This window comes from Phyllobates terribilis, unplaced genomic scaffold, assembly GCF_046119375.1.
Source record: "Phyllobates terribilis strain yellow unplaced genomic scaffold, ASM4611937v1 Scaffold_1__5_contigs__length_1240528914, whole genome shotgun sequence".
In the NCBI taxonomy this organism is placed as follows: domain Eukaryota; kingdom Metazoa; phylum Chordata; class Amphibia; order Anura; family Dendrobatidae; genus Phyllobates; species Phyllobates terribilis.
The window spans coordinates 737,551,285-737,623,373 of record NW_027362761.1 but is presented as its reverse complement, the minus strand read 5'-3'; positions in this window follow the sequence as shown (position 1 = coordinate 737,623,373).

The window sequence follows — 72,089 nt, the reverse complement described above, 5'->3', positions numbered from 1 at the left end:
ACCGTCTGCCATATCTTGTGCATCCGCGGCCTCTTCATCCTCTGTGACTGGGGGGACAGCAGTCACACCTGTTTTGGGGCGCAGACCTGCCACCTCTTTACCCGCAACAGCCAGCGTGATTGGCAGGTCATCATTTTCTTTGGAGGTGGTAACACCAGCTGGTGTTGAGCGCTGTACGACATCGATAGCACCACCTTTGGATCAAGGCAACCTAACATGTCCGCCTGCATCTTCCTCACAGACCGGCAGTTTGCCGGGGACACCCTTATCAACCCCGTCTAAGCACAATAGCCAGCCCTCGGTCCCTCAGATGTGGACAAGTAAAAGAACATTTCCTCCTAGCCATGAGAAAGCTAAGAGGTTGAATTTCACCATCTGCAAGCTCTTGGCTACAGAAATGCTGCCTTTCCGCCTGGTGGACACAGAGGATTTTCGAGACCTTATGTCCGTCGCAGTGCCCCAGTACCAGATGCCCAGTCGGCACTACTTCTCAAAGAAAGGTGTGCCTGCGCTCCACCAGCATGTCGCACACAACATCACCGCTTCTTTGAGAAACTCTGTGTGTGACAGGGTGCATTTCACCACAGACACTTGGACGAGTAGGCATGGACAGGGGCGTTACATGTCGCTGACTGGGCACTGGGTAACTATGGTGACAGCAGGACAAGGGGCTGCTGTCCAAGTCTTGCCGTCCCCACGAGTTGTGCGTCAATCCTCTTTATGTCAAAGTTCCTCCACTGCTTCTGCCTCCTCAACCTCCTCTCGGTCTTCCACCTGCACCCAAAGCCTGTCTGGTTATGCCACAAGCTTTCTAACTGCGCAGAAGGGATCCTGCACACCTCCTTACTATGCTGGCAGTAGGGCTCAACGTCATCACTCGGTTTTTACTTTGAAATGTCTGGGAAATGTGAGTCACACAGCTGAGGAGTTGTGGTCAGCTCTGGAGAACCAATTTCATGAATGGCTGTCTCCACTGGACCTGAAACCAGGGAAGGCCGTGTGCGACAATGCTGCAAACCTGGGTGCGGCCCTTCGCCGGGGCAATGTCACACACGTGCCTTGTATGGCTCACGTGTTGAACCTGGTTGTCCAGCAATTTTTAGCCCACTATCCCAGACTAGATGGCCTTCTGCAGAGGGCACGGTCGCTGTGTGCTCACTTCCGCCGTTCGCATCCCGCAGCTCAGCGACTTACATCTCTACAGAAGTCGTTGGACCTGCCACTTCACCGGCTAAAATGCGATGTGCCTACCCGGTGGAATTCAACTCTGCACATGTTGCAGCGACTGTGGCAGCACCGACAAGCCCTGGTGCAATACGTTCTGACGTATAGCCTGGGCCAACGAGATCCAGAGGTGGGGCAAATCACGTTGGAGGAGTGGTCTCAGATCAGGGACCTATGCACCCTTCTGCACAGTTTTGAAATGGCGACGAAGATGTTTAGTGCTGATGATGCCATTATCAGCATGACTATTCCGGTGATTTACATGCTGGAGCACATGTTAAACAGAATTCGGAGTCAGGTGGTGGCACAAGAGGAGGTGGAGGAAGTAGAGGAGGAGGAGTTGTATGCGGAAGGGCTAACATCTGCAAGGTCCAGACGGTCGGCAGCACCAAGGCGGCAGGCATGTGAGGGTGGGGGAGATGGTTTTACCAGGGCGCATGGTAGCAGCCAAACTAGTGAGGAAGGTGCAGGAGCCCAGAAAGAAGTGGAGGACGAACTGATGGAAGACTCATCAGATGAGGGAGACCTTGATCACATTTCTGTTGTGCGAGGTTGGGGGGAGAGGACAGAGGAAGGAAGCATGATTGTTACCTCGCCACCAACACAACAGGGACTTGGTGCTCCTGGATGCGCAACACACATGAGTGCCTTCTTGCTGCACTACCTGCAACATGACCCTCGAATTGTGAGAATTAGAAATAATGCTGACTACTGGGTTGCCACACTGTTAGATCCCCGGTAGAAAAGTAAATTTGCCGAAATAATTCCTGCCATAGAAAGGGATGCACGCATGCAGGAGTATCAGCAGAGACTGTTGCAGAATCTTACATGTGCTTTTCCACAAAACACCAGTGGTGCACGTAGTGAATCTCACAGTTCCAACTTGCCAACCGTGGGACCGTCAAGTGTTCAGCACTCAAACCGTAACAGAACCACAGTATCTGCTGGTAACATCAATTTTGCGGAATCATTTCACCACTTTTTTAGCCCATCCTTTGCAAGGCCACAGGAGACAAGAAGTCTGACACATAGTCAACGCCTAGAGACGATGGTACAGGAGTATCTCCAAGTAAACATTGAAGCCACGACTGTGTCACTGGACCCTTGCTCTTTTTGGGCTTCCAATCTGGATAAATGGCCGGAGCTAGCCACTTACGCCTTGGAGATCTTGTCATGCCCCGCAGCCAGCGTTCTGTCTGAACGTGTGTTCAGCGCTGCTGGTGGTGTGCTGACAGATAAGCGCACGCGGCTCTCCACTGATAATGTAGACAGACTCACGTTCATAAAGATGAACAAATCATGGATCCGAAACGACTTTTCTACCCCTGTGTCATCCTGGGGAGAGTAAAAGCTTGATGATTGGTTAAAATCACCCTACCAACCGTTTTAAGCTTTCAAATTACTAATCATGTTTATCTGTATCTTGACTGGAAAATAATTTGGGCTTTGTAGCAGTGTGCAGCACTGATCCTATTAGGCCATCTATAATAAGCTCCACCAGATTTAAAATTAAAAATAATTTTTAGCTGCATCTAGCCCGGAAAATAATTTTGGGGCTCCGAGATGCGCAAGACACATAAGTGCCTTCTTGCTGCACTAACTGCAGCATGACCCTCATATTGTCAGAATTCGAAGTAATCATGACTACTGGGTTGCCACACTCTTAGATCCCCCAAACTTTTCGATCAACCTTTTCATTTTAATAAAGACCAAAAAAATGGTCATTTTTGAAATTATAAGCATTAGCAGGTTGTTAGAAACTGAAATCAAACAGTTTTCAACTCAAAACTTTATTCTAGGTGATGTTACATTTTCACATAGGACCCCTTGTTCGAAAGGAGCTTCTGAACTCTCTCGTCCATTGAATTTGTCAGGTTTTGGATGGTTTCTGCTTCAATTGTTTTGCATGAGGACAGAATACCCTCCCAGAGCTGTTGCTTAGATGTGAACTGCCTCCCGCCATCATAGACACTCCTTTTAATGATGCTCCAAAGGTTCTGAATGGGGTAGAGGTCAGGGGAGCATGGGGGTCACACCATAAGTTTGTCCCCTTTTATGCCCATATCAGCCAGAGATGCAGATGTTTTATGTGCAGCATGAGATGGTGCATTATCATGCAGAAAAATGATCTTGCTGTGAAATACACGGTTCTTCTTCTTGAACCATGGCAGGAAGTGCTGTTTGAGAAAATCCACATACATTATGGAGTTCATCTTTAGCGCCTTCAGGGATCCTAAAGGGGCCGACAATCTCTCTCCCCATGATTCCAGCCCAAAACATTACTCCACCTCCTCCTTGTTGGCGCTGTAGCCGTGTTTGCGTGGGGTGTCCATCAACCAGCCATCCTCCACTCCATCCATCTGGACCATCGAGCGCTGCACGGCACTCATCCGTGAACAAAACAGTTTTGAAATCAGTCTTCATGTAATGTTTGGCCCACTGGAGCCGTTTCTGCTTGTGTGAAGTGGATAGAGGAGGTCGACAGGATGGCGTATGCACAGCTGCAAACCTCTGAAGGACCCTGCATCTTGTTGTTTGGGGGACGTTGGAGGCACAAGCAGCTTCAAAAACTTGTCTGCTGCTATGACAAGGCTTTTTTGCCGCTGCTCTTTCAACCTGATGTAATTGCCTGTAGGAAAGAGTCCTCAATTTGCCCTTATCAGCACGCACACGTGTGTACTGTGAATCAGCTACATACTTCTTGATTGCCAAGACACTTCATCCTGATCATCGCACAATGTTGATTGTAGTCATGCCTTGACCTAAACACTCCACAATTTGTTGCTTCTCAGCAGCCGACACATCTTTTTCTTTCCCATTTTGGCAGAAAATGTAGGCTGCTTAATAATGTGAGAGAGCCTTCTTAAGTATTCTTGCCTTTCATTGGACACACCTGCCAAACTAATTAGCACAGGTGTCTGCAATTGCTTACAGTGATATAAAGAGCCCTGACACACATCACCATCAATGAGTTTAACTGACAAACAAACAAATTCTTCCCTTATCACTCCTAAACACTTTTTGCATAATAATTTGGAACGCAGTGTACATGTGCTTTTCCACAAAACACCAGTGGTTCACGTAGTGAATCTTACAGTTCTAACTTGCCAACCGTGGTCTGTATGGAATTGTTCAATAAAGGGCCCAAAATTAAGATAACATAGATGGGAGAGGTCTCTATGAATAGGAATTCCTAAGTATTTGATACCCTGTGAGGGCCAGGCAAAGAGAAAGTTGGACTGGATGGAATCCTATATGGATTTGGGGAGGGAGACATCGAGGGCCTCAGACTTCGCTGCATTGATTTTAAAATTTTATCATGTAACAAAGTGATCTATTTCAGCCATAACAGCAGGGATGGATATATGTGATTGAGTGATATATACTAGGACATCATCAGCAAATAGAGAGCACTTGTACTCGGTGCCTCCCACCTCAATCCACCTAATATTGGGGTTATGGCGAATTGATGAGAGCAGGTGCTTCGTCACTAGGATGTATAAGAGAGGGGACAGAGGACATCCCTGCCTTGTCCCATTGGTGATTTTGAAAGGTGATGAAAATGTTCTGACGCACCCCCTGGGCCTTGGGACACCCGGAGCCGGACCCTTTTTGGTGGATGCTGGTGGTTGTAGTCTCCGTGGCGGCGACCCGGTTCCGTGGCTCAGGGCGGTCAAACCAGTGGCGGAACTATTTATGTGGTTTTGATGTTTAAATGTCCGACTACGCCACCCGTGGATTGCGGTCAGAGTGAACCGCCGCTACAGGGCAGACCGCTGAGGCTGGTGTTGTGGGTGCAGCAGAGCGTAGCATAACTCCCCACGGGAGGAGTATAGCCTCAGGGCAGTGTATGCGTAGGATGGGGGTGATGGTGCAGGGCAGCAGCAGTAACGACACGGAGTCAGTGATGCAGTCCAGGGCCTTTACTCACAGTTCTTATTATCCAGACCACGCCTGCAGGTAACGGCTGCCCACGTCGTACTGTGCTCACCAGGTGAGGGGCTCAGACAACTCCCAGATAACTTTGGAGCACTTCACAGGACCCCCTTTGTGTGTCCTTTGTCTGGCCTTTCTTACCAACACTTCTGTCCGGCTGCCTCGGGCCTCCTCTTGGTAAACTTGGCGCCAGTTTCCCTGACCCTATGTGGTGCCTTCCTAGCGGGTGTAGTGAGGGGCTGCGCCACATAAAATGTCAGAGCCTCCGGTTTCTAGCTCATGGTCGTTTCCTGCCTCCACTAGTTCGGGGACCGGTCTCCCCCTTTGGCCTGACCCCTCCACGCAGGTGGATTCGGGCGTGCGGTGGCGACTCGCCCGTCCGCACCCCTGGGATCCCTTCATTCCTCGTTCCTGGAGCCTTCTCCGCTCCTCTTCCTTCCTTCTCCCTCTTCCAGGCCTGGGCCTCTGTTACTAGGCCCGCCTCCGGAGCAGAGCTCATGCAGAGCCCCTGCTCCCTGACACTTCTGCTCAGACTTCTCTGCACTGAACTAAGATGGTGTCCACCTTTTATACTCCCTTCTCAATGCACCCAGGAACTGCTTCCTCCCTGCTCCTGCACTACAGGGTTCCCCTTCCTCAGTGTTCCCTCCCCCCACTCCAGCCAGGGACAGGGACTGTCGTGTTCATCTCAGGGGCATATTGGTCGCCCTGCCCCACGGCAATGTGGTGTAATGCATGCAGGTGTCGGGTCCTGATCCACACTCCATCCTTACCTGAGAGTGAGATATCACACCTCTGGGTGAGGTGCAATACGTCTGTAGCAACCGAGCCCTCAGGGTGCTACAGTTCCATTTATCTTCAGCCTAGGTGACGTATTGCGATACAGGGCCGTGATTTTGGCTATAAAAGGGTCCCCTAGACCCCTACCCCAAGCTTTTTAAGAGAATCATATATGGCGTGCCAGGAGACTCTATGGAATGCTTTCTCAGCATCCAACGAGAGTATCTAATTACAAATTTTTAACTGCATCTAGCCCAGGAAATACTTTGTGCCTAGTAGCAGTGTCTGCTAGTCAGCGGATTATCCCGGCTGTTAAGCAAGCTACACCACCTGTAGTTTAGACACTTAATTTTTTCAAAGGAAATGCTTCGGGACCATGGGATACTTAGTGAAGAGCATCAGGAGGCACCCCAAGGCATAGGGGCTGGGACTGGCAGTAGGATGCCTTGCGGTGGACAGCCGAGCTCGATCCTTATAAAAGCTTTTTAACTGCAGCAGCTTTAGTGGACGCTACTGGAGCTGGAATTACCGCGGCTGCTGGCATGAGACTTGCCCTCCAATAGATCCTTGTAAATGGATTTAAAGTGTATTCATTCAAATTAGAGAGACAATTTAAATTAAAAAGCTTAGAGCTGCCTCCACCACAGGGGGGCTCGCTCGACCCACCAGCGGACAGGCACCAGTATTGGGAGAGGGGGGCTGGCCGTCAGGGTTCACCGCGGCTCTGGCACAAACCCAGCGACACGGAGGTGGCACGGGCAGGAGCGGACTGGCCGTGTCGGCTTCTCACTTTTTGGATTTTAGAAGGGCATGACATGCCTATATCTGTGTCTCCCCCTCCTTTTACTCCTCCACCTCTTTTATTTTCGCATGACTATATGTACTTGTCACTTTTCCATGTGTTAGTTATGTCTTCTGAGCAGTTAGTCAGCTTTTGGACACCTTTGAAGGTGTTTTCTATGTGTTTCTATGTGTTTTTGTTTGCCTGCCATTGGTTTTAACGGTGTTCGAAGGTGTTCGACGAACAGTTCGACGAACAGTTCGGCGAACACACGGGTGTTCGACGAACCGAACCGAACTCGACCACTACGGGGGTGGCTCAACACTAATCTCTGCATCATGAATCGTGGTATGTGTTAAAGGGGCCCACTGAGACTCTTTCGCCCGGGGCCCAGAAAAACCTGGAGCCGGCCCTGCCCGCTTGATAACTTCATCCAGAAGATTATAATCCGCAGGAGAGATATTGAAACAAATGGGGGGGGGTGGAATTTACCCACACATTACCCAAAATCAATCTCTTATATCCAGAGTGAATGGACCGGTGATCTATTGCACATGTCCCAGAATAAATCCCATTCCCTACGCGTTTCGTAAGTCACTCATCAGGGGATAATGAGAAAAAAGGGGGATACATTATATGCTCTCCTCTCTTTGACTGTTTATGGCGGTTGTCATGGTGATGGCGCCTTATCTAAGCTAATATGTCTTAAAAAAAATCATTAAGCACAGGTCTGTTCTGTGTGTGTTTCCCGCATCGTCGCTGCAGGCGCGCGCTGCAGGGTACTTATGTGGGCGCTTCTCCACACTGTGTGCGTGCTGTCTTATTGATGGTTGGGCCCGTTTGGATGCTCTGGAAATGACGCGGCGCTCCTTACTGTGCGACTCTTCATCTATGCGTTCCACGCTGGAGCGCATTGAGCCAGATGCGATGACATAGTTACACCCCTTCAGGTTCCGCTGGGTTAGCGATGCGTTCCAGCGTGGAACACTTCACGTGTATACTTGTGACACAAATCTAATCATATGGATATCTAGGTACGGCATTTAGCGCACCGGAAGTGACGTCCTTGTTTGAACATATGGCGCCATTCATGAACATATAAAAACGCCACTCCTGTTTTGAGCATCTAGCACATGTAACTTTTTAGTATATTTTCCGCTTTGGGCAACTTTATTATGCTGTATTCATACAGCGGTCCCCCTTTTTTCTCATTATCCCCTGATGAGTGACTTGCGAAACGCGTAGGGAATGGGATTTATTCTGGGACATGTTCAATAGATCCCCGGTCCATCCACTCTGGATATAAGAGATTGATCTTGGGTAATGTGTGGGTAAATCCCCCCCCCCCCATTTGTTTCAATATCTCTCCTGTGGATTGTAATCTTCTGCATGAAGTAACCAAGCGGGGATCTACGTGCATTCTGAGTAAGGCCATTCTCCAACTCACGGTGAGACTGTTCCTTTCTCAAATTGTGTATTAGTCACTAATTTATAGCCGGGAGGTTGCAATATTGGGGGATTTTTCCCTCACCCGCGTTTTTTTTTTTTTTGTGACTTTGATGTATGTGTGTCTTATGTTGGTCTTTTCATGTCTGTTGTTTAATTTCAATTGAGCCTTCGGCCCTTTTATTAGGTAATACCATTAAAAGTTATATTTTAAAACACATACCCTATACCTTGCATATTAGAAATGCTCTATCTACCAGAGAGATTCCAACCTCCCTGGAGGAGTTAATCTCTCTCGCTAACCGAATAGATTTGCGTCATGCAGAACACAAGTTAGAGCTGGAGGTCCCCAGACCTCAGTGTCGGTTGGCACCATCCTTCTCTAGACCCATTTCCAAACCCGCGACTCCCGATCCGGAGCCTGAGGCTATGGATATATCCCGGACTGAGTCTAGCCCCTCTCGTTCCCGACCTGCACATCTCTTGGAGTACCCCATTAATAAGGGTTCCAAGCAGTCGGGAAAACGAGTGTGTCTAACCACCGTTGGAGGAGGTGTGTTAGATTCTGGGGCTTCTTCCTCCAAATTATTGTATAAGGTGACATTGTTCTTCGGAGCAACAACGGTTACTGCCAAGGCGTGGGTGGATTCTGGCACCGATGGCAATTTTTTGTCATCTACATTTGCCCAGAAGCACGCCATCCCTATAGAGTTACTGCCAAGATCAATGAACATTAGGGTAGTCAACGGTTCACTCCTGGACACGCAAATCACCCACCAGTCGATTCACCTCACCATGTCATTTCCCCAGGGTCACCGGGAGGTTATCTCCTTTCTTATTATTCCCGGTGGATTAGATGAGGTGTTATTGGGTCTTCCATGGTTACGTTGTCACACTCCACACATTGACTGGAATACGGGAAGAATTTCTTCCTGGAGTGAGAATTGTGTGTCTCAGTGTATGGTTACAGTCACCCGGAGGGTAGTCTCTGACCCTTCTACCAATGTGTCCCCCGCCACAGATCCTCTATCTGTCCCCGAGACCCAGGTCTTGTCAGATTATGTCAAAAAGAACCCTCGGGTAGACCTTTTGTCCCGGTACATGGATACGGCTGAGGACGATGACGAGCCCAGGCTTATTGTTCCTCCGGAGTGTATGCGGACGATGGCTCCAGTGTCCCTGAACTAGGTTCCCCCCGGGAAGACGTTAGTTCGTCCTAATTTTCGAAATGAGGTGCTCTCCTGGGCACATGCCTCTAAGATCGGAGGTCATTTTGGGGTGAAACGTACCACGGAGTTTCTCCAACGGTCGTATTGGTGGCATCTGTTACCCCAGGACGTTAAGGAATATGTTCAAGCGTGTGTCTCCTGTGCGAGAAATAAGTCGTCCCGTCAGAGTCCGACTGGTCTTCTCCACCCGTTACCCATGGCGGACTCCACAGATCTGACTCTGCTTATTCTGAATAATGGCCAACATCCGCGAGTCCCGGTTCCTATGCCAGTTTCCTCAGTGGAACCTGGGGTCAGAGATTGGGCTCTGGGGATGCGGGAGGTTTGGGACCATACCCAGGATGCTATATTGGCCTCCAAGAATCAAATGAGAGAGTCGCTTGACACTCTTCGTCGTCCTGCTCCCGTATTCTATCCGGGCGACAGAGTGTGGCTCACGGGTCGCAATACTAAAGTACGCGGGGAATCTGCTAAGTTTGCCCCCACGCTTTATTGGTCCTTTCAAAATTTTGGCCCAAATAAACCCTGTAGTGTACCGGTTACAGTTACCACGACACATGAGGATTCACAACACTTTTCATGTGTCGCTCCTTAAGCCGGTTCGCCTGACAAAATTCTCGGAACCCCAACCCGCTTCAGACTCCAGGGGTGATGATCTCGAGATACAGGTGATCGTGGGGTCCAAGATAGTTTGTGGCAAAAAATATTACCTAGTACACTGGAGGGGCCATGGATCTGAGGATCGTTCCCTGGAACCAGTGGACCACATTCATGCTCCCCAGCTCATTGAGGAATATGAGCGTCAAAAGGAAGGGGGATAATGTTAGGCGTTGGGCGTTTGCTGGATCTGAAATGGGTTCAGAATCATCAGTGGATTCTGTGGTCTCCCATTCTGGTCCAGCCAGGACAGATGCTGCTCAGCATCGTCATCAGTCCCAACACCTAGCTGGTGCACGAGATGTACAGGTTGTCTCATGTTTCTTTGTTCCTAGCAACATGAAGGATAGGTTGCGGAGGCAAACAGGGCTGCTACAGCCTAAGTGCAGGATTCTCTGCACTGTGCATGCCCGTGACATGGCGGACCGTGATTGGTGGTTTGGGATTCAGCTGATCCGGTGACCTGGCACCGCCTAATTGGTCGCAGGTGACATCACCAATATTGCGACGGTGGGCAGGGCTTAATATTTAAAAATGCCGCCCACAAACATGGCGGTGGCTCTGATCATTGAGCAGTGATGGTGTTGTGTGGACGCTCGGTCGTTTGAGTTCCACGTGTGTTTTAGCTTGATTCAGGCAGGTTTAGTGGAGGAAAGGCAGCCTTAGATGGAGGGAGGCAGGAAGCTTCGTCTGACTGTCTAGCTCCGAAAAAGGGGTCGCCATACATCCCGAGCAGTCTGCAGACGCCGTATTCCCGGCACCGCCTGTAAGCCATGTGGAGAGATACTTCTCAGTCCGGTAGAACGCCGGCTGGTAGCACTTATACACCGGCGTGTATCACACACGAATCCTAGCGCCTGCAGTGTAGTCCCTGTGCTGTAACAGGACTACAGATACATTATTTATCGCACATCTCTCGTGCAGTTAACGGAGATAGTGTGAATCCCTATTCCCGTTCCGGTGTGCAGTAACACGGAAGGGATTGCTATTTAAGTTGGTTGTTTTACCTTCTCACCCGGAAGGAGTTTGGCCGCAGTCCACCAGGCTGCATCGCGGACCCCGGGTTCGGTTGCTTTCCATTATTTAATAAAGTTGTTTGCAACCGTCCCCCTAACATGGGGTATCTGTGTACTCATAAGAAATTGCACAACAAATTTTGGGGTCCATTTTCTCTTGCTATCCTTCACATATCAACATTGTAAAATTCTGTGAAGCACCTGTGGGTTCAAAATAATCACATGTCTAGATAAATTTCTTGAGGGGTCTAGTTTCCAATATAGGGTCACTTGTGGAGGGTTTCCATTGCTGAGGCACATCAAGGGCTCTCAAAATGCAACAGGACACCTGCAGACTATTATATCAAAGTCTGTGTTCCAAAATGTCACGCACAATGTGGGAAAGACTAAGTGTAATACGAAGGGATGAGTGGAGGGTAGCCCAAACGCTAGGGAAAGGGGGAATAGAGACTCCTAGGCAGATCTAATATCACCCTACCTGTCTAACCATCCCTATATAGGTTCCACACCTATCGCCAAAAAGGAAATCTAATCCCTGAATATCCCTAGAGCTAGGCCCTAGATAGGGAGGGGGTGAGCACTGGTCAGTCCCCACTATAAACTAAAGACAACAAGGGAGACAAACAAAGGGGGGAAACTTAGCTTGAGCAGACACCAGAGAGATAACACAAACGTCCTCCAAGGGCACCAGAGAGGAAGCTAGCCGACTGCTATTGCTACAAGCCTTCACAAGGGAAAATGAGAATATTACCGGCGACTCCCTGAAGCAGAATGAGAGTTTATAAACACCCAGAGCAGGGTGTGTCAATCAGATCAGGAAGGAGGTTATCCCTGGGTCCAAAAGTAAGAAGGATTAGGAAGGCGTCTGCTATGCCAAACGCAGTGACTTTCTGTAGCCAGATCCAGAGCGACTGTTCGTTACATCTGACACACCCGTGACAGTACCCTCCCCCTTCTATGAGTGGCCTCCAGACACTCAGGACCAGGTTTCTCAGGATAAGAGGTGTGGAATGAACGAACCAGCCTGGGGGCATTTACCTCTGATGTTGAAATCCACATCCATTCCTCTGGACCATAACTCTTCCAGTGTACCAAGTATTGTAGGGAACGACGTTGGAGATGAGAATCTACAATCCTAAAATTCTGAAACTCCAGATTACCATTAACCATTATTGGGGGCAGTGGTAGGGTGAGGACTCAAGAGGTTCCATATATTTCTTGAGCAGAGACCTGTGAAAGACATTGTGGATCATAAGGGCATGTGGTAGCTCAAGACGAAATGCTGCTGGGTTTATGACGGCGGTTATTTTATAGGGACCAATAAATGTAGGTCCCAGCTTCCAAGAAGGAACCTTCAACTTGATATTCCTGGTAGACAACCACACAAAGTCATTCACATTCAGATCCGGACCTGGCAAGCGTTTCCTGTCAGCCATACATTTGTACCTGTCCCCCATGATCTTCAAATTACTCAGAACCCCCCGCCACACCAAGGAGAGCGACGAAGCAAAATGTTCCTCCTCAGGAACTCCCAAAGCCCCTCCCTCATTAAAAGTACCAAACTGTGGATGGTAACCGTATGCACCAAAGAACGGTGACCTGCCAGTAGATTCTTGACGAAGATTATTAATAGCAAATTCTGCCAGCGGTAAGTAGGATGACCAATCCTCCTTGTTTTCGGAGACAAAACACCTGAGGTAAGTCTCCAAATTCTGATTAATGCGCTCGGTCTGTCCATTAGACTGAGGATTGAAGACAGAGGAAAAGGACAGCTGCGCCCCCAGTTGAAAACAGAACGCTTTCTAGAACTTGGAAGAATACTGGGTCCCCCAATCTGACACCACATCGGAGGGAACCCTGTTAAGCTTCACGATCTCATTTATAAACACCTGAGCAAGAGTCTTGGCATTTTGAAGTGCCGGTAATGTGACAAAGTGAACCATTTTACCTAACCTATCTACAACCACCAAAACCACAGCTTTGCCTGCAGATACCAGTAGGTCAGTTATAAAATCCATTGACAAGTGTGTCCATGGCCTGCTAGGAATATGTAGCGGAAGAAGAGTACCATATGGACGGGTATGCGATACTTTAGAACATGTGCAAATACTACAAGCAGATACATGTTCAACCACATCCCGATGCAACCCCGGCCACCAAAAACAACAAGAAAGGAGGTCCACAGTTCCCTTACCACCTTGATGAGCAGCAAGCACAGTGTTGTGATGTTCCTTAATTACTTTGCAGCACACATTTGATGGTACAAATAACCTTCCTGAAGGGCAGGAGGCAGGGGCGTCCCCTGAGCCTTGACACCTCACCCTCCAGTTCAGGATACAATGCTGAAATGACTACCCCCTTCTGTAAAATCAGGGCAGGGTTCTCATGGTCACCACCACCAGGGAAGCTCCGGAACAAAGCGTCAGCCCTGACATTTTTGACCCCTGGACTGAAAATGACAACAAAATTAAACCTAGTAAAAATCAGGGACCATCCAGCTTGTCTAGGGTTGGGACATTTAGCCGATTGAAGATATGACAGGTTCTTATGGTCAGTGATAACAGTAATGGGATGGACAGCTCCCTCCAACCAATGTCGACATTCTTTGAATGCCAATTTAATCGTCAAAAGCTCCCTTTTACCCACATCATAATTTCTCTCAGCCGAAGATAATTTATTGGAAAAGAAAGCATATGGATGCCATTTACCAGGGGATGGACCCTGAGACAACACAGCCCCAACCCCCACCTCCGAAGCATCTACCTCCACAATAAAGGATTGGGAAACATCTAGTTGACTGAGTATTGGTGCAGTGGCAAAACAGCTCTTTAGAGAGGAAAAAGCCTACAGGACGGCATCCATCTATTTGGAAAAATCAGTCCCCTTCCTTGCCATGTCAGTGAGGGGTTTCACAATTACTGAATAATTTTGGATGAATTTCTGGTAAAAATTAGTAAAGCCCAGAAAATGTTGTAGAACCTTCAGGTTCTCGGAACGGTCCCAATCAAGGACAGCACGGATCTTCTCCGGATCCATCCTAAAACCTGAAGATGACAACAGGTACCCCAAAAACTGCACCTCCTGGACAGCGAAAACACACTTTTCTAGTTTGGCATATAGTTTGTTATCCCTTAATATCTGAAACACCTGTTTAACATGCCTCTGATGCGTCTCAAAATCAGGCGAGTAAACCAAAATATCATCCAGATAGACCATCACAAACCTGCCCACCAAATGATGGAAAATGTCATTAATGAAATGCTGGAACACCGCAGGTCCATTGGTCAGACCAAAAGGCATAACCAGACTCTCGAAATGCCCCTCAGGGGTATTGAACGCTGTTTTCCATTCATCCCCTTCTCTGATTCTAAACAGACTGTAGGCACCCCTTAAATCCAACTTGGAGAACACCTTAGCTCCCACAACCTGGCTGAACACATCAAGAATCAAAGGAATCAAAGGAAGAGAGGGTATGGATCCCGGAAGGTAACTTGATTTAATTCCCGAAAATCTAAAGAGGGACGTAGACTGCCATCTTTTTTATTCACAAAGAACCCTGCCACCAAGGGCCAAGATGAGGGTCTGATATGTCCCTTTCCCAGACTTTCCGCAATGAAATCTTTCATGGCTTGTCTCTCAGGGCCAGAAAGATTATACAGTCTGGACTTTGGTAGTTAACTCCGGGGGTCAGGTTAATAAGGCAAATCCTGACACCCCCTCTCAGAAAAAACGTCCTCGAAACCAGACAAAAATACAGGTAAGGTCTCTGTATAGACTGTAGAAAGGGAAATATTTAAACAGTTCTCATAGCAGTAATCTCCGTACTCAATGATCTCCCTGGATTGCCAATCCACCAATGGATTATGTTTCAACAACCAGGGTAGACCCAAAACAATTGGGGTGGGAAAACCGTCCAGGACATAGCAAGGAATTATCTCACAATGAACCGACCACACCCTCAGTTTTACACCATGTACAATCTGAGTCAGAGCTTTCTGTGCAAGTGGCGCTGAGTTGATGGCGAAGATGGAATGGGCGTAGATAAAGTACAGCAAGCAAGACCATGAGTTCTCACAAACTCAGAATCACCATGCTGACTCTGGCTCCACTGTAAACAAACACAAATTTTCTCGGTTTTGCTCTCTAGCACTACCTCTGCTGTCAGGACATACCGGGAACTGCAGGTTAGTGATAAATGCGCCCCTTGATTATCCAACTCCAGACTACCAAGGGTTATTTGAGTTTCCTTTTGCTTAGGAATCGAAGGACAGACCCCAACAAAATGTCCCTTTTTTCCACAAAAAAACCCACACACCCTCCTTGCGGATCTCTGGGGAAATGTACGATGCAGAAGCACCCCCTGACTGCATGGGTTCTTTCTCCTCCCCCTGAACTGGTTAACTGGCAGACTGCTCCCTTTTCCCGGTAAAGGAGCATTACCCCGAAAAGAAGGCTCTGGAGAAGGTGGTCTTACCCATCTATCCCGAAGGCATCTATCAGCACGTATAGCCAACAACATGGCAGCCTCCAAGGACTCTGTGGTTTCTTACATTGCCAAAGCACCTTTCAAATTTTCAGTAAGACCCTGACAAAATTGGCTTCTAAGAGCTGGATCACTCCATTTTGTATCAGTTGCCCATCTGCAGAATTCGGAGTTGCACGTTTCCACTGATTGATTCCCCTGATGAAGGTGATGCAACATGGACTCAGTCAAGGAGATTCGGTCAGGGTCATCATAAATGAGGGCTAGAACCCCAAAAAACCCTCCACAGACTGAAAACAAACCGAACCCTGCGGCAAAGAGAAAGCCCAGGATTGAGGATCTCCTTGCAGCAGTGAGATCACAATTCCCACTCATTGCTCCTCATCTCTGGAGGAGTAAGGACAAAGTTTAAAATACAGTTTGCAAGCTTCCTTGAACACAGAAAACTTGTCCGGGAGTTCAACCTTGGGTTCAAGCTGGACCAGCCTACCAGCAGAGACCACATCATTAGGGACCTGCAGCCGTTGTTGCTGCTGCTGAACCTCATAGCGGAGGTCAGTCACCTCCAGAGACAGCCTGTGCAGCTGCTCTGACAGCTCAATAATGGGATCCATGAACCAAAAAAAAAAAAAAACACAAAAAAAACCCCCACATGTCAGTTTTTTTTTTCTATATATGCACAGCCGGTGAAAATATGACGCACAGTGTAGGAAAGACTAAGTGCAATCCGAAGGGATGAGGGGAGGGTAGCCCAAATGCTAGAGAATGGGAGAGTGGAGACCCCCTAGGCAGATCTAATACCCTACCTGTCCTACCATCCCTATATAGGTTCCGCACCTATCGCCGAACAGGAAACTTAATCCCTGTATATCCCTAGAGCTAGGCCATAGATAGGGAGGGGGGTGAACACTGGTCAGTCCTCACTATAAACTGAAGACAATGAGGGAGACAAACAAAGGGGGGGGGACTTAGCTTGAGCAGACACCAGAGAGATAACACCAAATGTACTCCAAGGGCATCAGAGAGGAAGTTAGCTGACTGCTATTGCTCCAAGCCTTCACAAGGGAAAATGAGAAGATCACAGGCGACTCCCTGAAGCAGACTGAGAGTTTATAAACACCAAGACCAGGGTGTGTCAATCAGAGCAGCAGGGAGGTTGCCGCTGGGTCCAAAAGAAAGAAGGATTAAGAAGGCGTCTGCAATGCCAAATGCAATGACTTTCTGCAGCCAGATCCAGAGCGACTGTCTGTTACATCTGACACACTTCCATTCTGTGCCCTGCTATGCGCTCAAACAGTAATTTTCTCATGCATATGGGGTATCTGCATACTCTCGAGAGATTTCACAACAAATCTTTCGGTCCATTTTCTCCTGTTATCCTTGTGAAAATAAAAAATTTGAGGCTAAGAGAACATTTTTGTGGGAAAAATGTGATTTATTATTTTCACAGCTTTACATTATAAACTTCTGTGAAGCACCTGGGGGTTCAAGGTGCTTACCTCACATCTAGAAACATTCCTGTAGGAGTCTAGTTTCCAAAATAGGGTCACTTGTTGGGGGATTTCCACGGTTTAGGCACATCAGGTGCTCTCCAATTGTGACATGGAGTCCCCTAATGATTCCAGCAAATTTTACATTCAAAAAGTCAAATGGTGCTCCTTCCCTTCTGAGCCCTGCCGTGTGCCCAAACAGTAGTTTTACACCACATACGGGATTTATTTTCACGACTCAACGTTATAAACTTCTGTGAAGCACGTGGGGTTTCAAGGTACTCACCACACATCTAAATAAGTTCATTAAGAGGTCTAGTTTCCAAAATAGGGTCACTTTGGGGGGTTTCCACCGTTTAGGTACATCAGGGGCACTCCAAAAGTGGCATGGCATCCAAAAATGAATCCAGCAAAATTTGCATTCAAAAAGTCAAATGGCGCTCCTTCCCTTCCATGCCCTACTCCTGCTCCCAAATAGTAGTTTCCCCCATTTATGGGGTATCGGTGTGCTCAGGAGAAATTGCACAACACATTTTGGAGTCCAAAAAGTTCAATTTTTGTCAAAAAAGTTAAATGTTCATTTTTTCCTTCCACATTTTTTCAGTTCCTGTGAAGCACCTGAAGAGTTAATAAACTTATTGAATGTGGTTTTGAGCACCTGGAGGGGTGCAGCTTTTAGAATTGTGTCACTATTGAGTATTTTCTGTCATATAGAGCCCTCAAAGTCACTTCAAATGTGATGTGGTACCTAAAAAAATGTTTTTTTTAGTTTTGTTGTAAAATTGAGAAATCGCTGGTCAACTTTTAACCCTTATAACTTCCTAACTAGTGATGAGCAAGCACTAAAATGCAAATCGTAATGTTGGGGTGCTCGACCTGAGTAACAAGCCCAATGTAAGTCAATGGGAAACTCAAGCATTTTTCCGACTGTAACCTCGGAGGTCTGGAGGGGGCCTAAAAATTGGTCAAATCAATGGAAACAGTGCTCAAATTACATGGTAACAGCATGGGGAAGACCGCTGGAAGCATCTTTGACTTCCAGGTCCCTGCTGTGAACAATGTTGTCAGAGTATTACGTGACTTTTACGGATAGAAAATAAAACATACAAAAACACAGCAAAAATGGATTTTGCTTGAAAAAATGTTAAGCAACATTCTTTCCAGGGTAATGACTTATTTATGAGGCAAAATAAATAACCAACAAAAATGCTTCTCCACACCTTGGGCTATGTTCAAACATAGTGTTTTTGATGCGTTTTTTACACTTTTGCATTTCTTTCAATGGTGAAAAATACATTCACCAGTAAATGTAATTTTAACATTTTACTACCTTACTTGGCCATGTGGTGTGTGAGACATGATCTGACACATCCAGAATGACCACTCATTTCCAGCTGATAATACCCTATTTTAATAGCAGCTAACAACGCTGTCAATAGGGAATATAATTTTTTTTTCAGCACTGAGTATAATACAATAATCCCTGACTAGATGCCTGTAAGACACTATCCCTACTGCTATACGTCACTTGTACATGAATCTCAGATAAGAGGCAAGTCTCAGCGACACCACCAGGTTCCGGCCATTGTCACACACGACCATGCCTGGCTGTAGGTTCAGCAGTGACAGCCACAAATCTGCCTGCTCTGTTACAGCTTTCAACAACCCTGCAGTGGTGTGCGGTTTGTCACCTAAACATATTAGCTTCAGTACAGCCTTTTGCCACTTGGCCAAGGCAGTGCTGAAGTGCTTCCAGCTTCCGACTGATGTGGTCATCTCGGAGATGGAGGCTGAAGAGGAGGAGGTGCAGGAGCTGTAGAATGTGGGGCAACCCTGATTGACCCAAGGCCCACAATCCTTGGCATTGGGAAGACGTGTTCTGTCCCAGGTCCCGACTGGGTCCCGGCTTCCACAATATTAACCCAGTGTGCCATCACTGAGATGTGCCCTCCCTGGCATCAAGTACTTGTCCATGTGTCCGTGCTTAGGTGGACCTTTCCAGTAACTGCGTTGTTGAGGGCATGGCTAATGTTCTGGGACACGTGCTCGTGTAAGGCGAGGATGGCACACCGAGAGAAATAGTGGTGGCTGGGGACCGGGTACCGAGGGACAGCCACCGCCATGAGGTTGTGGAAAGCTTCCATCTCCACGAGCCTAAAAGGCAATATTTCCAGTGCAAGCAGTCGAGAAATTTGGCAGTTTAGTACTGTGGACTGTGGGTGGTTGGCTGCATATTTGCACTTGCGTTCAAAGGACTGGGGTAGGAACAACTGAACACTGTGCTGGGACAAGGACATGGACATGATTTCTGATGGTGGTGGTTGCAAGTGTGCAATGACAGGTGCAGTGTGGGAGGCATCTTCGCTGCGCCATGGACAGGAGATTGGCATGCATGCACAACAGCAGAAAAGGCAGTGGTGTCACCCGCAGACACCTTCTGGACTCTGGCGTTTGGCCCAACTAGTCGGGTGCTTTGCTGTCAGGTGCCTGAGCATGCTGGTGGTGGTCAGGCTGGTAGTTTTGCTGCCCCTGCTGATGCTGGCATGGCAGATGTTGCAAATAGCCTATTTGGGGTTAACTGGACAGTCTTTAAAAAAGAGCCAGACTCTGGAAGACCTAACAGTTGGACTGGCAACTTCCCTCGTGTTGGTGTTCTGGGAGTGACCCGCCTTTTGTCTGTGGCTACCCCACTGCTTGTTCCTGCCTGTTGTGGTGCTATGCCTCCCTCCCCCTCTGCACTGCTGTCTTTGCTATGCATGACATCTTGCCAGTGTGGGTCAGCGACTTCATCGTTCACCACCTCATCTTCCACGTATGCACCCTGGGCCTCCTCCTGACTTGCTGGCAATTGTGACTCATCATCATCATCCACCTCTTGAGAAAGTACCTGCAGTTTCCCACCGTCACCTTTGTGTGACTGTGGCTGCTCAAATATTTGGGCATCGCTACATGCGATCTCCTCTTGCCCCGCTTGAAGCATACTGAGCGAGAGGCCAGAATCTATAAATGGAAATGTGAACAGCTCTTTGGAGTGTCCAAGAATGGGATCACTTGTCTCCGGGCACTTGGCATGGTGGGAGGAAGGAGGATCAGGGTGAGGAATATGTGGTCCAGACTCACGGCTACTGAGAGTGGACTGTGTGGAAGACAAGGTGGTAATGGTGGTGGCAACCTGACTGAAGCATTATGTGATATCCAACCAACAACCTTTTCACACTGCTCTGGCTTCAAGAGCGGTGTTCCGCAGCCCCCTAAAAAGTGGGGCAGGAAGGTAGGGCAACATCATGTGTGTGCTTGTTGTGCTCCCTCAGCAGGCACAGTTTCAGCATGCCCCCAGCTCGGCCTCTGCGTGCACCATCACCATCACTTCCACATCCCCGTCCCTTGTCACGCACCTTGCCCATTTTAAATGGAGTAGATCGTTTGTCAAGTTCCCAAAAATGTCTGGATTATTACCACAGTAATATAGGATTGTGTCTAATGACCACGGTTTTAGGAAGTGGCCTTATAGATATGGTATTGGTCAGCAACCAAGTGTGAATAGGTTTAAACACACAACAGGCAGATTTGAAATGAAGTAGAATATTTGTATAGTTTCCAAAAATGTCAGGATTATTACCGCAGTAATATAGGATCGCGTATGATGACCATGGTTTTAGCCAGTGGCCTTATAGGTATGGTATTGTTCAGAGACCAAGTGTGAATAGGTTTAAACACACAACTGGCAGACTTTAAATGGAGTAGAATATTTGTCACGTTCCCAAAAATGTCAGGATTATTACTGTAGTAATATAGGATCGAGTCTGATGACCACGGTTTTAGACAGTGGCCTAATAGATATGGTATTGGTCAGAGACCAAGTGTGAATTTAAACACACAACTGGCAGACTTTATATGGAGTAGAATATTTGTCATGTCCCAAAAAATGTCAGGATTATTACCGCAGTGTCATTTGACCACCTGAGATGATGGACAAGTTTCTCTGCTTCCACAATACAGCAGTGCTATTAAAATCAACCAAATCCGGCTGTTTGCTGCTAACAAGCAAATGGAGCAGTAAAAATGCTGTATTATATTGTTTTTCACCAAAATAATCAGGATTCAAAGCAAAAAGATTATTAGCCCTGATATCTAGGGATATGGGTATGAGTAACAGCAGCAGAAAGAACGTGCAATGGACCCTATTCTGTTGTATACACTCTCCATAAACTTTGCCTGCCTAACTCCTGCTATCACCAGGATTGATTGATATGCATCAGAATTAGTCCTCAGAAAGACTGTTAGAGTAGATTTCTAATAGTGGTGTGGAATCTCTGTTTAAAATAACCATCAATTCTCTCCCTCGATCAGCAGCAGCTCTCCCTAGTCTGCGTCTTTGACCAGTAGACTGCGACGAGCATCGAGTCCTGGGTCTTATATAGACCCGATGAAGCTACGCAGCCAATCACTGTAATGCTGCAACCACAATGTCTGCAGCATTACAGTGACTGGCTGGCAATCCCCACATGTTCATTCGCTGTCTAAACAGCGCCAAACATGTGGAGCGGGGATTCGAGCTCCTGCCCGAACATTTCAAAATTACTTGCCGAGCACCGAGCGTCTTGAGCACTGAGATGCTCAGGCGAGTACTCGGGCTCATCACTATTGATCATCCATAGGGTATTACATCTTCTTGTGTAGATTTCGCTGCTATATAAGCCTCAAAAAACTTGTTCAAAATGTATCAGTATTATATTGCTCACCCATAGAATATTCCGTGTTCTGGAGTACATTTCTTGTTATATAACCCTTAAAAGTGCATAGCCTTTATGAGTCTAGGAGTACCACTACATGACAATTTGAACAGAATGTGTATGAGAGCATCCTTTATGTCTAATACAGGGTGTATCTGAGTTCCTCTGAGTCCCTAATTTTTCGCAGTTCTCGTTTTCTTATAAATAAAAAATTAAATTTTGGTTTACTTAAATTTTATTTTTTTAAAAATCCTTTTTAAGTTTGACCTCATATACAAGTCATTATACAGAAAAAAAAATATTCTTAACATTTTTATTCCTAGAAAATGCAATTTGTCGATATGGAATGTTTTATTGTCATTCCTTATTCCCTTCACGACCTTGAACGCAACCATATGGATACGTCCAGGCGACATATCTTGTCCAAAGTGATTGGTCCAGGTTGTTTAGTGGTTGTGAAAAAAGTTAGATCCTTGGGAATTATTCTTTCCTCCACTTATCTGAAAACTGTTGAACAGCGCCATACGTGGTTGAACTGCAAAGTGTTCTTTAGATCCGGTTTTAGCAGATGTGGCATGTGCCGCTATACTTGCATTACTAAACATTGTTGTGTTTAACTGTAGTGCAGATAGGTCGCAGCACTTTGATATTAAGAACTATGTTAATTGCAATAGCGACTATGTTGTTTACATTATCAGATGCATCTTCTTTAATAAAATGTATGTAGGGTGCACGATACGGAAATTGAAATAATGTATCTCAGAGCATGTATCTGACATTTTCAATCTTTCGGTTACTAACCGCACCATTTCCCATGCATCCAGGCCTTTCATCCAACAACACAAACGTGACACTTCTTCCCTGCAGGTTTTCAGAATAGAAAGGGTGCAGGTAGCTCTAATAGGTGGGGATATCAGAAAGCGGTTACTTGATCGGAAGGCGTATTGGATCTATAATTTGAACACCTGTCATCCAACCGGACTAAATTTACGCCGCAAATTAATGTTTCACTATTGATATTTCTGCTGGTCTATGGGGTACATGTATGTGTATGTTTGTGATGATATGTTTCTATTGTAATCTTTCCTGTTTTTTGGTCTATTTTGTACATGTGCAGCTCTGATAAAGAAAGCAATTTTGCGTTCGAAATGCTTTGCTGTGTCCATGCACATTTTGGATTTCTTCATATTTTAGCTGTCTTGGATATGAAATAAATTTGGATTTTTGTATGAAGCTGGATTTTTTCTTTTTCTCCACACTGAGCTGAATGCTTACACCAGAATTTCAGTGTAAATCTCTGAAATACGTGATTCAAACGGAGCCCCCAGCGAAAGATTTTCCATAATGAGGCAGATGGAGGTACTGTGGATGCTGTCTGGCCCATGATCTGGCAGTGTCAGTCTTTTTAGGAGTGCATAAAAGTGCCGTCGGCCACAGTTTTATGCACATCTGAAAAAAAATGACACCACTTAACAGAGGCCAGATGGGGTCCAGAGTAACTCTGTTGCCTCATTATAGTGAATGAAACCCTCGGGGCTTTCATCTGAATTACATCACTTGGAGATTTAGATAGAAATCCCGATGTAAGTGCTCAGTGTAGAGAGATGGATAAATGTGATCGTTAAAATATTCCTAACAAAAGCTTCAAATCCATCCACAAAAAGTCCCCACTCAGGTCCGTCATCTGTCAATGGAATATAGGTAGTACAAAGGCTCTAGGAAAGCGAAATGGCTCCTAGCCCACCAAAAGAAATCTAGCGAATTCTGCGCTCCCAAATCCAAACTCCGCCTCTCCCTTCTGAGCCACAGTGTCCTTAACAGCAGTTAGCAGCCACATGTTTGGCATTCCTGTAGTGATGAGAGCCCTCCTAATCTATGGGTGCATGTCTCTAAAAGCATGAACTGGACATAATATATTGGTCACTACATCGTACTGGTCACTAAAATGGCAGTTGGCAATTTTCACTCAGCAATATCCACTTCTGCTTGATTCTGGAAAACACTCATGGAGACAAAATCGTCACTACACCTGTAGATAAATTCCTACAGGGGTATAATTTCAAAAATGGGGTCACTTGAGAAGGCATTATGCTCTTCTAGCACTTATGTGCTTTGTATATGGAGTCTGCAAATTATTCTTGAAAAATCTGTGCTCCAGGAGGCAAATAGCACTCCGTCCCTCCCGTGTCTCGCAGTGTGGCTAAGTAGTACTGCACAGCCACATATGGGGTATTTCTAAATTCAGCATGATTTGTGGGACAAATTTTGGTGCTATTTTTACTCATTTACCAGTGTAAAAATGCAAAATCTGGAGCTAAAACAATATTTTGGCGGTAAAAATGTAATTATTTTTTTCTTTTCAGCCCAATGGTATAAAATTCTGTGACCCACCTTTGGTGCCAATATGATCACTGCACCGCTAGATGAATTCATTGAGAGGTATAGTTTGTAAAATGGGGTCTCTTATGTTTTTTTTCTTGCTGTTCTAGCACCTCAGGGGCTCTGCTAATGTGACATGGCCTCCTCGATCCAGTCCAGCAAAATCGGAATTCCAATTTGATGCTACTTCTCTTCTGAGCTTTGAAACCCAACAAAATTAAATGCTAACAAAAATTATGCCATAAATTCAATAACACATATCAAGCAATATATATGATTGGCTATATTAGATAAGACAATAAACCTATTCACAAGAGAATATAGCTCAAAAAACTTTATTGAAATTATTTAAAGAAAGTTCTTTCATAAAAACGCACAATAAGCAAACCAAAGAGATGACAGAACAGCAGAAGGAGATGCAATGTCATAGAAATAGTATATAAATAAACAGCATCTATAAAGGCAACTGTACAGAGGTACACAAAATCATAAATTTGCCAGTAAGATTACATATAATCCGCATTAAATGATACATGGGTAAAATATGAGGTAGTGTGACAGGTCCTGCATGGCTCATGCAACAGCCAATAGACCCATATGTCCACTCCCCAATCGCGTCATCCAAAGAGGGCCGGGCCCGGTGACGCGAGTGCACATCTGACCACGTGATGACGCACGTGATCAGAATCCGGTCACGTGACCAGGTCCGGGCTTGGATAGAGATACGATGGGGAGTAAAGGACCTGGGGTTCAAGGCTGTGCATGCGCACAGACCAAAAACAGGGCTAGATGAATGGAATACAATATTACATAGCGGTTTCTCCGGGCAATACAAACATAAGATATATACAATTAATGATATGATGATAGAAGGGTATAATACCATAGAAATGCAATTACATTATTGTAGACATAAATACTGACATTATGTATATAACAAAGAACATAATTGCACATGCCATCCCATAAAATATCAATAAATATACATAAAATACATACAAAAATATAAAATATTTTTCCAATTCATGTACAATAGAGACATATATATTGTGGTAGGACGACTCGCTCGGCCACTTCCGGAAGTAGACTCAGGAACCCGGGTTTTCTTTGCAGGCTTTATTAACAGCATAAAGCTCTGCACTCCAGCAAAATAAATACAGCCTTACAAGGCTAAACAACAAAACAAAAGATAAACTATAGCACAGTCCATATATGTGTATGCGGGTCGCACACACAAGTTATGTCCAGCATTCAGCTCCCTAATGAGCTATGGCTGTCCAGTCTGGAGACCTTGCCTCTCCAAACACTACTCAAAGAAAAAAAAACAGGACTGAACAATTAAACGATCCTCAGCCACACCCTGAGGTGGAGGTATGGGGAATGACGTCCCTCCCATCACTATGCCATTCCCCTAAAACCACACCCTTTAAGTGAATTAATCGCCAGCATATAACATGCTGGCAGAAAGTCCACTGGTTTCAGTTGACACAGGCTAGCAACCTGTGCGACACATACCTCCCCTCATATGCCATACCAGTGACTCTATACACAGAACGGCCTTCATCTTTTAGAGTCGTGGCGAGAAGACAGCTAGAAAGTACATAGCTTCTAATGGCCACACGCCTACTCAGTATTAAATATGAATACAACAGGAGAAACAGAGTTCATATAGTCATAAAAACAGTATAGCTTTATTAGATGCAAGATAATAAAAAGGCCACAACAGTAAGTACCAAGTAAATCAGATTACAAAAATACAGTACATGGTAACATTTGTATAAAGTATATGTAGCAAAAGCCCCCCCAAAAAAGAAAGAGGGGAGTGGTAAGCGGAGAGCATATGGAATACACCATAAGTAAAGGGTATCCGCACAAGTGTGCAGGTATGCATCAAGTGTCAAGAAAAAATTCCAAATACCGCTTACCAGTCACTAATATGGGAGGGCCAGCAGAAGAAAGGTGACAGGTAGACCAAGAACAGGGTGAACTTAATGCACCAAGTGGCCAAAATGGAGCCTCGACGCGTGTTTCGCCCCGATGCAATGGGCTTTCTCAAGAGGCATAGACTTGTGGAGGACAAGGACCTTTTTAAAGTTTTTTCATGAGGTCACATGACCGCAATGCTAGTCACGTGACCGGAAGTAAGTAGGTGACCGATGTTCGTCGGCGCATGCGCTGGGCGCCAGAAACTGTCGGTGCGGGCAGAATCCGTCACCTGGCAACGCGTATGCCGGAAACACATGATACGTGAACCGGAAGTGCACGGCCAGAAGAAAGACGGTCATGCCCGAGCCGAGAGCAGCGTGCCCAGAGCGCATGCGCACCGCATCGTATGTCACCTAGCAACATAATGGCCAATAGCAGAGGCCGGCATCCAAAAGGAACAACAAAGGGTCAAACAGTCATAAGTTCTGCAATGCATTATATATATGAGCATAAGTGGACAATAATACAAATCACAATAATATAACATCAAATATGTAGAGATGTCCATGTATACAGTACGCAGGGCCGGTCTCATTAGATCCAGTGTTGTTAGTCAGTGCATAAAATAGGATGAGGTTCCGTTCTCATGCTATATGTGGACAAAAGAAAAAAGGAGCCAAGAGAAAAAAGGAAAGAAAAAAGAATAATGATTAAAAGATAAAAAACAAAAATTAAAAATACCAAATAAGTATTAGGAACAAAATAGCCAAAAAGGCCAAAATTGGTTGTATAACATCTAAGGCGGAGAACGATATAACAGGCGAGGCCCATGTCACAGGAAGGGGGCAAAGCTAAGTGCCTCATTAAGGTCCCGAGGAGACATGGTGTTTAGACATACAATCCATTTTACTTCCTTTTGACCAAGAGCCTTTGTCCAATCACCTCCACGGGAGCCAAGATGTAAAGTATCAATTCCAGGCACCTTCAGAGATTTTGGATCGCAGTTGTGTTTGCGTTGAAAGTGACGCGGGATAGTTTTTAGCTCCCGTGGGTCGGCCACCGTTCTGCCCGCGCCAATGTCGTGCACATGCTCCCGTATCCTCACTCTTAGCTCTCTTGTGGTCAAACCGATGTAGATTAAGTTACAAGCACAAGTTGCGTAATAAATAACATGGGTTGAACCACAGGATATATAATTACGAATTTGGTATTCACGAGAGCCGTCGGATGAGGAAAAGGAAACAGAGCGCACGGCATTGGCGCACGCCAGACAGTGGCCGCAAGGAAAAAAGCCAATCCTTGGTCCTCGGGACCCAAAAGGGTTGGTAGGTGGGGGAACATAATGACTCCGTGTCAACATGTCACCCAGGTTATTGGCTTTCCTGGGTGTCATGAGTGGATAGTCCCCCACATATTCTCGTAAGGAGGGCTCTGCACCAAGAACACCCCAATGTTTGGAGAGGATCCGCCGCATCTCCCCCCACTCATGATTAAAGGTGGAGATGTAGCGGATACCAGTGACTCTGTCACATATTCCTCCCCCTCTGCCCAAAGCCTAGGGTTTTGGCGCCTTCCGATACCAGACAGTGAATTCTAGAAAGGCATCAGCGTTCCTGTGTAACTTCCCGGGCCTATGCTCTACGTGAAAGTTGAAGCCCTGAAGAGCTAGGAACCATCTAGTTACCCTCTCATTTTTACCCCTCTTTTCCCTCAACCATCTCAACAGGGAATGGTCTGATACCAACTTAAACTTTCGCCTAGTAGGTAGTATCTTAGTGTATTTACGGACTATTTTATGGCTAGACACTTTTTCTACTATTGCGTAGTTTTTCTCGCAGGACAAAAGCTTCCGTCTCAGATAGAGAATGGGATGTTCTCCATTTATCTCTTGAGAGAGTACGGCTCCTAGACCACCCTCTGAAGCGTCTGTCTGGACCACAAACTCTTTCTTGAAGTCTGGCGTGACAAGGACCGGCTGTTTACACAGTGCTGACTTAAACAGTTGAAACGCAGTCTCTGTTTCCTCTGTCTACTTCACTATGGTTGATCTGGTGCCTTTTAGGAGATTCGTCAGTGGCGCGGCCATCATGGCAAAATTTGGGATAAACTGCCGGTAATATCTCACCATTCCCAGGAATGCTTTCACTTGCTTCTTGGAGAGCGGTTTTGGCCAGTTCTGGATTGCCTCCACTTTATTAACTTGCGCCTTTATTTCGCCTCTCCCAATGACATAGCGCAAGTACTTGGCCTCCTTTTTTCCAACGGTGCATTTTTTTGGATTTATTGTAAATCCTGCCTTCCATAGAGCATCCAGAACGGCGTGTAGTTTAGGTAGATGACTTTCCCAGTCTAGGCTAAAGACTACAATGTCATCAAGGTAGGCTGCGGCATACTTCTTATGTGGGGCTAGGATCCGATCCATAGCCCTCTGGAAGGTGGCTGGGGCCCCCTGTAGTTCGAACGTCATCGGAGTGTATTGGAAGCACCCATCAGGTGTTGAGAAAGTTGTCTTCTCCTTGGCCGTGTGGGACATGGGGATCTGCTAGTAGCCCTTTGTCAGGTCCAGAGTGGTGATGTACCTCGCCGGTCCAAGCCTCTCGATGAGTTCATCGATGCGGGGCATTGGGTACGCATCACACTTGGGCACCTCATTCAGCCGGCTGTGATCATTAGAAAACCTCCACTCTCCGTTGGGTTTTGGCATGAGGATGATGGGGGTCGACCATCCACTCTTTGACTCCTCTATCACCCTGAGGTCTAACATCCTCTTCACCTTGGCCGAGATCACCTCCCGGCGTGCTTCAGGAACCCTGCATGGCTTCAGGTTCACCCTTATATGTGGCTCTGTTAGCACATCATGTTCTACCACCTGGGTATGCCCCGGCAACTCAGAGAACAGGTCCCGATTCTCCTAGAGCAGTTCTCGACACTGTTGCTTCTGGGCTGGTGAAAGGGTCTCTGCTATCATGACATCTTCCACCTGGCCTTCGGGAGTGGCTCCCGGTCAAGGAGTTCCCACGGGTTCCCGATCTCGCCACAGCTTGAGCAGGTTTACATGGTACACCTGGTGCGGCTTTCTTCGGCCAGGCTGGTGGACTCTGTAGTTCACTTCACCGAGCTTCTCCACCACGTCATATGGGCCTTGCCACTTGGCCAGAAACTTACTTTCAACGGTGGGAATAAGAACCAGGACGCGATCCCCAGGTTGGAACTGTCTCAGCCTTGCCGACGGGTTATACACCCTCACCTGGGCTTCCTGTGTTTGGAGGAGATGTTAATTCATGATGGGCATCACCTTCGCCATTCTCTCCTGTAACTGGGCGACATGTTCGATGGTGCTCTGGTGGGGCATGACCTCGGCCTCCCATCCATATAGGAGCTCATATGGAGAGAAGCCAATGGAGGCTTGAGGAACTAATCTGACAGAGAAAAGCGGAAATGGGAGCAGGTAGTCCCAGTCTCGCCCATCCTTTTCAACGACCTTCCTGAGCATCGCTTTTAAGGTCTTATTGAAGCGTTCCACTAAGCCGTCCTTCTGCGAATGATTAACTCAGGTCCGAATCGGGGCAATCTGAAGGACTCTGCATAGCTCCTTCATCACCTTGCTCATGAAGGGGGTTCCTTGGTCTGTCAAAATCTCTTTTGGCAGACCTGTCCGAGCAAAAATATGAACTAGCTCTCGGGCTATACTTTTACTGGATGAGTTCCTCGGGGTACTGGGTCGCATAGTCCATGACCACCAGGATGTATTGGTGACCCCGGGCATATTTAACTAAGGGACCCACGAGGTCCATTTGAATTAATCCTGAATAATATGATGCATGCAGACTGTACCTTACCTGCCATCACCGCACTCTAATCAGCATCTGTTTATCCATTCCTCTTACAGGTACGTCACCCAACTTTCCCATGCTGACTTCCATGCCGACTTCTCTATACTGTTCTGTTCCTACTTTCTAATGGTACGTCACCCAACTTTCCCATGCTGACTTCCATGCCGTCTTCTCTATACCGTTCTGTTCCTGCTTTCTACTGGTACGTCACCCAACTTTCCCATGCTGACTTCCATGCAGTCTTCTCTATACCGTTCTGTTCCTACTTTCTAATGGTACGTCACCCAACTTTCCCATGCTGACTTCCATGCAGTCTTCTCTATACCGTTCTGTTCCTACTTTCTAATGGTACGTCACCCAACTTTCCCATGCTGACTTCCATGCCGTCTTCTCTATACCGTTCTGTTCCTACTTTCTAATGGTACGTAACCCAACTTTCCCATGCTGACTTCCATGCCGTCTTCTCTATCCCGTTCTGTTCCTGCTTTCTAATGGTACGTCACCCAACTTTCCCATGCTGACTTCCATGCAGTCTTCTCTATACCGTTCTGTTCCTACTTTCTAATGGTACGTCACCCAAACTACCCCAGCTACCCCCCACTTTCATTTATGACCTTGTTTACTCAGTCTTTGAGTATCCAGCATCTGGTTCAATCTAATCAGCTGATCAAGATGAGCACATACCCCTCTCCTCTTGTTCACAGCTGAATGCATTCTGTTACAAAGATATTGTGGGCCAGGAGTCTGTTAGACTTTAGTCTGTGTCCATCACCTTAAGTGTCCATTAGCTGAAGTGTCTGAAATTTGAATTAATCCTGAATTGAACCTGAAGGGAACTGAAGGTAACTGGATACTTTGTCAGAGTAAACAATGTTTGTCTTTGTTTTCACTCTCACCCCCTTAATCCTTCACTTCTTACAACCACCCCTAATCCCTACACTTAGTAATGAACTCTTCATCTCTCCCTCCATTCCCCCCACCCATCTCACCTCCTCCTCAAAGCTATTCCTCATCATACAATCCTTTGCCTCCAAACACAGACAGCCACCTCATGCCCTCTCCTGCTCCCACCTACTAACACTTTCTCTGCTCCTCCTAACTGCCGGCGACATCTCTCCAAATCCTGGCCCTCCTAGTCCTCATCACATCCCTACATTCACTTCCACCTCCTACCCACGATCTATCCCAAACTCTCGTAACCCTTCTAACCTTATACCCATCCGCCCAGCCCCCGCTTCCCCAGTCCCACTAATAGGAGCTCTATGGAACGCTTGCTCCGTCTGCAACAAACTTTCCTACATTCACGATCTCTTCATCACTAACAAGCTTTCCTTCCTCGGCATCACTGAAACCTGGCTCACCCCCTCCGACACAGCCTCTCCTGCTGCACTTTCGTACGGCGGATTCCACCTCTCCCACACCCCCCGCCCCACCGGCAAGCACGGTGGAGGAATAGGTTTCCTCCTATCAGAAAACTGCTCCTTCACCCATATCCCACTGCCGCCCTCAATTACTCTCCCCTCTTTTGAAGTGCACTGCGTGCGCATCTACTCCCCATCCAACCTCCAACTGGCTGTCATCTACCGCCCCCCAGGATCAACCACCACTTTCTTTGACCACATCACCACTTGGCTACTTCATTTCCTCTCCGTTGACATCCCCACTATCCTCATGGGCGACTTTAACATCCCCATTGACACTTCCCTCTCAGCTGCCTCTAAGCTTCTATGCCTCACTTCCTCCTTTGGTCTTACTCAGTGATCTTCCACACCCACCCACAAAGACGGCCACACACTGGACCTCATTTTCACTCGCCTCTGTTCCCTATCTAACCTCTCTAACTCACCTCTCCCTCTTTCTGACCACAACCTACTCACATTCTCTTCTCTCTTCTCCCCGGGGCAACAATCCCCACTCCACAAACTTGCATACCCTCGCAGAAATCTCAAACACCTTGACCTACACTCACTCTCTGAATCCCTTCTCCCTCTTACAGACATTAGTTCCTTACATGATGCAGATGTTGCTGCCACTTTATACAACACCACAACCGCTGCAGCTCTCGATTCAGTCGCCCCCCTCACACATACCAAGGCTCGCACAATCAACAGACAACCCTGGCACACCAGCCTAACTAAAGAACTGCGACGGGCCTCCAGGGTTGCTGAGCGTAGATGTAAAAGGTCCCACTCCCATGAGCACTTCATCGCATTCAAACAGTCCCTCACTACCTTCAAGTCCACACTCACTGTAGCAAAACAAACATACTTCACATCTCTCATATCCTCCCTGTCTCACAACCCCAAACAACTATTCAACACCTTCAATTCTCTCCTCCATCCCCCAGTGCCTCCTCCCTCTCCTCTTATTTCAGCCGAAGACTTTGCCTCATTCTTCAAGCAGAAGATTGACACCATCAGACAAAGCTTTTGCCTAAAGCCCCCACAGCCCCTCCCCTCACCTACTCAACCCTCTTCCTCCAAAACCACCTTCTCCACCATTTCTGAAGATCAACTTTCCTCTTTACTCTCCAAATCACACCTCATCACTAGTGTTGAGCCACCCCCGTAGTGTTCGAGTTCGGTTCGGTTCGTTGAACACCCATATGTGTTCGACGAACACCTTCGAACACCATTAAAACCAATGGCAGGCAAACAAAAACACATAGCAACACATAGAAAACACATAGAAAACACTTCAAAGGTGTCCAAAAGCTGACAAACTGCTCAGAAGACACAACTAACACATGGAAAAGTGACAAGTACATATAGTCATGCGAAAAGAAAAGAGGTGGAGGAGTAAAAGGAGGGGGGAGACACAGATATAGGCATGTCATGCCCTTCTAAAACCAAAAAAGTGCAAAGCCAACACAGCCAGTCCGTTCCTACCCGTGCGACCTCCGTGTTGCCGGGTTTGTGCCAGAGCTGCGGTGGACCCTGACGGCCAGCCTCCTTTTCCCAATACTGGTGCCTGTCCGCTGGTCGGTCGAGCGAGCCCCCTTGCGGCGGAGGCAGGTCTAAGCTTTTTCATTTAAATTGTCTCTCTAATTTGAATGAGTACACTTTAAATCCTTTTACAAGGATCTATTGGAGGGCAAGTCTGATGCAAGCAGCCGCGGTAACAGGAAGAGGAGGAGCCTACCTGCCGTGTGCTGCTGTGTGTGAGCTCCTGGGAAGGGAGGATTTTCACCTGGGACTTTCTGCCTGCCCCCTTCCCAGGAAAGGAGACTTGCGTGGGGACTGGCCTCTGGGGCTGGCCCCCCGGCTCCCACCTCCCGGTCCAAGCTGGCGGGAGGTGGGAGGATTTCCAGCTCGGCAAAGTCTGGAAGAACTGGCCAGGCATCTGGCAAAGGACCTGCGATGAGGACTCAGCTGAGGAGGACCCCTGGGGCCGTGACCGTGGCAGCTCCTTCCCCTGGAGGTGGGTCGAGTACGAGCGGAGATGCTGCGGAGGGGCCCCCTGGTTGGGGCACCAAGATACCTAAGGAGGCAACCATCAGCTATGTCTCCCGCATACACACACACGTCTGCGAGTATGAGGACGCCTCTAAAAGGCTAAAATCTCTCTGGGGGCAGTTGAGGGTAGCCCAGGAGAGGTCCGAAAGGGCCTCTAGCAGCAAGAAGCCTGGGCTATCTGCCACGGTCCGGAAGATCAAGCGGTCCATTCAAGACCTGGAGGACCGCCGGTGCACCATCTTGGCCGGAGCGGGTCCCTTCAAAGAGAAGCTGGAGACTGAGGACCAGTTCAGAGCCATGACTGGTGGGGCTCTGGAGGGGTCACGGAGCCCTGGCCAGGTGGTGGAGGAGGATGGCATGGAAGAAGAAGAGATTGCACCTTACCCACCATCTGGTGGCCTGGTAAGTGATCTCCAGGCATCGCATAGCGGGATTGCCCCCAAGCAGATGACTCTCCCATCTGATTCTAGCCCTTCAGAGGGCAGCGGGAGCGAGGGGGAGGATGAGGAGGAAGGGAGTAGTAGTAGTGAGGAGGGCTGCCTCATCCTGCAGCAGATCCAGCAGATCGAGTCCCCGGTTCGCTTTGGTCAGCTTGCGTTCGGGGATGAGATCTGCGAGGATGAGGCACCCGGGAGGCGGAAGAAGAGAAAGGCAAAGAAGAAGCAGAAAAAAACATCGGTCACGCACAAGTTTGTGTATGTCCCCCTTCCTGGGGCCCCCCTGTCCCGTTGTGTGGCACCCACTACCCACCCCGGCTCGGGCCCTTTTGTGGGTCTGCAGCAAGGGAGCGGGGAGAGCATAGGCCATGGCACGCAGAGCACTGCCTCTGTTGGTAGTAATGGAGGTGGTGGGACAGATGTGTCTGATATGGTGCATGGCACGGAGGGCGGCCTGACGGTGGTTAACACCAGTGGTGGTGCTCAGGCTGAATCCCCCGTGAAAGGGGGGACAGGCCTGGCGCCTGGTGCGCCTGCTGGTGTACAGGGGACGGTGTGTACATCTGCCGCTGCCCCCTGTGCTACTGGTGGCGCACCTGCAGCCGGGGCCACATCTCCGGCGGCGTGTGCTGGGGTGTCTAGGTCCCTCACGCACGGATCCGAAAAAAACCTCTGGATCGCATTTGGTGACCCAGGCACCTGCTAGGAGTAAGGGTGCGGGGCCTGCGGCTCCGGTGCGGCCGGCTCATAAGATAAAGGTGGCGGGGCCTGCTCTCCTGGCAGGATCAGCGGCGAGGTCGGGGTCCCCTGCGCAGGGGCCCAGTAATGGGTCGGTGCGGGGGGCTCCGCCGCCGGTGGATGCTGAGGGGGAGTGGCCTAGCCTGGTGCCGGCCATAGGAGCTGCTGGGTCCAAGCTCTTTGTGGCCAAGGGTGTGACGCTGGGGGGTGCTGTGCCTCAGGGAACTGGTGCCACTGGTCCAGGGGCCCCTGTGAGTAGACCCGGTTCCGGGTCGGCTTCAGGGGCTCCGGCACGGCCGGTTTCGGGGGATGTAGCCACCCCGGCGTCCCCAACGCCGGTGGGCGTGGCCTCAGAGAGCCTCATTGTGCCGCCGGACGTGGGGGCGTGGCTTCATGGGTAGACCACACCCCCTGGGCCTGGCTCCGTCCAAAAAGGGGCGGAGCTTAGCACAGCACAGCGCTGGTTGCTGGGAGCAGTGGTTCCACAGCTGCTGCAGAGGTAAATGGTGTGGGTGCCTGCTTATCAGGGTCCCCTGTGTCTGGGGGCTTACCTTGGGCAGGGGCTCCGGCTGTGCGGGCATCCAAGGGTGCTTCGACTGTGGCTGGGGATGGTGCTCCTCCTGGCCTCCTTCCCGTGAAAGGAGGCACAGTGCATGCTGGGAGTCTGGAGGCAGCACATCTTAAACCGTGCAGTGTGGTCCTTACAGGGCCGGCGGCGCTTGGCTCCCAGAACCCCCCAGCCGGGAAGTTGCCACCAGTAGGTGGCGGTGGTGGGAAAAATAAAGAATCCTATGGAAAGAATAATAGTGACCCCAGTGTGCATGTGAGTGGGGTGCATGTTGGTGTGGATGAGGATGGCATGGGTGTATCTACGGTTGTGGATAAGAATGTTGGTAAGTCTGTGCCGGTGGGGAGAGTGGAGTGGCTGGTGGTAGTTGCGGGCATGGGGAGGGGGCTGGTCCATCTGCCCCCCCGGCTGCGAGTCCCCGGTCCTATGCGGGGGTAACAGCCGGGGCCTCGGGGATTTCTCAGGGGGCTTCCTCACCTCTGGACCTCGGGGACGGTGACTTGCGACGCCGTTTCCTGGAGGCCCTCAAAAAGGGAGAACGGACGATCGAGGTAGAGGGAAGAGAGGTGGACCTGGTCTTTTGGCTAGATAGGCATGGCCTGGCCGCCTTCCAAGATAAAAGAGAGGGGGAGACAGTATGGTCCCTTCCGACAGTCGGGCAGGGGGTGGCCAGGAGGAATGTAGTCCGTCTTCGTTGGAGGGGCAGTGAAGCGTGCCCGCCAAGAGCTAAGGTCATAGAGCTCCTCCTGAAGATGGATTTCAGGGCGATTGACATTTTTGCCCTGATCCATCCTTTTGGTACCCCCATCTTCGACATCAGTTTTGTTCGGCCAGAGGGCCTAGAGCTTTTCTGGTCGAATTTTGAGCTGGTGAAGGGGGAACCCGGCTGGCGAGACTTTGTCGTACAGGCGGTGTCTCGCCAAAATGGTGTTAAGAGAGTGACCGCTCTGAACAACGAGTCACTCTCTGGAGTGGATATAATGACATGGCTGTCCCGTTATGGGGAGGTCACGGACGTCCCAAAAAAGAACAGGGACGAGTTTGGCATTTGGTCAGGGGGCTGGACCTTCATGGTGAAGTTGAAGGTCTCAGGCGGTACTGTCACCCACATCCCCTCCTCAGCATTCCTGGCGAGGGACAGAATCCTTGTCTTCTACCAGGGGCAACCGAAGGTCTGCCACAGGTGTGGTGATCCCCGTCACTTCAGCGCGGGCTGCAAGGTGCAGAGATGTGCCTTGTGTGGTGGGATAGGTCATCTGGCCGTGGCCTGTGGTGACATTAGGTGCCACCTGTGTGGTGATCTAGGTCACCCGTATAGCCGCTGCCCCCACTCCTTTTCCAACACCATCTCTGGTCAGGTGGGGGAGAGCCATGGGGGGGTCCCCAGTGGTGCATCCTCTGCTGGAACTGAAGGTGGGGGCGGGAGAGGAGCTGAGGGGCCAGTGAGGGAAGGTGAGGCCAGGACATCTGCCCACCAGTGGCAACAGGTGAGGCGCCGTGGGGTTAGGGGGCAGCATAAGCCTCAGGCAACAGGGGTGATGACTGTCCCCTCCCCGAAAGCGGCAGCCGGAGCCCCTGAGGCCCTGGGGGAGGAAGCGGTGAGCGAGGAGATCAGGAGGATGGAGAGGAAGGAGGTAGCTGCTCCCGATGACTCCTCCCAGTATGAAAGTCTGGATGAGGAGGTGGTGGAGCAGCCTAAAAAATCGAGTGACAGTAAGATTCAGAGGAGGAAGAACAAAAAAGGGGCAAAAAAATCTAAAGCCCCCCCCATGGCTGCTAAGGCGCCCACAGAAGGGCTCACCCTCTGATCCCCCTCTCCAACCGGTTCCAAACCCTTGACGACTCTGCTGTGTCGGAGGTCAGGGGTGAGGGACTGGTTGTAACATCTGGGACGCCTTCAGGGAGTGGCGGGGTCCGTCCTCCGGAGGACTCGCATTCCTCTGGGGGGGGGACTGTCCCAGAGTCCAGAGGTGAAGAATCCGTTACTGGGAAGGGGGTGTCATCGGGTGATATGGACACCTCCGTGTCGCTGAAGCGGAGGGGAGGCTCGGGCTCCTCTTCAGACGGCGAGGTTAATAAGAAAACTTGGGGTGCATTTAAAAAGAAGGCCATCTAACTCAATCACTCATGATGGCGGAACCTACCCCGTTGACTTTGGCGTCGATTAATGTCGCCAGCATTAAGTTAGATGCGGCGAGATTTACGGCCTTTGATTTTTTCACCCGAGTTGAGGCTGACATTTTATTCTTGCAGGAGACCAGACTAACGGACATGGGGGCCATTTATAAAGCAAAAAGAGAGTGGAGGAGTGGGCCCTCATACTGGTCTCTTGCGGCCGAGCCGTATAGTGGGGTAGCGGTCCTTTTTAAGGCCGCTTCGGTGGAATGCAGACGGGTGATTGAGGTAGAAATGGGGAGGTGCTTGGTTCTTGACGTCTTCATGAGGGGACAAGAGCTTCGGCTCATTAATATCTATGGCCCGCAGTCCAAGTGGGACCGTAAATGTCTCTTCCTGAAGGTCAAGCCCTATCTTTTTACAAGCCGGCAGGTAGTCTTCGGTGGGGATTTTAACACTATAACTAGATCCCGTGATAGGGGAGGCCCTGGAGACCGGCTGGCTTATGATAGCATAGCCTTGAATAGTATAGTGAGTGAAGCTCGCCTGGTGGATGTCCACATCCGGCACACCCCAGGTCACGGGGGTTTCACCTTTCATAGGGGTAGCAGTAGGTCTAGGATAGATTGGTTTTTTTTAAAGGAGGAAGCCGTCTCTTCTGCAGTGTCCGCTGTTGAGGTGGAATTCTCCGACCACTGTTTTATTTTATTTTCTTTGAATGTTACAGAGACCCCCCGGATGGGGAGAGGCCTATGGAAGCTGAATTCGTCGGTGTTGGAAGAAGCGGAGGTGAGACAATCCTTTGAGGAGTTCCTTCAGAGCCAGGTACCTCTCTTGGGTCTCTGTAGCAGTAAGTCTGAGTGGTGGGAGATCTTCAAAAAAAGGGTCGCTAGGTTCTTCCGTCAGCTCTCGAGCCTCAGAGGCCTGAACAAGTACCGCCTGTATCGGGATCTGAGGAGGAAACTCGAGCAGCTCGTCTCGACTGGAGGGGACCGTGAGGAAATCTCCAGGGTGAAGGCCTTGCTCAAGAGGTGTCAGTATGATAGGCACACGTCCTTGGTTTTTGAGAGGGATTTTGGGAAATATCGCTCGACTGACCCCTACAGGAACTGCAGGATGTCAGTGAATTGCAAAGTGGTAACGGGACTGACCGACAGTACAGGATCCCTGAACAGATCCAAATCAGGGATCCTGGAGGTGGTCAGATCCTTCTACTCACACCTCTTGGGGAGGGCGGATCCTGATCAGGATGAGATGTTGGCTTTCCTGGCTGAAGCCATCCCTGAGCCAGGGGATGACCCCTCTCTTCATGTCCTGACAGAGGTGATCAGGGAAGAGGAAGTGAGACGGGTCATTGATGGGCTCCGGCCCAAGAAATCGCCTGGTCCGGATGGCTTAACATCCGAGTTTTTCAGGACTTTTAGGGACTCTTTGGTGCCCCTCATGACTGAGGTCTTTAATGAATGTCTCTCCTCGGACATTCTGCCTGGTTCAATGAGGAAGTCTGCCCTGATTATTGAGAATTGGCGTCCCATAGCGCTTCTCAATACGGACTGAAAGGTTCTGGCAAAGGTGCTTTTTAACCGGTTGGTGAAGTTTGCGCCTCGGCTCCTTTCGGGGGCCCAGCACTGCTCTGTTCCAGGCCGCAGTACTTTTAGTGCTGTGTTCAGTGTCCGAGAGGCAGTGGAGCAGGGTAGGGCAGGTCACTGGAAAGGGTACTTGCTGTCTTTAGATCAGGCGAAGGCCTTTGACCGGGTTAACCATGAGTACCTCTGGTCCGTCCTTCTGAGATACGGTCTGCCAGGGAGGTTTGTTGATTGGTTAAGAGTGTTATACAATGGGGCAGAGACTTTTCCGCTTGTGAACGGTTGGGTTGGACACCCTTTTGAGGTGAAGTCTGGTGTCCGCCAGGGTTGTCCTCTGAGCCCACTGTTATAAGTGTTCGCGATCGACCCCCTTCTAAGGAGGGTGGAGCGTGCACCGTTGGTGGGAGTCGGGATGGACCGGGCGGAGTCAGAGGCCACCTTGAGGGTAGTGGCGTACGCCGACGATGTTTCCCTTTTTGTATCCTCGAGAGAGGAGGCTGATTGGGTCATGTCTGAGGTTGAGCGCTGCTCTGTGGCATCCGGGTCCATGATCAACTGGGATAAGTGTGAGAGTCTCTGGCTGGGAGGGGGAGATCCAAGTTTTGATCTCCCGGACACCCTTCCAGGGCCTCAGGCCACAGCAAAAATTCTAGCCATCAGTTTCGGCACGGGGGATTATCCCCAGCAAAATTGGGAGGGCAGACTGAAGATTGCCACCCAAAAGGTGGATCAGTGGAAGGGTTGGTCCATGACCCTGAGGGAAAGGGTTAGCCTGGCCAAGGGGTATTTGCTCCCTTTACTAATATACTTGGGCAGCGTTTGCATCTTGCCAGAGTCTCTTTGGGCATGGGTCTACAGCCTGTTCTTCCAGCTATTGTGGCGGAATAGGCTGAACCTAATCAAGAGGGAGGTCACGTACCGCACGAGGAGACTAGGAGGGTTGGGTATGGTCAACCCGGTGGTGTTTTTAGAAAACACCTTTCTTAAGGCTAACATCGCCAACCTCTGGTTAGGGAGGGCTCCTCCGTGGGTATTCTCCTGTAGGGGGTGGTTTCGGCCTTTCTTCCAGGAATGGGAGACGGGAGGGCAGGTGAAGGACCTGCGAGCGCCTCATGGGCATCTTCCGGCTTATGCTACCCCGATTCTGAAGGTGATCCGCTGGTGGGATCTGGGAGTGTGGGAGATCAGGACCTTGTCGAGAAAACTACTTGACAATAGGGTTCTGTTGACCCACTTCCAGAAGCCCCTGGCGCTCAAGGATTACCCAAGCTGGGATCTGGAGGTGGGGCTCGGGCTTTTGAACTCAAAACGGATCCCCGTGAAGTTTTGGGACTTGGCTTGGCGCTGCTTCCATGGGAGACTGTATTTGAGGGACAACCTGAAGTACAGGAACTCTGGTGACCGGGATTGTCCCCGCGAGGAGTGTGGTGGCATGCTTGAAAGCATGGAGCGCTTCCTGCTTCGGTGTCCCGTTAATACAGAGGTCTACAGCAGGGTGGGTGCTTCCATTGGCTGGCCTCGGCTGGCAAGCCTTTCCTATGCAGAGTGGGCCTATGGGGCATTCAGGTCCCTTGGTGGCCGAGATCGGGGCACGGTTTTCTTAGTTAGCTTAGTGACTAGGTTTTACACGTGGAATGCACGGTGTTTGGTGTCCACCCAGCAGAAAGCCCTCCCCCGGGAAGAGGTGATTAGGAACATCCTGGGTGACCTGGCAAAAGTGCGCTCGCTGGAGTATGAGAGGCTGGGTGCAGGGAGGGCTTCCCTTCTATGGATGGGGTTCTCTTTTAATGTGCCCTAGGGAGAGTTAGGGTACATGTGTCTGTGATAGGGTTAGTCTAGTCCCTTTCTATATTTTATATTTATTTGTAGGGTCAGATAGTTGTGTAGGGTCAGGGAGGAACAGACAGGGACAGTCTTCAGGGATAGGTAGTTAGCTTTAGGTTGGTAGTGAGGGTCAGAGAGGGACAGGTAGGGACAGGTAGGGAAAGATTGGTAGGGTGGTAGGGAGAGGTTTTCTTGTTCTTTAATAGGGAGGGACAGGGTGTTGTGTGTTAGATTAGGGTGAGAGCCTCAGTAGTCTCCAGTTTCCTGGTGGTGGGCTGCTCCCCTCACATTGTAGCTTTTGTTTTACGGTATTGGAAACCCGAATATAGGACTTGCAAGCACTGAACTTGGGTCTGACTTTTGGTTTCATGGATATGGTCAGGTTTTTTTTGTGCTATTGTTATGTTGTGTTATTGCTATGGTTATGATGTGTAGTGTATGTACATGTATAGTTATGTTGTGTATTTTATGTATGTGTAATTTGCGCGGGGGGCTTCAGTGTAGGTTGGGTGGGGGGGGGTTGGGGAAAATGGACGTCCTACGGGATGCGGGAAAAAGGACCCGTTATGTGTGTATCTAATGGCCACAAACTTTCGTGGGACCTTGCTGTGATAAGGCCACAGACTTTCGTGGGACCTTGGGTGTTTAAAAAATGGTGGTGGGAAACACTGTGTTGTAGTGTTATAGAGTAAGTTTTTGGCCAGGTGGCCGATCTATTATTTTTGGCGTTGGGCCAGTTTTTTAGTTTTTCCTTTTTGTAAGGGGGTTAGGCATAAATGTGCAGGTATGAATGTTGTGTATGTTAGGGGTCGGGTGCGCTTTAGGGCGCACCCTGGAGGTATGGAGAGTCTTCCCTTGCTGGGGGGTCTCCTAGGGAGTCTCCTGGAGGACGTGGACTTCTTGTGTCGTATGTTTCTGTTTGACTCTATATAATTTCAGATTTTAGGTTATGTCTTGTTGGGTTTTTGTTTGTTGTATAATGTTTGTATTTGTGGTTTGGTTTTTGTGTTTTGTATATGTGTTTTTGTATTTTTATAATAAAAAAGAGTTCCAGCTCCAGTAGCGTCCACTAAAGCTGCTGCAGTTAAAAAGCTTTTATAAGGATCGAGCTTGGCAGGCCACCGCAAGGCGTCCTACCGCCAGTCCCAGCCCCTTTCCCTTGGGGTGCCTCCCGATGCTCTTCACTGAGTATCCTGGGGGCCCAAAGCATTTCCTTTGAAAAAATTAAGTGTCCAAACTACAGGTAGTGTAGCTTGCTTAACAGCTGGGATAATCCGCTGACTAACAGACACTGCTACTAGGCACAAAGTATTTCCTGGGCTAGATGAAGTTAAAAATTTGTAATTAGATACTCTCGTTGGATGCTGAGAAAGCATTCCATAGAGTCTCCTGGCACGCCATATATGATTCTCTTAAAAAGCTTGGGGTAGGGGTCTAGGGGACCCTTTTATAGCCAAAATCACGGTACCCGCATCGCAATACGTCACATAGGCTGAAGATAAATGGAACTGTAGCACCCCGAGGGCTCGGTTGCTACAGAGGTATTGCACCTCACCCAGAGGTGTGATATCTCACTCTCAGGTAAGGATGGAGTGTGGATCAGGACCCCAACACCTGCATGCATTACACCACATTGCCGTGGGGCAGGGCGACCAATATGCCCCTGAGATGGGCACAACAGTCCCTGTCCCTGGCTGGAGTGGGGGGAGGGAACACCGAGAAAGGGGAACCCTGTAGTGCAGGAGCAGGGAGGAAGCAGTTCCTGGGTGCATTGAGAAGAAAGTATAAAAGGTGGGCACCATCTTAGTTCAGTGCAGAGAAGTCTGAGCAGAAGTGACAGGGAGCAGGGGCTCTGCATGAGCTCTGCTCCGGAGGCGGGCCTAGTAACAGAGGCCCAGGCCTGGAAGAGGGAGAAGGAAGGAAGAGGAGCGGAGAAGGCTCCAGGAACAAGGAATGAAGGGATGCCAGGGGTGCGGACGGGCGAATCGCCACCGCACGCCCGAATCCACCTGCGAGGAGGGGTCAGGCCAATGGGGGAGACCGGTCCCCGAAACTAGTAGAGGCGGGAAACGACCCTCAGCTAGAAACCGGAGGCTGTGACATTTTATGTGGCACAGCCCCTCGCTACACCCGCTAGGAAGGCACCACATAGGGTCAGGGAAACTGGCGCCAAGTTTACCAAGAGGAGGCCCGAGGAAGCCGGACAGAAGCGTTGTCACTGGTGGGGTAAGAAAGGCCAGAGAAAGGACACACAAAGGGGGTCCTGTGAAGCGCTCCAAAGTTATCTGGGAGTTGGCCGAGCCCCTCACCTGGTGAGTACAGTATGACGTGGGCAGCCGTTACCTGCAGAAGTGGTCTGGATAATAAGAACTGTGAGTAAAGGCCCTGGACTGCATCACTGACTCCGTGTCGTTATTGCTGCTGCCCTGCACCATCACCCCCATCCTCCGAATACACTGTCCTGAGGCTATACTCCTCCCGTGGGGAGTTATACTACGCTCTGCTGCACCCACAACACCAGCCTCAGCGGTCTGCCCTGCAGCGGCGGTTCACTCTGGCCGCAATTCACGGGTGGCGTAGTCAGACATTTAAACATCAAAACCACATAAATAGTTCTGCCACTGGTTTGACCGCCCTGAGCCACGGAACCGGGTCGCCGCCACGGAGACTACAACCCCCAGCATCCACCAAAAAGCGTCCGGCTCCGGGAGTCCCTAGGCCCAGGGGACGCATCAGAACATTTTCATCAACTTTCATAATCACCAATAGGACAAGGCAGGGATGTCCTCTGTTCCCTCTCTTATACATCCTAGTGACGGAGTACCTGCTCTCATCAATTCGCCATAACCCCAATATTAGGTGGATTGAGGTGGGAGGCACCGAGTACAAGTGCTCTGCATTTGCTGATGATGTCTTAGTTTATATCACTCAATCACATATATCCATCCCTACTGTTATGGCTGAAATAGATCACTTTGTTACATGGTCAAATTTTAAAATCAATGCAGCGAAGTCTGAGGCCCTCGATGTTTCCCTCCCCAAATCCATACAGGATTCCATCCAGTCAAACTTTCCCTTTGCCTGGCCCTCACAGGGTATCAAATACTTAGGAATTAGTATCCATAGAGACCTCTCCCGTCTATGTTATCTTAATTTTGGGCCCTTTATTGAACAACTCCATACAGACCACGGTTGGCAAGTTAGAACTGTAAGATTCACTATGTGAACCACTGGTGTTTTGTGGAAAAGCACATGTACACTGTGTTCCTAATTATTATGCAAAAAGTGTTTAGGACTAGAGATGAGCGGTGTTCGACTAGAACTGTTCGCCAATCTCAAATTCGAGCTGTTTTGGGCGGTGTTCGAGTTGTTCGACGAACCCGAACGATTTGCAAAAAATTCGGCTGTTCGAGGTTATGTTCGATAACTGTTCGTGCACCAAAAGCGTGTCCTGCATGTCTGGCGCTATTTAGAGCACCAATCATGCAGGGATTGTCTGCCACTCACTGTAATGCCACAGCCATGGTGGTTGTGGCATTACAGTGATTGCCCAAATCGATGGGAACAGTGCCAACAGTGAAACATGAAAAGCCGGCAATTCAGCAGCGGCATACACCTGTACCCGACAATTTAGAACCGAAAGAATAGAGCTTCACACATAGATTAGATAGATATAAACATGTCAGCCACATATATACGAAGTACAGTGACAGTGCTGCTTACTGTACTTGTCATTTAGCGTAAAGGATTTATCAAAAAAAATAATAGTGTTTTCATGCACCGTCTCTTTAAAAAAGCCGGCCGGCAATTCAGCAGTGGTACCCGACAATTTATAACAGACAGAATAGAGCTTCACACATAGATTAGATAGATAGAAACATGTCAGTCACATATATATGAAGTACAGTGATAGTGTTGGTTACTGTACTTGTCATTTAGTATTAAAATAAAGGATTTATTATTAAAAAAATTGGCGTGGGGTTCCCCTTAATTTTAGGCTCTAGCGGAGGTTAAGCAGACGGCTGGGGCAGATGTTTGAAGCCTGGGAAGGGGGTAATACCCACAGAGCTTCCCAGGCTACTAATATCAGCCCCCAGCTGAATACATAGCCTTTACTAGCTATTAAAATGGGGGACCCCCCAAAAAAAATGACGTGGGGTCCCCCCTAATTTAATAGCTAGCAAAGGCTAGGCAGACAGCTGGGGGCTGATATTAATAGCCCAGGAAGGGAGCCATGAATATTGGCCCCCTCCCAGGCTAGAAACACCAGCCGTCAGCCGCCCCAGAAATGGCGCATTCATAGGATGCGCCAATTCTGGCACTTAGCCTCGCTCTTCCACGCTGCCCTGGTGCGGTGGCAGGGGGTAATAGGGTTGGGGTTGATGTCAGCTTATAATGCCAGCTGACATCAAGCCCAGGTTAGTAATGGAGAGGCGTCTATAAGACACCCCCATTACTAACCCCATAGTCAAAGTTAAAAAAAGCACAAACACCCAGAATAAAGTCCTTTAATTGAAATAAAGACACAATCCTTTATTGTTCTAAATTAAACCATACTTACCGTCACGCCCATTCCAGCTGAAGCCAACGATCTCCTGCAATAAAAGAAAAATAATAAAGCAACCTCATCCTTACCTTTCCATGGTTCCCACGACAGCTTCAGCTCTGCTACATCGAGATGACAGGCTGGACCGCAGCAGAACGCTGCCATCCAGCCTCTCATCCCGCAGACACTGAGAAGCGCAGGCTTGCTTGCGCTGCTCAGCGTCTCTCTGTGACGACATCCAGATGAGCCGAGTTCATGTCCAATGAACTCGGCTCACCTCATGCACGTCACTGACAGCGTGGGAAAATTCTCAAGCTGAAGCGGTGAGTGCAGGAGAATTCTCCCACGCTGTCAGTGACGTGCATAAGGTGAGCTCATGTCCAATGAACTCAGCTCACCTCCTGCACGTCACTGACAGCGTGGGAGAATTCTCCTGCACTCAGCGCTTCAGCGTGAGAATTCTCCCGCTGAAGCGCTGAATGCAGGAGAATTTTCCCACGCTGTCAGTGACGTGCATAAGGTGAGCTCATGTCCAATGAACTCAGCTCACCTCCTGCACGTCACTGACAGCGTGGGAGAATTCTCCTGCACTCAGCGCTTCAGTGTGAGAATTCTCCCACGCTGAAGCGCTGAGTGCAGGAGAATTTTCCCACGCTGTCAGTGACGTGCATGAGGTGAGCCGAGTTCATTGGACATTAACTCGGCTCATCTGGATGCCCTCACAGAGAGACACTGTGGAGCGCAAGCAAGCCTGCGCTTCTCAGTGTCTGCGGGATGACAGGCTGGATGGCAGCGTTCTGCAGCGGTCCAGCCTGTCATCTCGATGTAGCAGAGCTGAAGCTGTCATGGGAACCATGGAAAGGTAAGGATGATGTTGCTTTATTATTTTTCTTTTATTTCAGGAGATCGTTGGCTTCAGCTGGAATGGGCGTGATGGTAAGTATGGTTTAATTTAGAACAATAAAGAATTGTGTGTTTATTTCAATTAAAGGACTTTTTTCTGGGTGTTGTGTTTTTTTTAAATACTTTACTAGAAATTCATGGTGGTCATGTCTAATATTGGCGTGACCCCATGAATTTCGGGCTTAGGGCCAGCTGATAATGCCAAGCTGGCCCTAACCCCTTTATTACCCAGTGAGCCACCGCATCAGGGCCCTGGATGAGTTGGGTACAGCGCCAGAAGATGGCGCTTCTATGAACGCGCCATTTTCCGGGGTGGCTGCGGACTGCAATTTGCAGCGGGGGTGGCCCAGAAAGCTTGGGCCTCCCTGCGCTGCGGATTCCAGCCCCCAGCTGCCTAGTTGTACCTGGCTGGACACAAAAACAGGGCGAAGCCCCACGTCAATTTTCTTTAAATTATTTCATGAAATAATTAAGAAAAAAAGGGCTTCCCTATATTGTTGTGTCCGGCCAGGTACAAATAGGCAGCTGGTGGTTGGGGGCAGCCCGTTCCTGCCTGCTGTACCTGGCTGGACACAAATATAGTGCGAAGCCCCACGTCAATTTTTTTTAAATTATTTCATGAATTTCCTGAAATAATTTAAAAAAATTGAAGTGGGGCTTCGCACTATATTTGTGTCCAGCCAGGTACAGCAGGCAGGAACGGGCTGCCCCCATCCACCAGCTGCCTATTTGTACCTGGCCGGACACAACAATATAGGGAAGCCCTTTTTTTCTTAATTATTTCATGAATTTCATGAAATAATTAAAAAAAATTGAAGTGGGGCTTCGCACTATATTTGTGTCCAGCCAGGTACAGCAGGCAGGAACGGGCTGCCCCCATCCACCAGCTGCCTATTTATACCTGGCCGGACACAACAATATAGGGAAGCCCTTTTTTTCTTAATTATTTCATGAATTTCATGAAATAATTAAAAAAAATTGAAGTGGGGCTTCGCACTATATTTGTGTCCAGCCAGGTACAGCAGGCAGGAACGGGCTGCCCCCAACCACCAGCTGCCTATTTGTACCTGGCCGGACACAACAATATAGGGAAGCCCTTTTTTTCTTAATTATTTCATGAATTTCATGAAATAATTAAAAAAAAAGTAAGTGGGGCTTCGCCCTATTTTTGTGTCCAGCCAGGTACAACTAGGCAGCTGGGGGCTGGAATCTGCAGCGCAGGGAGGCCCAAGCTTTCTGGGCCCCCCCCCGCTACAAATTGCAGTCCGCAGCCACCCCGGAAAATGGCGCGTTCATAGAAGCGCCATCTTCTGGCGCTGTACCCAACTCATCCAGGGCCCTGGTGCAGTGGCTCACTGGGTAATAAAGGGGTTAGGGCCAGCTTGGTATTATCAGCTGGCCCCAAGCCCAAAATTCATGGGGTCACGCCAGTATTAGACATGACCGCCATGAATTTCTAGTAAAGTATTTAAAAAAAACACAACACCCAGAATAAAGTCCTTTAATTGAAATAAAGACACAATTCTTTATTGTTCTAAATTAAACCATACTTACCATCACACCCATTCCAGCTGAAGCCAACGATCTCCTGCAATAAAAGAAAAATAATAAACCAACCTCATCCTTACCTTTCCATGGCTCCCACGACAGCTTCAGCTCTGCTACATCGAGATGACTGGCTGGACCGCAGCAGAACGCTGCCATCCAGTCTGTCATCCCGCAGACACTGAGAAGCGCAGGCATGCTTGCGCTCCTCACTGTCTCGCTGTGACGGCATCCAGATGAGCCGAGGTCATGTCCAATGAACTCGGCTCACCTCATGCACGTCACTGACAGCGTGGGAAAATTCTCACGCTGAAGTGCTGAGTGCAGGAGAATTCTCCCACGCTGTCAGTGATGTGCATGAGGTGAGCTCATGTCCAATGAACTCAGCTCACCTCCTGCACGTCACTGACAGCGTGGGAAAATTCTCCTGCAATCAGCGCTTCAGCGTGAGAATTTTCCCACGCTGTCAGTGACGTGCATGAGGTGAGCCGAGTTCATTGGACATGAACTCGGCTCATCTGGATGTCGTCACAGAGAGACGCTGAGCAGCGCAAGCAAGCCTGCGCTTCTCAGTGTCTGTGGGATGACAGGCTGGATGGCAGCGTTCTGCTGCGGTCCAGCCTGTCATCTCGATGTAGCAGAGCTGAAGCTGTCGTGGGAACCATGGAAAGGTAAGGATGAGGTTGCTTTATTATTTTTCTTTTATTGCAGGAGATCGTTGGCTTCAGCTGGAATGGGCGTGATGGTAAGTATGGTTTAATTTAGAACAATAAAGGATTGTGTCTTTATTTCAATTAAAGGACTTTATTCTGGGTGTTTGTGTTTTTTTTAACTTTGACTATGGGGTTAGTAATGGGGGTGTCTTATAGACGCCTCTCCATTACTAACCTGGGCTTGATGTCAGCTGGCATTATAAGCTGACATCAACCCCAACCCTATTACCCCCTGCCACCGCACCAGGGCAGCGTGGAAGAGCGAGGCTAAGTGCCAGAATTGGCGCATCCTATGAATGCGCCATTTCTGGGGCGGCTGACGGCTGGTGTTTCTAGCCTGGGAGGGGGCCAATATTCATGGCTCCCTTCCTGGGCTATTAATATCAGCCCCCAGCTGTCTGCCTAGCCTTTGCTAGCTATTAAATTAGGGGGGACCCCACGTCATTTTTTTTGGGGGGTCCCCCATTTTAATAGCTAGTAAAGGCTATGTATTCAGCTGGGGGCTGATATTAGTAGCCTGGGAAGCTCCGTGGGTATTACCCCCTTCCCAGGCTTCAAACATCTGCCCCAGCCGTCTGCTTAACCTCCGCTAGAGCCTAAAATTATGGGGGATCCCACGCCAATTTTTTTAATAATAAATCCTTTATTTTAATACTAAATGACAAGTACAGTAATCAACACTATCACTGTACTTATTATAAATGTGACTGACATTTTTCTATCTATCTAATCTATGTTTGATGCTCTATCTTTCTGTTCTAAATTGTCGGGTACCGCTGCTGAATTGCCGGCCGGCTTTTTTAAAGAGACAGTGCATGAAAACACTATTATTTTTTTAAATAAATCCTTTACACTAAATGACAAGTACAGTAAGCAACATTGTCACTGTACTTATTATATATGTGACTGACATGTTTCTATCTATCTAATCTATGTGTGAAGCTCTATTCTTTCTGTTCTAAATTGTCGGGTACAGATGCTGAATTGCCGGCCGGCTTTTTTAAAGAGACGGTGCATGAAAACACTAATATTTTTTTTAATAAATCCTTTACACTAAATGACAAGTGCAGTAACCAACACTGTCACTGTGCTTCTTATATGTGTGACTGACATGTTTCTATCTATCTAATCTATGTGTGATGCTCTATTCCTTCTTGTCTAAATTGTCGGGTACCGGTGTATGCCGCTGCTGAATTTGCCAGCCGGCTTTTTTAAAGAGAGTGTCTTCTGAGCAGTTTGTCAGCTTTAGGACACCTTTGCAGGTGTTTTCTATGTGTTTCTATGTGTTTTTGTTTGCCTGCCATTGGTTTTAACGGTGTTCGACGGTGTTCTAAGGTGTTCGACGAACAGTTCGACGAACAGTTCCTCGAACATCCCGGTGTTCGACGAACCGAACCGAACCCGAACACTACGGGGGTGGCTCAACACTATTTAGGACTGATAAGGTAAGAATTTTTTTGTTTGTCCGTTAAACTCATTGATGGTGATGTGTGTCAGGGCTCTTTATATCACTGTAAGCAATTGCAGACACCTGTGCTAATTAGTTTGGCAGGTGTGTACAATGAAAGGCAAGACTACTTAAGAAGGCTGTGCCACATTATTAAGCAGCCTACATTTTCTGCCAAAATGGGAAAGAAAAAGGATGTGTCGGCTGCTGAGGAGCAACAAATTGTGGAGTGTTTAGATCAAGGCATGACTACAATCAACATTGCCAAGACACTTCATCCTGATCATCGCACAATCAAGAAGTATGTAGCTGATTCACAGTACACACGTTTGCGTGCTGATAAGGGAAAACTGAGGACTCTTTCCTACAGGCAATTACGTCAGGTTAAAAGAGCAGCGGCAAAAAAGCCTTGTCATAGCAGCAGACAAGTTTTTGAAGCTGCTGGTGCCTCCAACGTCCCCCGAACAACAAGATGCAGGGTCCTTCAGAGATTTGCAGCTGTGCGTAAGCCATCCTGTCGACATCCTCTATCCACTGTACACAAGCAGAAACGGCTCCAGTGGGCCAAACAATACATGAAGACTGACTTCAAAACTGTTTTGTTCACCAATGAGTGTCATGCAACGCTCGATGGTCCAGATGGATGGAGAGGAGGAAGGCTGGTTGATGGACACCCCATGCAAACACGGCTACGGCGCCAACAAGGAGGAGGTGGAGTAATGTTTTGGGCTGGAATCATGGGGGGAGAGATTGTCGGCCCGTTTAGGATACCTGAAGGGGTAAAGATGAACTCCATAATGTATGTGGAGTTTCTCAAACAGCACTTCCTGCCATGGTTCAAGAAGAAGAACCGTGTATTCCGCAGCAAGATCATTTTCATGCATGATAATGCACCGTCTCATGCTGCACATAACACATCTGCATCTCTGGCTGATATGGGCATAAAAGGGGACAAACTTATGGTGTGACCCCCATGCTCCCCTGACCTCAACCCCATTGAGAACCTCTGGAGCATCATCAAAAGGAGTGTCTATGATGGCGGGAGGCAGTTCACATCTAAGCAACAGCACTGGAAGGGTATTCTGTCCTCATGCAAAACAATTGAAGCAGAAACCATCCAAAACCTGACAAATTCAATGGACGAGAGAGTTCAGAAGCTCCTTTCGAACAAGGGGTCCTATGTTCAAATGTAACATCACCTAGAATAAAGTTTTGAGTTGAAAACTGTTTGATTTCAGTTTCTAATAACCTGCTAATGCTTATAATTTCAAAAATGACCTTTTTTTGATCGAAGAGTGTGGGGTATCTAAGAGTGTGGCAACCCAGTAGTCAGGATTATTTCGAATTCTGACAATCTGAGGGTCATGTTGCAGGTAGTGCAGCAAAGCACTCATGTGTCTTGCGCATCTAGGAGCCCCAAAATTATTTTCCGGGCTAGATGCAGCTAAAAATTATTATTAATTTGAAAGCTGGTAGAGCTTAGTATAGATGGCCTAATAAAATCAGTACTGCAAACTGCTACAAGGCCCAAATTATTTTACAGCCAAGATACAGATAAACATGATTAGTAATTTTAAATCTGGTGGAGTTTAGTATAGATGGCCTAATAGAATCAGTACTGCAAACTGCTACAATGCCCAAATTATTTTACAGCCATGATACAGATAAACATGATTAGTAATTTTAAATCTGGTGGAGTTTAGTAAAGATGGCCTAATAGAATCAGTACGGCAAACTGCTACAAGGCCCAAATTATTTTCCAGCCAAGATACAGATAAACATGATTAGTAATTTGAAAGCTTAAAACGGTTGGTGAGGTGATTTTAACAAATCATCAAGCTTTTACTCTCCCCAGGATGACACAGGGGTAGAAAAGTCCTTTCGGATCCATGATTTGTTCATCTTTATGAACGTGAGTCTGTCTACATTATCAGTGGAGAGCCACATGTGCTTATCTGTCAGCACACCACCAGCAGCGCTGAACACACGTTCAGACAGAACGCTGGCTGGGGGGCATGACAAGATTTCCAAGGCGTAAGTGGCGAGCTCCGGCCATTTATCCAGATTGGAAGCCCAAAAAGAGCAAGGGTCCAGTGACACAGTCATGGCTTCAATGTTTATTTGGAGATACTCCTGTACCATTGTCTCTAGGAGTTGACTATGTGTCAGACTTCTTGTCTCCTGTGGCCTTGCAAAGGATGGGCTAAAAAAGTGGTGAAATGATTCCGCAAAATTGATGTTACCAGCAGATACTGTGGTTCTGTTACGGTTTGAGTGCTGAACACTTGACGGTCCCACGGTTGGCAAGTTGGAACTGTGAGATTCACTACGTGCACCACTAGAGTTTTGTGGAAAAGCACATGTAAGATTCTGCAACAGTCTCTGCTGATACTCCTGCATGCGTGCATCTATTTCTATGGCAGGAATAATTTCTGCAAATTTACTTTTGTACCGGGGATCTAACAGTGTGGCAACCCAGTAGTCAGGATTATTTCTAATTCTCACAATTCGAGGGTCATGTTGCAGGTAGTGCAGCAAGAGGGCACTCATGTGTCTTGCGCATCCAGGAGCACCAAGTCCCTGTTGTGTTGGTGGCGAGGTAACAATCATGCTTCCTTCCTCTGCCCTCTCCCCCCAACCTCGCACAACAGAAATGTGATCAAGGTCTCCCTCATCTGATGAGTCTTCCATCAGTTCGTCCTCAACTTCTTCCTGGGCTTCTGCACCTTCCTCACTAGTTTGGCTGCTACCATGCGCCCTGGTAAAACCATCTCCTGCACCCTCACATGCCTGCCTCCTTGGTGCTGCCGACCGTCTGAACCTTGCAGATGTTAGCCCTTCCGCATACAACTCCTCCTCCTCTACTTCCTCCACCTCCTCTTGTGCCACCACCTGACTCCGAATTCTGTTTAACATGTGCTCCAGCATGTAAATCACCGGAATAGTCATGCTGATAATGGCATCGTCAGCACTAAACATCTTCGTCGCCATTTCAAATTTTGCAGAAGGGTGCATAGGTCCCTGATCTGAGACCACTCCTCCAGCGTGATTTGCCCCACCTCTGGATGTCGTTGGCCCAGGCTATACGTCAGAACGTATTGCACCAGGGCTTGTCGGTGCTGCCACAGTCGCTGCAACATGTGCAGAGTTGAATTCCACCGGGTAGGCACATCGCATTTTAGCCAGTGAAGTGGCAGGCCCAACGACTTCTGTAGAGATGTAAGTCGCTGAGCTGCGGGATGCAAACGGCGGAAGTGAGCACACAGCGACCGTGCCCTCTGCAGAAGGCCATCTAGTCCAGGATAGTGGGCTAAATATTGCTGGACAACCAGGTTCAACACGTGAGCCATACAAGGCACGTGTGTGTCATTGCCCCGGCCTTCCCTGGTTTCAGGTCCAGTGGAGACAACCATTCATGAAACTGCTTCTCCAGAGCTGACCACAACTCCTCAGCTGTGTGACTCACATTTCCCAGACATTTCAAAGTAAAAACTGCCTGATGACGTTGAGCCCTGCTGCCAGCATAGTAAGGAGGTGTGCAGGATCCCTTCTGCGCAGTTCAAAAGCTTGTGGCATGACCAGACAGGCTTTGTGTGCAGGTGGAGGACCGAGAGGAGGTTGAGGAGGCAGAAGCAGTGGAGGAACTTCGAGATAAAGAGGATTAACGTACAACTCGTGGGGACGGCAAAACTTGGACAGTAGCCCCTTGTCCTGCTGTCACCATAGTTACCCAGTGCCCAGTCAGCGACATGTAACGCCCCTGTCCATACCTACTTGTCCAAGTGTCTGTGGTGAAATGCACCCTGTCACACACAGAGTTTCTCAAAGAAGCGGTGATGTTGTGTGCGACATGCTGGTGGAGCGCAGGCACACCTTTCTTTGAGAAGTAGTGCCGACTGGGCATCTGGTACTGGGGCACTGCGACGGACATAAGGTCTCGAAAATTCTCTATGTCCACCAGGCGGAAAGGCAGCATTTCTGTAGCCAAGAGCTTGCAGATGGTGAAATTCAACCTCTTAGCTTTCTCATGGTTAGGAGGAAATGGTCTTTTACTTGTCCACATCTGAGGGACCGAGGGCTGGCTGTTGTGCTTAGACGGGGTTGATAAGGGTGTCCCCGACAAACTGCCGGTCTGTGAGGAAGATGCAGGCGGACATGTTAGGTTGCCTTGATCCAAAGGTGGTGCTATCGATGTTGGACAGCCCTGAACACCAGCTGGTGTTTCCACCTCCAAAGAAAATGATGACCTGCCAATCACGCTGGCTGTTGCGGGTAAAGAGGTGGCAGGTCTGCATCCCAAAAGAGGTGTGACTGCTGTCCCCCCAGTCACAGAGGATGAAGAGGCCACGGATGCCCAAAATGTGGCAGACGGCGGCTTGCCCGGCCGGCTAGGCCGCATTGTAGCACAGTGAGCTTCCCACTGCAACTTATGCTTCATATCCATGTGCCGGTTCATGCATGAATTACTCAAACTATGTATTTTTTTGCCTCTACTTAGCTTTTGCTGACAAATGTTACAGATAACACGAGTTGGGTCACCTTTATCGATCTGAAAAAATGCCCAGGCTATGCAAGGCTTAGCACCCATGCGACCTGAAGAGCCACCACGACTTGTTGTCAGAGGCAGAGTTGTGTTTGAGGATGCAGTTGTTGACGTGCTTCCAGTACTACGTCTCTGTCCAGGAAGGCGCAACCTGACCTCGTCGTCACTAGCATCCTCCTCCACCTCCTCTGCTGACCTCATCGACTGGCTGACTGTGGGTTGACAGTAAGTGGGATCTCCAACCTCGTCATCATCACCCTGTGTGTTATCACACCCGTCGTCCTCAGAGCCAACCTCTTCCTGCCCTGACAAAAAACTAAAGTTGTCGCTCCAATCATGTATTTGAGTCTCATCATCGTCTTCCTCATTTTCTCCACCAACAGGAGTTACAGTTTGGGAACGAGGGTCGACATTATGGTCAGAACCTTCTGTGTCTGGTCCTGGATCCGACTCATAAAGATTCTGGGCATCAGTGCAGATCATTTCCTCGTCTGGATTCTCAGAAGCTCGGGAGCCGACCTCTGATTCACAGGCTATAGTATGAGTAAGCAGCTCTGCAGACTCAACCATCTGTTCTACCCCATACTCAGACGGGCAGCTGGAGACTTGGGAGCTGTGAGGAAGCAAGTGCAATTGGGGTGACACCTCTGAGGACTGGAATATTTGTGATGTTGAAGTTGAGGTGGAGGAGAGCCCAGTTAAAGGAGCACTTGATATCCGTTGAAGCACCCGCTGTTTTTGTGCCTCATCTGGAATTTGTAGCGATTGGCGTGGCCGTAAGAAAGGGATCTTATCACATTGTCCGCTAAAAGAAGTAGACATCTTAGTTTGGCTGGAAGATGGTCTTTCTTCTGCAGATGTTACTGTTGCTTTAACACCTACCCCACGGACACAACCATTTTTTCCCTTCCCAACATGCCTATTCTACTTTCCACCAGCAGCAGGCCTTTTTCCACTCATTTTGGTGGTTAACTAATTCACAACTGTGGAGTTGTTTGCACAAAAAACAATGGATGGGAACCGAGCAGAGCTGAGTGGCCAAACTGTGGTATTAGCCCAAAAGTATTGGCTGGGTTAGATGAAGATAAAAATTATTTTGAATTTGCAACCTGGTGGAGGTTAGTATAGATGGATTAATAGAACAAGTCCCACACACTGCTACAAGCCAAAATATTTTTTCAGAGCTAGATGCAAAAAAAAATTATATTGAATTTGCAACCTGGTGGAGGTTAGTATAGATGGACTAATAGAACAAGTCCCACACACTGCTACAAGCCGAAGCCCAAATATTTTTTCAAAGCTAGATGCAGATAAAAATTATATTGAATTTGCAACCTGGTGGAGGTTAGTATAGATGGACTAATAGAACAAGTCCCACACACTGCTACAAGCCGAAATATTTTTTCAGAGCTAGATGAAGAAAAAAATTATATTGAATTTGCAACCTGGTGGAGGTTAGTATAGATGGACTAATAGAACAAGTCTCACACACTGCTACAAGCTGAAATATTTTTTCAGAGCTTGATGCAGAAAAAAATTGTTTTGAATTTGCAACCTGGTGGAGGTTAGTATAGATGGACTAATAGAACAAGTCCCACACACTGCTACAAGCCGAAGTTCAAATATTTTTTCAGAGCTAGATGCAGATAAAAATTATATTGAATTTGCAACCTGGTGGAGTTTAGTATAGATGGACTAATAGAACAAGTCCCACACACTGCAACAAGCTAAAATATTTTTTCAGAGCTAGATTCAGATAAAAATTATATTGAATTTGCAACCTGGTGGAGGTTAATATAGATGGACTAATAGAATGATGCTATGCCCAAAAGGTTTTACTTCACTAGGTGTAGTGAAAAAAATTGGTATTCTATGCACAGGTGGTGTAGCTTGCAACACAGATAGGCTACTCCACTGACTAACACACACTGCAAGAGGCCAAAAAGGATTTGCTTTGCTAGATTTAGCCAAATGCTGTGAAAAAAACTTGCACAGCACTAAAACAGACCTGCCTGGCAAAAAGTGATAGGAACTGATGTAACCTAGCCCTCAAAAGGACTGCAATTACAATTAGTCTTTACTCCCAACCTATCTATTTAAGAGCACAGACCTGTCTGATAAAAGTGATAGGGACTGATGTAACCTAGCCCTGAAAAGGACTGCAATTACAATTAGCCTTTACTCCCAACCTATCTATTTAAGAGCACAGACCTGCCTGATAAAAGTCATAGGAAATGATGTAACCTAGTCCTTAAAAGGACTGCAATCACAACTATTCCCTACTCCCAAGTTATCTGTAGATTTGTGCGAAAATTGGCTTGAAGTTAACAAAGTATAGCGCACACAGCAATAGCGGTGCCGTCCAACACGCAGCTGCAGCAGTGAGAAAATGGTGGCGACGGGGAAAATGTCTGGGTCTTATAGGGCAAGGACATGTGACATACACTGCCAATGTCAAATGCCCTTGCTTGTGTGAAAAAAGCAGTTCGCTCCGTGTGTGCGCTGCTGATAGGCTGACATATTTCACCTCCCCACTGTAAATGCGGGAAAGAGAAAAAAAAATGGAGATCTTCATTATTTATGCAGAGATCCATCCCCTGCCCCTCTCCCCACCCCGCTGTACACTCAAACTGCGTATTAACATTCATTTTCAGCATTACTTAGAAAAAATCCAGTTATGATTTTGGTGCACGAACAGTTATCGAACATAACCTCGAACAGCTGAATTTTTTTCAAATCGTTCGTGTTCGCCGAACGGCTCGAACACCGCCCAAAACAGCTCGAATTTGAGATTGGCGAACAGTTTGATTCGAACACCGCTCATCTCTACTCACCACCTGTAAACTTGACCCAATCCCGTCCCACCTCATCCCAAACCTTACCACTATCTTCATCCCAGCCCTAGCCCACCTCTTCAACCTGTCACTAACAACTGGTGTCTTCCCCTCATGCTTCAAACATGCCTCAATCACACCCATCCTCAAAAAGCCCTCCCTTGACGCATACTCTGTGTCTAGCTATCGCCCCATATTACTTCTCCCCTATGCCTCAAAACTACTGGAACAACATGTCCATTCTGAACTGTCCTCCCACCTCTCCTCCTGCTCCCTCTTTGACTGCCTACAATCAGGTTTCCGACCGCACCATTCTACTGAAACTGCACTGAGTAAAGTCACCAGCGACCTACTAACCGCCAAATCTACTCTATCCTCCTCCTCCTAGACCTGTCATCTGCCTTCGACACAGTGGACCATTCCCTCTTACTACAGACTCTCTAATCTATCGGCATCACAGACTTGGCCCTATCCTGGATCTCCTCATACCTAACAGACCGGACATTCAGTGTCTCCCACTCACACACCACCTCCTCATCTCGCCCCCTATCTGTCTGTGTCCCCCAAGGTTCAGTTCTAGGACCGCTGCTCTTCTCCATCTACACCTTCGGCCTGGGACAGCTCATAGAGTCTCACGGCTTTCATTATCACCTCTATGCTGATGACACACAGATCTACCTCTCTGGACCCGATATCACTTCCTTACTAACCAAAATCCCACAATGTCTGTCTGCTATTTCATCCTTCTTCTCTGCCAGATTTCTAAAACTTAACATGGACAAAACAGAATTCATCATCTTTCCGCCATCTCATTCAACCCCCCCAACTGACCTATCTATCAAGGTCAATGGCTGCCACCTCTCCCCAGTCCCTCAAGCTCGCTGCCTTGGGGTAACCCTGGACTCTGAACTCTCCTTCAAACCACATATCCAAGCCCTTTCCACTTCCTGCTGACTCCAGCTCAAAAATATCTCCCGGATCCGCAGATTTCTCAACCATGAATCTGCAAAAACACTAGTGCACGCCCTCATCATCTCCCGCCTTGACTACTGCAACCTCCTGCTCTGTGGCCTCCCCTCTAACACTCTCGCACCCCTCCAATCTATCCTAAACTCTGCTGCTCGACTAATCAACCTGTCCCCCCGCTATTCCCCAGCCTCTCCTCTCTGTCAATCTCTTCACTGGCTCCCCATTGCTCAGAGACTCCAGTTCAAAACCCTAACCATGACATACAAAGCCATTCACAACCTGTCTCCTCCATATATCTCTGACCTAGTCTCCCGTTACATACCCACACGCAACCTCTGATCCTCACAAGATCTCCTTCTCTACTCTCCTCTTATCTCCTCCTCCCACAATCTCATACAAGATTTCTCCCGTGCTTCACCCCTACTCTGGAACTCTCTACCCCAACGTATCAGACTCTCGCCTACCGTGGAAACCTTCAAAAGGAACCTGAAGACCCACCTCTTCCAACAAGCCTACAACCTGCAGTAACCACCGCTCCACCATACCGCTGCACGACCAGCTCTACCCTCACCTACTGTATCCTCACCCATCCCTTGTAGATTGTGAACCCTCGCGGGCAGGGTCCTCGCTCCTCCTGTACCAGTCGCTGTCACATTGTGTTCAAGATTATTGTAATTGTTCTTGTATTATACCCCTTTTTCACATGTAAAACGCCATGGAATAAATGGTGCTATAATAATAAATAATAATAATAATCCTCTCAAAGGGAACCTCTATGACAGGTAGTGGAACTAAGGGACTACAGAAGTGGGAGGTGGGCGCAGTTATCTGGCAGGTGGGGCAGGACCTACAATAGTTAAAGATTTCCTGATAACATCCTGGCCAATTAAACCTCCTTATTATTCTCTCCTGGGTTTTCTCAACCCCTAGGTGTTCCCCCAGAATATGTGAGTGTGCTATGTTTAATATCCTCTGATGGTATGAACCTGGAACTAACAGCTGTTCCACTACCTCTTCACTTTTTAGTTTGGTCACCCGGTATAATAGCTCCCCCTGAACTGCAAAGTGTGGGTACCTGGTGTCCGCCCCCGGCTCTTGAGCAACACCATTACAACCAGTCACATTATCCCATGCCCCTTTCAAGGTCAAGTCCCGAACCTGAGCTGACCCAAAGTTCTCTCCAGGCACCTCGAATTCAGGGAGGTCGACCACCTCGGACACAGTCTCATCCTCGTCGCCGACAAGGGCACATAGTGGGAACTCATGCACTTCCAATGTCGACCGGGGTATTTCTCTAGGGTCCTGGCTTTTTTCCACCGGACTCGGTCTGGATCCCTTCCCCCACAAGTCCTAGAACAAGGGAAAATCGCGCCCCAAAATGATGGGATGTATCAGGTCCTTGACCACCCCGACCTCATGGGGTTGGGTGCCATAGTCTGTTCCAACTGTCACTCTGGCCACCGGGTAGTTCTTGGCGTCCCCATGTATGCAGCGGACGCCCACAGATTTGGTAGGAATCAGCTGGTGGGGAAGGGTGGCACTGATTAAGGTTACCAGACTCCCAGAGTCCAACAGCCCCAGGACCATCACTCCGTTAACAGATACGACACACGTCTGCGGGCCCTCGCTGGGTTGACAGTCCACACTGCAGGCTGGGTAAGCATAATATGAACATCGTCTGCCTAGGCTGCAGTCCATTGGCTCAGCAGACGTATGACACTGGGTGGCTATGTGTCCCGGATTGCGACACCGCCAACAGATCACATCCTTAACAACAGTCCTTGCGGCACTTTCAGTGGAAGTGGGACGCCCCCCAGTTGTGACTCTGAACCCGTTCCGTGTTGAACCCGCCCCCTTTTGGGCACTCCAGTAGGGGGAGGTGATTATGTTGGGTTTCCCTAGGGATTTTTCGACCACTTGGTACCTCTCTACCAGGCCAACAAAGTCATCCGCATTCCGAGGGTCGCCTTGGGCAACCCAGGTCTGCACCGGCCTGGGTAGGGAATGGATGAACATGTCCATCACCACATGCTCAACCATCTAGGCAGGAGAGGAAGACTCTGGCTGCAGACACTTCTGGACTAGATGTAACAAGTCGAACATCTATGAGCGTGGAGGTTTGTCGCCAGAATACGCCAAGTGGTGGACCCTTTGCGCTCTGACAGACATTGTCACTCCTGAGCATGCCAATATCTCGGTTTTTAATTTTGCATACTCCTTTGCGTCTTGTAAAGTCAGATCGTAATAGGCCTTCTGCGGCTCCCCGGTCAAATATGGCGCCAGAACCTCCGCCCACTGCTCCTGAGGTAGCCTCTCCAGTTCCGCCAACCTTTCAAAAACAGTCAGGAGCGCCTCAACGTCATCCCCCGGGGTCATCTTCTATAAGGTTCTCCTTACCGTTTTCCTGACGTGTGCATCCTCACCTGGATCTAGGGGTGGAGTGGATGTCCTGCCACGGATCTCCCCTGCATGGAGCTCCATTTGTCGTTGCTGCTGCTGGATTTGCTGTATCAGGAGTTTATTTGTCTCCTGCTGCTGCTCCCGTTGCTCTCTGTGGGTCTGCAAGTGCAGTTGCTGCATGCTCTGCTGGCTTTGGACCAGGTGCTTAATGAGCTCCTCCATGCTGCCGGACTTCTCTGGCTGGCTGGCGGCCCTTACCCTGGACATCCACTGGTCTCTGTGGCAGGTACACGTGTTTCAAGAATCTTGCACGCACTCTCGCACCAACTGTGGTAGGACAACTCGCTCGGCCACTTCCGGAAGTAGACTCAGGAACTCGAGTTTTCTTTGCAGGCTTTATTAACAGCATAAAGCTCTGCACTCCAGCAAAATAAATACAGCCTTACTTGGCTAAACAACAAAACAAAAGATAAACTATAGCACAGTCCATATATGTGTGCCGGTCGCACACACAAGTTATGTCCAGCCTTCAGCTCCCTCCTGAGCTATGGCTGTCCAGTCTGGTGACCTTGCCTCTCCAAACACAACTCAAAGAAAAAAAAAACAAGACTGAACATTTAGGCTGTGTGCCCACTATGTGTTTTTTAAGCGTTTCTGCAGCGGCGATTCTGCTGCAGAAACGCTTAAAAAACGCTTGGTAGAAGGTCTGCCATGTTCCCCAATGATAATCCGCATGTGCTGTGCACATGCTGCGGAGATTTCCGCTGCAGATTATCATTGCGGAAAAATCCGCAGCACTACCAATTACCTTGCGTAATTGCGGCGTTTTCGCCGCCATTGACTTGCATTGAATCCCATAACATCCGCATCACTACATGTGCACATGCAGATTTTAAGCGATTCAATGTGCGGATGGTACCCATCTTTGGAGAAGAGGAGACTCTCATTGGATAAGGACACCGGGGGCCATCACAAGGAAAGTATAATATTAATTTTTTATTTTTTACCATTCTTTTATGGTCACACTATATAAAGCTGACTCACCCCCTGGGCCGTGGGGTACTCGAAACCGGGTCTTCTGGTGTACGGTACTGATGGGGATAGTAGTGGCAACCCGGTCCCGTGGCTCAGGGTGGTCAGATCAATGTTGTGACAGCCTATTTATAGATTTGTGAATGTCCGACTACGCCACCCATGGATTGCTGTCAGGGATAACCGCCGCTGCTAGGCAGACCGCTGAGGCTGGTGTTGGTGTGCAGCTCAAGGGTAGGATAACTCCCCACGGGAGGAGTGTGGCCTCAGGGCAGTGTAGGTGGATGCTGGGGGTGATAGTGCCGGCCGCAATAGTAAAAGTTCAGAGTTCGTTTAAAACATTTCTGGGTCTTTATTGTAGATGTTATTAATGACCCAACAGTAGTACCGGTTAGGAATGGGCCTGGGAGTCTGAGAGCATTCGGGGGAGCCCCACTGGTCAAGGTGAGTGTGTAGGCCTACCGTTCTCTCTATGCTCTTTCTGACTATCCCCCTCTTCGTGGTGTAATAGCCCACGTCCCTGAGCTTGCCATGTACTTTTCGCCTGTATGGCTTGCGACTCGGGCCTTGGGTACCTTTTGCTTTCTCCTCGCTGTACTGGTCCCACTGTGTGAAATCCCTCGCGGGTTGGTTCTTTGCTGCTGGGAATGATAACCTGGACAGCCTCGGACCCCAATGTCTGGTTAGATTGATTCTCTGCCATGACCGGCTCTCGTTGCCTCTGTCCCTGGCTTGCAGTCTCTCCTCAGCCTCACGGACTCCTCAGCTGCTGCTGACCTGTCCCTTCCTCTAAGAAACCCTTCTGGTCACTTCAGAAGTGGGTTCTGGTCTCTCTAACCCTGCCCCAGTTCCAGCTTTTATAGGGCAGCCAGCTCCCCCTACTAGCCTGGGACAGGAGGTGCTGCATGCTAATTGTCACTAACCAGGGTACCTCCCTCCTGCTCTCAGACGCAGATTAATCACATTTGTGGCAACCAGGCCTGGGGTGCCACATTCCCCCCTAGTAAAAGTTAGTACTCCGGGACTAAGCCTTTTCGGCAAAAACAACCGGGTAACATATGCACGACCATAAACACAACATTAATAAATGGCAACAAACAAAACACAATTGAGTTCTTTAGGTCACAGTGTGGTCTGTTACCGAGTGTCCATGTCACTTAAACAGGTAAGGCTCAAACCGGGTGGAGATCTGTCCTAACCCCCAAGTCCTTAACAGTCTTTGCTTGGACAGTCTTTCTTCCGCAGTTGAGCTTCAAAAGGAGGCACCTTGTGCAATTATTTACAAGCAGTCCCGGTTACTCAAAGTTCATAACCTGTTAGTCCATTTGTCACTAGGAGAAACTAGAAAAACATAATTACTGGTTATGCAATTAACTTTTGTAAACTTTTTCAACATTAGGCATCATTTACAGGAAAATATATACAGGTCACACTATTGGCACATCCTATATTTTCCAGCACAAGGGTATCTGTCCCCTAGTGCTCCGGGTTGACCAATGTAACCCACTGTCTGGTGGTGGTCTAACCTGGCTCTCTTTACTCTTATTGGGGGTACAAATACTTGCAGGGCCTACAGGTAGGTCGGGCAGCCGTCTGCGTGTCCTTTGGCTTACCGCAGGCATGGCAGGCTCACTATCAGCAGAGGACTGACTCTCCTGGGCTGCTGGTATGGACTCTTCTGCCTCCGGGGCTGCTTGTTCTTCCGACTCTTCCTGCTCTCCTGTAGGTTCTTGCTGGTTTGGTTGAAGGAAGGTAAGGACGGGTACCACTATGGCGTTGTTAATTTGAGTCCAGGACCGGGGGAACTCTCCGAGGACCGTGCTGACCATTTCTTCCTTGTCCACTGCGGGTTCAAGGCTATCCTGGTCTTCACCAGCACTCTGTAGCTGCTCGGGGCACCTTTTCAGGTGGTCTCTGGAAACAGTATTGGTGGTTTCTCCTCCATCCTTGCTGATTACACACACCTTTGAATTGTCATGGTTGGAAGGCAGCACCGTGTACGGGTCCTTCTCCCACTGGTCATCCAGCTTGTGGAGCCGCCTCTTCCTCTTTAGGACCTGTTCTCCAGGTGCCAGGGGACCAGCAGGTGCGTGTTGGTTGAAGAGCCTCTCCTGCTTCTCTCTCACCTGGGATAAGCTCCTCTCCACACTCTCCTGTACCTTCTTGTACTGCTGCCTCCTTTCCGTGTCCCAGTCTGCTTCTGAGGAGGTGTCCTCGGGTGTCAGGACTCCCATCTCCAAGTCCATCGGCAGCTTACCAGGTCTTGCTCGCATTAGGTAAGCCGGGGTGCAGTTGGTAGATCCCACCGGGATATGATTATACAAGTCTATTAGATCTGGCAGCTTCTTAGGCCACAGGCAGCGTTCCTCCAGGGGCAACATTTTGAGCAGGTCTATGACGACCTGGTTCATTTTCTCACACGTTTGTCTGGGGGTGGTAAGGCGTCGTCCGTATCTTCTTACAGCCATAGAGGTTGCAGAACTCTTGGAAGACTTCAGCCTCGAACGCTGGACCTTGGTCTGTCAATACCTGCTCCGGGTACCCGTGTGGATGGCAGAAGTGTTGCTGGAAGGCGTGGGCTGCCGTTTGCGCTGTCAAGTCTTTAACAGGAACCACCACTAGGAACCGGGAGTAATGGTCCACAATCGTGAGGGCATAGATGTAGCCGGACCGGCTTGGAGCCAACTTCACGTGGTCTAGTGCTACCAGCTCGAGAGGCTGCCTGGTGATAATCGGCTTCAAAGGAATCTTCTGGCTGGTACGATCCTTCCTTCTGAGGTTACAGGGGCCGCATTCTCTGCACCATCTCTCTATGGCCCCTCTCATACCTATCCAGAAGAACCGCTCACGTAACAGGAACTCCAGTTTCTTCCACCCGAAGTGTCCTGCTCTGTCTTGGTAGGCCTCCAGGACCATGGCCGCATCTCGCCTTGGGACTACTACCTGCCAGGTTAACTCATGTGTCCGGTGGTTGACAAGCCTTCTGTACAGCTTCCCCTCATAGAGGAATAGCCTGCTCTTCTCCTTCCACAGCTGCTTAGCTTCCTCAGGGGCATCCGGATCGGGTAGGCATCTGCCTGAGTCAGCATTTCCTTCACCAAGCGAACTGCAGGGTCACTATCCTGCATTTCAGCCCAGCCGTGGTGAAGTAAGGGATTGAACATGACGGTGGTCGAGTCTTTGTCTCTTACACGGTGGGAGTACTGAGTGGCCCCATACTGGTGGAATGCAGGGAGCTCTATTTCCTCCAGCTCGTCTGGATCTTCTCCCTCATTGGGTAAGTGGGGCATTCTCCATAGGGCATCTGCATTGGCATTGGCTCGGCCTGCTCGGTACTTGATTGTGAAGTCATAGTTTGATAGCCGGGCCATCCATCGCTGCTCTAAGGCACCAAGTCTTGCGGTGTCCAGGTGCGTCAATGGATTATTGTCCGTGTATACTGTGAACTTAGCAGAGGCCAGGTAATGTTTAAAACGTTCCGTTACGGCCCACACCACGGCCATGAACTCCAGTTTGAAGGAGCTGTAATTCTCCGGGTTTCTCTGCCCTGTTGGTTCTGTGACAGTATGGCTCCCAGCCCCACATTACTGGGGTCTGTGTGGAGGATAAAAGGCTGGCCATAATCGGGGTAGGCCAGGATTTCATCCCCCGCAAGGGCCATCTTCAGCTGGCGGAAGGACTCCTCTTCCAGCTTGTCCCACTTGAAGGGTGGCTTTTGGCTTCTGGTCTTAGATTGTCCTATCAGGAGGTCCTGCATAGGGGCTGGCATCTTGGTGAACCCGGGGATGAACCTGCAGTAGTAGCCCACCAAACCGAGGAACTGCCTCACTTCTTTTATGTTAGAGGTAGAGATGAGCGTTGTTCTACTCGAACTGTTCGCCAATCTCAAATTCGAGCTGTTTTGGGCGGTGTTCGAGCCGTTCGGCGAACACGAACAATTTGAGAAAAATTCGGCTGTTCGAGGTTATGTTCGATAACTGTTCGTGCACCAAAATTATAACTGGATTTTTTCTCAGTAATGATGAAAATTAATGTTAATACGCAGTTTGAGTGTACAGCGGGGTGGGGGGAGGGGCAGGGGATGGATCTCTGCAGGAACAATGAAGATCTCCATTTTTTTTTCTCTTTCCCGCATTTGCAGTGGGGAGGTGCAATCTGTCAGCCTATCAGCAGCGCACACACGGAGCGAAGTGCTTTCTTTCACACAAGCAAGGGCATGTGTCATTGGCAGTGTATGTCACATGTCCTTGCCCTATAAGACCAAGCCATTTTCCCCGTCGCCACCATTTTCTCACTGCTGCAGCTGCGTGTTAGACGGCACCGCTGTTGCTGTGTGCGCTATACCTTGTTAATTTCAAGCCAATTTTCGCACAAATATACAGATAGCTTGGGAGTAGGGAATAGTTGTGATTGCAGTCCTTTTAAGGACTAGGTTACAGCATTTCCTACGACTTTTATCAGGGAGGTCTGTGCTCTTAAATAGATAGGTTGTGGGAGTAAAGACTAATTGTAATTGGAGTCCTTTTCAGGACTAGGTTACATGAGTTCCTATCAGTTTTTGCCAGGCAGGTCTGTGCCAGTGCTGTGCAAGTTTTTTTCACAGCATTTGGCTGAATCTAGCAAAGCTAATCCTTTTTGGCCTATTGCAGAGTGTGCTAGTCAGTGGAGTAGCCTATCTGTGTTGCAAGATATAACACCTGTGTATAGAATACCAATTTTTTTACTGCACCTAGTGAAGTAAAATCTTTTGGGCATAGCATCATTCTATTAGTCCATCTATACTGACCTCCATCAGGTTGCAAACTGAATATAATTTTTTTCTGCATCTAGCTCTGAAAAAATATTTGGGCTTCTAGCAGTGTGTGGGACTTGGTCTATTAGTCCATCTATACTGACCTCCATCAGGTTGCAAATTAAAAATAATTTTTTTCTTCATTTAGCTCTGAAAAAATATTTGGGCTTCTAGCAGTGTGTGGGACTTGTTCTATTAGTCCTTCTATACTGACCTCCAGCAGGTTGCAAATTGAATATAATTTTTTTCTGCATCTAGCTCTGAAAAAATAGTTGGGCTTCTAGCGGTGTGTGGGACTTGGTCTATTAGTCCATCTATACTGACCTCCATCAGGTTGCAAATTAAAAATAATTTTTTTCTGCATCTAGCTCTGAAAAAATATTTGGGCTTCTAGCAGTGTGTGGGACTTGGTCTATTAGTCCATCTATACTGACCTCCATCAGGTTGCAAATTAAAAATAATTTTTTTCTGCATCTAGCTCTGAAAAAATATTTGGGCTTCTAGCGGTGTGTGGGACTTGGTCTATTAGTCCATCTATACTGACCTCCATCAGGTTGCAAATTAAAAATATTTTTTTTCTGCATCTAGCTCTGAAAAAATATTTGGGCTTCTAGCAGTGTGTGGGACTTGGTCTATTAGTCCATCTATACTGACCTCCATCAGGTTGCAAATTAAAAATAATTTTTTTCTGCATCTAGCTCTGAAAAAATATTTGGGCTTCTAGCGGTGTGTGGGACTTGGTCTATTAGTCCATCTATACTGACCTCCATCAGGTTGCAAATTAAAAATATTTTTTTTCTGCATCTAGCTCTGAAAAAATATTTGGGCTTCTAGCAGTGTGTGGGACTTGGTCTATTAGTCCATCTATACTGACCTCCATCAGGTTGCAAATTAAAAATAATTTTTTTCTTCATTTAGCTCTGAAAAAATATTTGGGCTTCTAGCAGTGTGTGGGACTTGTTCTATTAGTCCTTCTATACTGACCTCCAGCAGGTTGCAAATTGAATATAATTTTTTTCTGCATCTAGCTCTGAAAAAATAGTTGGGCTTCTAGCGGTGTGTGGGACTTGGTCTATTAGTCCATCTATACTGACCTCCATCAGGTTGCAAATTAAAATACATTTTTTTCTGCATCTAGCTCTGAAAAAATATTTGGGCTTCTAGCAGTGTGTGGGACTTGGTCTATTAGTCCATCTATACTGACCTCCATCAGGTTGCAAATTAAAAATAATTTTTATCTGCATCTACAGTACCTCTGAAAAAATATTTGGGCTTCTAGCTGTGTGTGGGACTATTTGTATTAGTCCATCTATACTGACCTCCATCAGGTTGCAAACTGAATATATTTTTTTCTGCATCTACCTCTGAAAAAATATTTGGCCTTCTAGTAGTGTGTCGGACTTTCTCTATTAGTCCATCTATACTGACCTCCATCAGGTTGCAAATTAAAAATAATTTTTTCCTGCATCTAGCTCTGAAAAAATATTTGGGCTTCTAGCAGTGTGTGGGACTTGGTCTATTAGTCCATCTATACTGACCTCCATCAGGTTGCAAATTAAAAATAATTTTTTTCTGCATCTAGCTCTGAAAAAATATTTGGGCTTCTAGCGGTGTGTGGGACTTGGTCTATTAGTCCATCTATACTGACCTCCATCAGGTTGCAAATTAAAAATAATTTTTTTCTGCATCTAGCTCTGAAAAAATATTTGGGCTTCTAGCAGTGTGTGGGACTTGGTCTATTAGTCCATCTATACTGACCTCCATCAGGTTGCAAATTAAAAATATTTTTTTTTTTCATTTAGCTCTGAAAAAATATTTGGGCTTCTAGCAGTGTGTGGGACTTGTTCTATTAGTCCTTCTATACTGACCTCCAGCAGGTTGCAAATTGAATATAATTTTTTTCTGCATCTAGCTCTGAAAAAATAGTTGGGCTTCTAGCGGTGTGTGGGACTTGGTCTATTAGTCCATCTATACTGACCTCCATCAGGTTGCAAATTAAAAATAATTTTTTTCTGCATCTAGCTCTGAAAAAATATTTGGGCTTCTAGCAGTGTGTGGGACTTGGTCTATTAGTCCATCTATACTGACCTCCATCAGGTTGCAAATTAAAAATAATTTTTATCTGCATCTACAGTACCTCTGAAAAAATATTTGGGCTTCTAGCTGTGTGTGGGACTATTTGTATTAGTCCATCTATACTGACCTCCATCAGGTTGCAAACTGAATATATTTTTTTCTGCATCTACCTCTGAAAAAATATTTGGCCTTCTAGTAGTGTGTCGGACTTTCTCTATTAGTCCATCTATACTGACCTCCATCAGGTTGCAAATTAAAACTAATTTTTATCTGCATCTACAGTACCTCTGAAAAAATATTTGGGCTTCTAGCTGTGTGTGGGACTATTTGTATTAGTCCATCTATACTGACCTCCATCAGGTTGCAAATTCAAAATAATTTTTTTCTGCATCTAACCCAGCCAATAGTTTTGGCCTAATACCACAGTTTGGCCACTCAGCTCTGCTCGGTTACCATCCATTGTTTTTTTGTGCAAACAACTCCAGAGTTGTGAATTAGTTAACCACCAAAATGAGTGGAAAAAGGCCTGCTGCTGGTGGAAAGGGGAATAGGCGTGTTGGGAAGGGGAAAAAAGGTTGTGTCCGTGGGGTAGGTGTTAAAGCAACAGTAATATCTGCAGAAGAAAGACCATCTTCCAGCCAAACTAAAATGTCTACTTCTTTTAGCGGACAATGTGATAAGATCCCTTTCTTACGGCCACGCCAATCGCTACAAATTCCAGATGAGGCACAAAAACAGCAGGTGCTTCAACGGATATTAAGTGCTCCTTTAAGTGGGCTCTCCTCCACATCAACTTCAACATCACAAATACTCCAGTCCTCAAAGGTGTCACCCAAATCGCACTTGCTTCCTCACAGCTCCCAAATCTCCAGCTGCCCGTCTGAGTATGAGGTAGAACAGATGGTTGAGTCTGCAGAGCTGTTTACTCATACTATAGCCTGGGAATCAGAGGTCGACTCCAGCGCTTCTGTGAATCCAGACGAGGAAATGATCTGCACTGATGCCCAGAATCTTTATGAGTCGGATCCAGGACCAGACGCAGAAGGTTCTGACCATAATGTAGACCCTCATTCCCAAACTGTAACTCCTGTTGGTGGAGACAATGAGGAAGACGATGATAAGACTCAAATACCTGATTGGAGCGACAACTTTAGTTTTTTGTCAGGGCAGGAACAGGTTGGCTCTGAGGACGACGGGTGTGATAACGCACAGGGTGATGATGATGAGGTCGGAGATCCCACTTACTGTCAACCCACAGTCAGCCAAGAGATGAGGTCAGCAGAGGAGGTGGAGGAAGATGCTAGTGACGACGAGGTCAGGTTGCGCCTTCCTGGACAGAGACGTAGTACTGGAAGCACGTCAACAACTGCATCCTCAAACACAACTCTGCCTCTCACCACAAGTCGTGGTGGCTCTTCAGGTCGCATGGGTGCTAAGCCTTGCATAGCCTGGGCATTTTTTCAGATCGATAAAGATGACCCAACTCGTGTTATCTGTAACATTTGTCAGCAAAAGCTAAGTAGAGGCCAAAAAATACATAGTTTGAGTACTTCATGCATGAACCGGCACATGGACATGAAGCATAAGTTGCAGTGGGAAGCTCAGTGTGCTACAATGCGGCCTAGCCGGCCGGGCCAATCACCGTCTGCCATATCTTGTGCATCCGCGGCCTCTTCATCCTCTGTGACTGGGGGGACAGCAGTCACACCTGTTTTGGGGCGCAGACCTGCCACCTCTTTACCCGCAACAGCCAGCGTGATTGGCAGGTCATCATTTTCTTTGGAGGTGGTAACACCAGCTGGTGTTGAGCGCTGTCCGACATCGATAGCACCACCTTTGGATCAAGGCAACCTAACATGTCCGCCTGCATCTTCCTCACAGACCGGCAGTTTGCCGGGGACACCCTTATCAACCCCGTCTAAGCACAATAGCCAGCCCTCGGTCCCTCAGATGTGGACAAGTAAAAGACCATTTCCTCCTAGCCATGAGAAAGCTAAGAGGTTGAATTTCACCATCTGCAAGCTCTTGGCTACAGAAATGCTGCCTTTCCGCCTGGTGGACACAGAGGATTTTCGAGACCTTATGTCCGTCGCAGTGCCCCAGTACCAGATGCCCAGTCGGCACTACTTCTCAAAGAAAGGTGTGCCTGCGCTCCACCAGCATGTCGCACACAACATCACCGCTTCTTTGAGAAACTCTGTGTGTGACAGGGTGCATTTCACCACAGACACTTGGACGAGTAGGCATGGACAGGGGCGTTACATGTCGCTGACTGGGCACTGGGTAACTATGGTGACAGCAGGACAAGGGGCTGCTGTCCAAGTCTTGCCGTCCCCACGAGTTGTGCGTCAATCCTCTTTATGGCAAAGTTCCTCCACTGCTTCTGCCTCCTCAACCGCCTCTCGGTCTTCCACCTGCACCCAAAGCCTGTCTGGTCATGCCACAAGCTTTCTAACTGCGCAGAAGGGATCCTGCACACCTCCTTACTATGCTGGCAGTAGGGCTCAACGTCATCAGGCGGTTTTTACATTGAAATGTCTGGGAAATGTGAGTCACACAGCTGAGGAGTTGTGGTCAGCTCTGGAGAACCAATTTCATGAATGGTTGTCTCCACTGGACCTGAAACCAGGGAAGGCCGTGTGCGACAATGCTGCAAACCTGGGTGCGGCCCGTCGCCGGGGCAATGTCACACACGTGCCTTGTATGGCTCACGTGTTGAACCTGGTTGTCCAGCAATTTTTAGCCCACTATCCCAGACTAGATGGCCTTCTGCAGAGGGCACGGTCGCTGTGTGCTCACTTCCGCCGTTCGCATCCCGCAGCTCAGCGACTTACATCTCTACAGAAGTCGTTGGGCCTGCCACTTCACCGGCTAAAATGCGATGTGCCTACCCGGTGGAATTCAACTCTGCACATGTTGCAGCGACTGTGGCAGCACCGACAAGCCCTGGTGCAATACGTTCTGACGTATAGCCTGGGCCAACGAGATTCAGAGGTGGGGCAAATCACGCTGGAGGAGTGGTCTCAGATCAGGGACCTATGCACCCTTCTGCACAGTTTTGAAATGGCGACGAAGATGTTTAGTGCTGACGATGCCATTATCAGCATGACTATTCCGGTGATTTACATGCTGGAGCACATGTTAAACAGAATTCGGAGTCAGGTGGTGGCACAAGAGGAGGTGGAGGAAGTAGAGGAGGAGGAGTTGTATGCGGAAGGGCTAACATCTGCAAGGTCCAGACGGTCGGCAGCACCAAGGCGGCAGGCATGTGAGGGTGGGGGAGATGGTTTTACCAGGGCGCATGGTAGCAGCCAAACTAGTGAGGAAGGTGCAGGAGCCCAGGAAGAAGTGGAGGACGAACTGATGGAAGACTCATCAGATGAGGGAGACCTTGATCACATTTCTGTTGTGCGAGGTTGGGGGGAGAGGACAGAGGAAGGAAGCATGATTGTTACCTCGCCACCAACACAACAGGGACTTGGTGCTCCTGGATGCGCAACACACATGAGTGCCTTCTTGCTGCACTACCTGCAACATGACCCTCGAATTGTGAGAATTAGAAATAATCCTGACTACTGGGTTGCCACACTGTTAGATCCCCGGTACAAAAGTAAATTTGCAGAAATTATTCCTGCCATAGAAAGGAATGCACG